Source organism: Peromyscus leucopus, chromosome 7 (assembly GCF_004664715.2).
Source record: "Peromyscus leucopus breed LL Stock chromosome 7, UCI_PerLeu_2.1, whole genome shotgun sequence".
Classification (NCBI taxonomy): domain Eukaryota; kingdom Metazoa; phylum Chordata; class Mammalia; order Rodentia; family Cricetidae; genus Peromyscus; species Peromyscus leucopus.
Window position 1 is genome coordinate 68,327,220 of NC_051069.1, and position 64,949 is coordinate 68,392,168.

General features: G+C 37.7%; 1 protein-coding gene across 1 annotated transcript; it reads left to right on the top strand.

Moving 5' to 3' along the window:
• The first annotated feature begins 5,426 nt into the window (after positions 1–5,426).
• LOC114700255 (calcium-binding protein 4-like) lies at positions 5,427–12,624 on the top strand. The gene is made up of 2 exons (XM_037208231.1): positions 5,427–5,525; positions 12,307–12,624. The coding sequence occupies exons 1-2, from the start codon at positions 5,427–5,429 to the stop codon at positions 12,622–12,624; spliced, it is 417 nt and encodes a 138-aa protein (XP_037064126.1).
• The last annotated feature ends 52,325 nt before the right edge of the window (positions 12,625–64,949 follow it).

Here is a 64,949-nt window from a genome sequence, read left to right on the forward strand (position 1 = left end):
CAACATTCTCTTTTATTCAGATTTATATTGGAGAGTGTGAGGAAGACCTTGAAGAATCAACTAGATAACCATTGGAGTTTCTACTACTCTAAAAATTGCTGTGAAGGAAAATTTGACAATGATAGTAAAATGAATGCATTGGACTGAGGAACATTGTGTTATATGAAAGAAACCATACATGCAAATACAAATACTGTATGTTTTCATCCATATCTGGATGTTAATGTCATTGAAGAGAGAAGATTGGTCATGGGAGCTGAGAAGTGTAGGGAGAGAGAGGGAAATTGAATGATAAGGACAGTAGTGTTTATAGCTCATCAGAATGATCATACCTTATAACAATTTACTACATATTTTATAAGGAACTAGAGGAATGAATTTGAAGAATTTAAATACATAGAATTGATAAATGTTTATGGAAGTAAAAATGATAATTACTCAGAATGCACTGTATACATTATATTAAATTAAATCACTGTATACATGTATATTAAATTATCACATCATATACCACAAATATGCACAACTATTCTATATTAATTAAAATAGTAAATATTGACTAATTATTCATAAGTGGAAGGTAACAAAAGACATAGTCTAAACTACAGTAGAGGCCCCAGGATGTTGAAGGTCCTGGGACTGTTGGATATTTGCTAAAGAAAAGCTTCATGTAGGTAGTACAGCCAACCACACAGAGAGGCTACATGTGCTGGTGGCTTGCAAAATTCAAGAGTCAAGTCTTTTCAGACCACTGGAGCCCAGATGCTGAATGTGGAGATGTAGGGCTTAGTGCTTACTCTAATGGGCTTCAACTTTGCTTTGGTTTGATATTTCCTTGCTACTCTTCTGGTCTTCTCTTTTAAATGAGAATGTGTTCTATGTGTCATTATATATTGGAAGTAGATAACTTGTGTCTTAATCTTACAGGGTCTCACAATTAAGAGTTTGTCTTGAGTCTCAGAAGAGTCTGAGCTTTTGGATTAGTGTTGAAACTTTTAAAATGATAGTTTTGAAGTTGGGCTGAATGTATTTTTCATTATGAAATGAACATGTAACTTCAAGGATTATGGGTTCAATGCAGTAATTTTAAAGTAGTGTGCTTACGTGTCAAAATGATAAGGCGTGATTGTGATTGTTAGACTAGTTAGAGTTTGGAAGACATACATCTGGTCAGGTCTATGAAAGTGTTTTCAAAGAGGTCTAATGAAATGGGAAGAGCCACCCTGAATATTAGCTATACTGTTGTATGGGATGGGGCCCCAGAGTGAATAAAGGAAAGGAGTGAGGCGACCACCAGTATTCATCTTTCTTTGCTTACTAACTATGGATGCGATGTGAACAAATAACTCATGCTCTTGCTGCCATGCTCCCCACCATGCTGGACTGTACCATCGGACTACAAGCTAAAGTAAATCCTTCCTGAAGTTGCTCTTCCTAAGTATTTTCTTACAGTAAGGAGGAAATCACCTAATACAGGAGCTAACTCATTCATGAAGGAACTACTCCTGACTTAATATGTTCACTAATGCCTGATACACTCCACATTGATGATTAGTTTTCAAATATATGAATGTGAGGTATCACAAAAACTCTAGCCCTAGCTGAATGTTATCAATTTTACTGACATTGTACCTGAATTAAGTGGCATGCCTAAAAATGCATCTGCTTGGTTTTACCTGAGGGATGTAGAGGAGGGATGGATTAAGAGAAAAGATTAAGTTGTTTAAGTTATGCTGACAGATATTTGTGATCCCAGGACTTGAGTTTTGAATGCCTAGAGGAGATGAGAGAGTGGGAGAGTTCAAAGATGACTTCCAAGTATGTGAAATGGATAATGCACAAAGCTGGGTGTAAAAATGGAGAGGTTCTGAATTGAAACTTCTCAGCTGCTTGAGAATAGCAGTACTGGAAAATAAATAAAGACTTTTATTTTCCCTGAAAAATTTTGGTGAAATAAGGTAAGTTCTGAATTGTAGTATTTGTGCATCTCAACGTAAAAGAACATCTGTTTGTTTCTCAAAACAATTGATTTGCTTATTCTTGCTGACTCCTATCTCCAAAACAAAAGACAAAAGGAGAGGTTGTACTGACCTCATATGAGAGAGAGCCCAGGGACAGAGCTAAGAGGAGTGAGCAACAGAATTAATAATGCAGAACTGGCATTCAAAATGCAGAGGAAATATGTCTGTGTTGTGTTTAGTCATAAACGAAATCTGTACCACACCTCCTACCTACAAGACTCAGAGACTACCTTGGAATAAGGGACAGATATTGTAATGACCAGAGTTTGGGGACGATATAGGTTAAACAGAATCTTCTAGACAAGAATGTCTGCTGAATTCATGAACCCAGGGCAGCTGTAGTTGCCTGCACAAGTCCATCACAAAATCAAGCTAGTCAACAATCCAGTCTGGAGAAGAGAGATCACCATTCCTGCCTCTAAGGGAAGGAACTATTGACAGTCGGTGGCTATTGGGGGAGGAAGAATCAATTTTCCTTACGGGTGTGATCCCTGGGAGGTCAACCATGCCTAGAAAATAGGACATGAAGTTGGGAAGTGTGGGAGGTAAATTTAGGAGGAGTTAGGGGAATAGTGGGCTGTGATTAAAATAAAGTACATTGAGTGTGTTTGTGTGTGTGTGTATACACACACACATATACATATATATGTATATATACCTATATAAAAATTTTAAAGAATTGATAGAAACACATTTAAAAATAATGACTCAGGGTTCTGGAGGACCAGCACAGTTCTGCCTAAGTCCCTAGATGTGGAGCAGGAAGAATTCACCCAGGAACTGCTTTTTTTGTCTCAAGAGTAGTGGTTAAAACAGGAAGAAATTGTTACTTTACAATAAGAATCTTGGAATAACTGATCTTATTCATGTGACTGAGACACCATGGTCACTGATGAGTCATGTACTTCTGTTTGGATCTGATGAGAAGGACATTTTACTTTTAGAAGAGTCTCAGAGATACAACAAGTATATGCAAAGGAAAATTCTGTGTTGGGTACTGAGGCAGAAATCTGCCATTAAAGACAAAGCTGGTGCAATTGGAATGAAGGCGAGGTTTAATGAATAGAAACAGGTGTGTTGGTTTTTAGTCTTACAACTGCGTCCTAGTAAAGTCAAATGATGCACGGAAGAAAGGGGCACCTGCTGTGTAAGAATCCCCTGGACTGTCCTTATAATTCTGCAAATCAAAATTATTCTAAAATACCAAGTTATTTAAAGCCAGTTATAGTCTCAAGGAAATTCTTGTGTTCATGCAAGTGTCTGCAAGTGCATGCGTCTGTATGGTAATCTGTAGAGTTTGGCACGTTGGACAATTCCATTATTAAGTAATAGTGACAACATTTTAGTTTAATGTTTCCATTAGATGTTGCCTACCTTTGTGTGTGTTCATAAACCCTCATGACTATCTAGGTACAGCATATAGTTTTTGCATATACTACCATCTTTGTGTTTATTTTCACCCAGCTATGAAACACAGTGTTTTAATTAACAACTCTTTTGAGCATTGAGGAGTTCACTACCCAGTGACATTAGCAAATGAGAAGCCGGTGCGCTCGTGTTTTAATTTAATTTAGTGATGAATGCAAATCACTGTTCCAAAGCTCAAACCAGAGGCAGTTGTAATTAGTGCTTTACTGATGGGATGGTGCTGCATTTGTGGCATCAGCGAAGGAAGAAGTCTCAGATCAAAGAACTTAATTCCTCCCAAAGCCTCCAGACCACACGCAGATTAGGTGTGGTCTCTGGTGATGATTCAACCATAGAGTTATCATCATGGCCAATAGTAATCTCTTGCTCTATCAAAATTAACTTGGAATGTGTCACTTTATTGAATGATTAAGGGATTTTATGAAAGTAAGAGTGGCTGTTTTATGAAATGTATATAAGCTGTGTTTTTGCAAAGCTTTGAGGTTCATCAAGTTCAGTTTGGTATTCTTTGGAAGAAAGAAAAAGAAAGAATTAATGAAATTACCTGACATTAAACTTTAAATCTATCAGTAGCACCATTGACATGTGGCTTAATTTGCATCTTTAATGCTAATCTGGCCTGATATGAAGAAGCTACTGATCCATTTTTCATGTGTAAATAATTCTAAAATGACTCAAGTTTTTTGTTTATATTCCAAGATTGTCTCAGTCAATTCCCTAGACTTTCAGACTGTGAGCAAAGGATGCCTATCCAACTAGCAAATTCAATGAAAAAAAAATCCCCCCCCAAAACATATCCATCTCACTGTTGGGTGTTGTTGTGACAAAATGATGTTGACTGATGATGGCTCTTACTTCATTCCACTGAAGTGCTGCACAGTCACAATTCTTCATTCTGCCAAATAGAAGTTTGGGAAACTTTTTAAATTATGTTATTTGCCAGCATCATAATAACATTAAGCTTCTAGATAACTGTAGAAAAATTAACTTCCATCTTCCTTGTATCTGAAAACATTTTGACAGTTTGTTGTTTTTTTTTAACTTTAAATTCAATAGTTTCACACTGTTTGAATGGTTGTATATTTTAGTAAATGTAATTACATATATTAATGTTATATAAAATATAGCTGGCCTTGAATTAAACTAGACTTTTTGAGCTTGAATAATAAACTTGAAATCATTGAAGTCATAACGTGTTGACAGCTTTTCATGCTGTGAAAATGAACCATTAAAACTAGAAAATAATTAAGACAATTATTTATAACTATTGCTCTTCAGATCCAAACAGGTTCCTGATAAAATTTTAAATTGGCAGTTTTGGTTTCTTATTTGATATACGCATTTCCTTAGAAGATTACAAAAATGAAAGATAGTAAGATTTACCATAACTTATTATTTAAAAAAAAACATTTTTGATGAAAAATGTTTTCTATGAAGAAAAGTAATTTACTTCCTGAGGATGTGTTTAGGCAACTTTTATTTACTGATTTTTTCATTGCTTTCTTCGTTTTCTTTTTCTATATTTTTTCCTCATGGAATAAATCCAAATCACAGCCTTCCCTCCCTCCTCTCCTCTCCTCCCAGCCCTCCCCCCCCCACACCTCTCCTCTCACCCAGATCATTGACTTTACAATATGGTAAGGTTTTCTTCCTTCCTTCCTTCCACCCTTCCTTTCTCTTCTCTCTCTCTTTCCCTCCTTCTCTCCCTCTCTCTCTTTCTCACCCTCTCTCTCTTTCCTTCTCTTCTTCTTTCCTTCCTTTTTCTCCTCCTCTTCTTCTTCTGAGTTCTTATTTCTTTATCTACACTTCCAGAAGAAAAAGTCTGCTGAGCTAGGGTTCTCTTCATGATATTCTGGGGGAGAGGGGAAAGGCACTCATCTTAATCCAGTGGAACCAACTTTGGGGTATATAAACAAAGGAGAAGAGATAGAATGGAAATTTCCAAGAATTTATTAGCAATAAAGGGTTTTGACCAGGATGTTTTCCAAGTATCTGATTCTGGTTGTAGAAACTGTCTTACAGGATTCTGTGGAAAACAGTCAGCACCTTGTGTTCGTGGGCTCTGGAGCGGAGGTGGTGAAATGTTCTTTCTCATTCTCTTTTTTGTTTGTCCCAAGTGTAATCTTTAGTCCGAATTCTTGCCTCAACATTAACTCTGAGTCTCATTTGGATTGAAAGTTTCATCTTGTAGCTGCATTTTTGAAAATGGGACTTTCTGATGGTAAATACATTTTAAAAGCAGAAATTTAAAGAGTAAAACATAAGTTCTTGGTTTTAAATAAAAAGGAAAATGCCTTTACTTTTTGTGGGCATTAGTCGGTATCAGCTCTAAATACACTGTAGACTTTTCTGGATATTTTAAAATAAAAATCTATCATGGCTGTTGGACAGTGATGTCTGAGAACATCAGATGCAAGTGTCTTAGTCCTTGCTCCTTGGGAATATGAGTAAGAGAAAACAAAGAATGAGTCACTTCGACAGCAAAAGACTGAAATGTCCTGAGTATTTGTTAAATAGCAAATGCCATTAGAATTTCTCAAAATATCTGATGGAATTTACATGTTGTGGTTTTCAACTTAATGTGCATGTTCTGTATACATATTTAGAAAACAGAAATGTAAAAACAAAACCAAAAATTCTAGGGAGAAAAAAAAAAGCTTTCAGTTGACCTTAGCTTGGCATTTTTCATTACTTTCTTTCATGGTTTTAATACTTACATATTAAAGATCCCAGAACAAAAATATTTTGGGGGAGTAATTTTTTTTTGTTTTTTATTACAAAGTAAAATAAATGGTTTTTGTATTGCTAACTCTATTTTCTGGCCACCTTACAAATAAGGATTTTCAAATAATATTTTTGAAAATTCAAAAAAATGTGCATAATGTATCTTGATCATATCCACCCCTCACTATCTCCTCCAAGTCCTTCTGTGCTTCCCCTATAGGACACACCTGCCTCTCAACTTCCTGTCCTATTTTTAAAATGGTCCTACTATGATCAATTGAGTTCAATCTATGCCATCCACATGCACATGGATGTGGGGCCATCCCCTGGGTCACGGGCAACCTACCAGTGACTATATCCCCAACCTCCCCTAGCAGCCATCAGCTGGCAAGCACTCCGCAGGAAGTGGGGCCTTGGTAGCCTCTTCCACATCCGAGCTGCACTTCCATCTGTGTGCCTTGAACTTGTGGAGATGACCACAGATGCTGAGTTCATGCATCCACAGTCACATCATTTCAAAGCACCAATCCCCATTCCTCCAGCTCTTACATTCTTCCCTCCTCCTCTTTGTTGACGTTCTCTGAGCCTTAGGCTGGGGTAGGTTGACATAGATGTTCTGTCTGTGGCTGAGCCTGACAGTGGCTTTAGTCTTTGTATTTTGAACAGTTATGAGCCAGTATGGTTAGAGTAAGCACTAACCACTACAAAAAGAAGCATCTCTGACTTTTAAAGAAAAAAAAATTTAAACTTTTTAAAATGTTATATGTTAAAAGATTTGCATCCTGAAAAATTTAAAAACAAAACAAAACTACATAACTAAAACTAAAAACATAATCCAACTTAAATTGGAAGTCATTTTTGAGTGACTATTTTTATCACGTAAGAGATCAAATGGCTAATAAATTATCAGGTATATGTAAGTCAAAGATAAGATACAATTTCATATCCATTACAAGGTGATGATTTAAGAACTGGAACAAAACAGGTAAAACAGCCATAATTTTCTCAATAATGTAGAAAAATAGAACTCTCAAATATTGCTCACTAAATTGTAGAGGGGTATCATTTCTCAGGAAAGAGTCTCAAAATGTGCAACATAGCATTTCCATAAGACTCAATAATTGTCCTCCTGTATATCCAAGATTTGAAGCAATGGGTCTACAAAGAATAAATGTGTATAACAGAATTATTTGTAATATCTCAACACACAAACAATTATATAAACTTTTAAAAGGGATGCAATGTCTTTGGATAGGGCATTGTAAATCTATCTAATCATTATCTTCAACCTAGAGCTAAAAAGACTAATTTCTCTGATATTCATCTTCTTAATAGTAGTAATACAATGAGGAATCAAATTAAACACTTATATGAACTAGAGACAGAGTACTGAATAAATAATCTGTAGTCAAAAGTTATTTCATAGACTACTATTTTGCTTATAATCAGCACAAATCTGAGACTTAACAGGATGACTCAAGACATTACCTTCTTCATCATAAGTATGAAGAATGTTGATAGAGTTGACCCAAGGCTTCTACTCCTTTTTCTCTTGGACAGGTGAGGGACAAGTGGGGGGAGAGGCAAAGGGCCATGGAGTCCAGTACTTTGGTCAAGGTATCATTAACTTTCTCTGTGACCACAGATTGAACCTCTGATGCAGCCAAGTCTCTCCAAAGACTTGTTTTCAGTCACAAAGGGAAATGAAGAGGGTGCATGAGTCATTGAACATTCTTTACAGCTCTTTGCAAAACACTTTCCTTAGGGGTGAACAGCAGTGTCATCTTTGTCTTGGAAGCACATAGCACACATAGTTGAATAACGTGAAGAAACCATAATAATAGATGATGCAGGCATTTACATTTCATTGAATGCGGTCAATTTGGTAGCTAAGACCAGCATAGGAAAGGAGAACATCTGCCCTTTACTGGAAACCTCTTGAGAAGAAAAGCTTCCAGGGGCAGCTTGATTTTTTGTGCTGGAGCACAGCTGCTAGCTGCCACCCCGAAGTAGAATTTTCTAGGGTGGAATTAGTTGAAAGAACACATTACTTTGAGATGAGGGCCAGAAACTTTCTCTCAAAAAAGATTTGCAAAAGTTGGGTCAGAGAGTAGTAGAATTTATTGGAAATGCTTCATTAAAAAGCTTGGTAAGGCAAGCCAAGCTGCTCCCTTCATTTCTCTAAAGGAATGGCCCTCAAAGGAGAGGCGATCTTGTGGAGTTTAGGAATGTCTCTTTTGAATCGGGCTCAGAACATACTGTGCAGGACATTCAACGAGCAGCTTCCTATTAAAAACTGTCACTTTTAGCTGGTGTAATTATTTATGTTACTTATCTATCTAATAAGTACCAGAACATAATAAAAGTGTCAGAATATCACAAATTAAAGAATTAGATCCATTTCTGATTGTTTGTGTGTAAAGAAAAGATATGTAATTAAGAGGATAAAGCTGAAATGCTTTGTTTAAAAGCAGAGAATAAATTAAATTAGCAGAGAATATCTGTTTGTATTTCCATTTAAATTAATATATAAAAATCAGAAATTCCATATCACAAGAAAGGGAAATTAGACCTTGGAATAAGATAATATCCATGGTGGCAAAATTTTAAAAGAAAGGAGGAAAAACAAAGCTGGTCTTTTTTATCATATAAAATAAGCCCCCTCCCATCATTGTTTATATTTAGAAAATGTGAGAACTATTTTAAAATATGTTTAATTATATTCTGCACAAATTTAATATCGAATCTTTTCCATACCAGACAACTGTTAGCCATTAAAATAATGTTTTATTTTGAACTCCATCCTTTAAAAATATACATTTTTATATAGTTTCAATTTAACTTTTCTCAACAGTATTTAACAAAAAAATTAATCTTACTTCATTTGCATATTATTACAATATTGAACACACACACATATATTGCATCCAGCCAATCTGAAGTAGCTGTAGATAATTCAGTAAAAGCCAATTGGTATGTATACAACTGTTTAATCTTTTGGAGTACATTTTTAACTGTACCTTCATTTATTCCTAAGTAATTATAAAGTGCTATGTCATTAACGGCAAACTTTACATTTTCTTTGAAAAAAAATTCTGTAAATCATGTTATTATCTTATTTTGACTTGGGAGGCAACAGAAATTATCCATTGCTTTTTGTATCATATGTTGATTAGTGTGTATCAGAATTAGGCTTGGAAAAATCATGAGCTGATTCTTGACTCTAAGTAGTTGAGGATAAATTGCATCATAAATGTTATAATAACTTTCATAGGTTACCATGAGAGGATAGGCACGAGAGACCAAATGTCTAGTGCAGCCTGAGCATATCCATAAGGACACACTTTTCAGACAAGCTAATAGTTAGCATTTGAAGGCTGAATTCAACTATTTGTCTTCTGGCCAAATGTTAAACTCAAATTAATCACATGACAGAAGGATCATTCACACCTATGCTTTGACCATTCCTGACTACCCTCCTTTGATTACTTTTCCTTATGAGCCTTCATTATATGACCATGGATTAAACAGTATTTATTCATTTCATTACTAATAGGTATTTTATCCACCATCTGTCTCAGTTTCTTTCCGATCTGAAAAACTGTAGTTAAATTTCGTTGTTATGACATACAGCAGACATTTTTTTCCTAACAGTCCTAGTGAGTGAGGCCTAAGGTTGGATGCCAGCTGGATGAAATTTTTACTAAGACTCTTCTCAGTTAGTGATGCCCATTGTCTTCATGTTTCTCCACATAGTGGGAAAAGAGCTGGTCACCCATTGGCTACTTGTTATAAGGTTGCCAATACTCAAAATGAAGGTCCTACCCTAATGACCTGACTATCCTCAAATGCCCTACCTCCCAATTCCATCAACTGGGACTAGGGTTTTAGTGTGTGAATTGGAATGGGGCACACAGATATACACATTTGGGAATGTGTTAGAAATACAGATGCCTTTGACTTCAAATTGAGTTGAAATTGATTGATAATAAGAAACCTGCATTTTCATGTCTCTCTAATGAGTCTGCTTATCAATGATAATTGAGCACCCCTGATGTTGTCCGGTCCTTTAATCTTACAAATGATTAAACTGAAATGCAAAAAAGTCATGAGTAATTTGTGAAAAATACACAACACATGAGAAGCAGAGTGAGTTTTCTTTCTCGTTATGTCTTTTCTCCCTTCCACAAATCATAAGTGTAAGTTACATTCTCCTGAGTACAGCCAATGCTGTCACCTTAGCCTTCAGTGCTTTCCAAAATCTCTTTTTTTGCAATCTATTATTTTTTTTTAAAATTCTTGGATACACCTAGTCAAGTTCCAGATCAATAAATAGGAATACAAGTTTTACTATGATGGAGATGAACAAGTTTACAATAGAACAAAACTCATTCCACTTTTCGAGGAACTTCCAAACTAGTAGAACCTATCACATTTCCACACATGGCAAAACTACACCCACACAGTGGTAGTAAAAGGCAATAAAAGGTGTCATTGAAGAAGCACAGAAGAGCAGAGGAGTTTCAGCACCATTAAATAAATATTTATCTATTGGACAAATAGTGGCCTACTTGCCAGACCCTTTCTAAGGACATAAAAATGCCCTAAGATTTAACCTGCTGCCTGGGGAAAGCATAGTTCATGATGCGAAACCCAAGTGACAATATACTCAAGCTCAATTAAATCTACAAACAACATTGCATGAATGAAGCACATTAGAGGGCAGATGTGGGAGTGATTGGTTTGGTGAGACTATGAGGAATTGTTCAGAGACAGGGTGATAGAGCAGCCTTTTACAGAATTGTAAGCGGTTTTGTTTTAAGATCTGGGTGCTGTTCCTCTAGTCTCCTTTTAATTGGCTTTATAGTGCCTGAAGAAGAATGAAGCAGAGCATGATCATCAAAGTCAACTTTCAGAATTCTCCAGAGCTGGAGAGTGGACAGGCATGACTGGAACACAAATCTATAGAGTCAGAAGAACCACCATGAAGCTGGAATGGAGCTGGTATCCGAGTGATGTGGAGAGTTGATGAATAACACCGACTTTTGCACAGAAATCTCATCTTTCCCTTTAGGGGTTTATATTCTGGAGATATCTACTTAGGATCTCTGATGATAAAACCCAGGGATTTCTAACTGGTAGATTTCACAGGTTATTCTGATCAGAAACACCAGCCAAAATTTATGATGTATAATTTCTGAATCCTGTGCCTATCCACAAGTCAAGTGCCTAAAGTCTTTTCATACTGTATTATTCCTTGTACCAGAAAGTTAATTTCTTTTTAAAATTATTGTTATTGAAATTTTATGTTTGTTTTTAAAATTACAATTCTTTTAAAGACTTTTAAATATTAAATATAATTGCGAACAATTCCCCTTTGCCTTAACTCCCTACAGTCTCCCCCGTGGCTCCCCTTCTCACTCCTTGAAATCATGGGCTCCTTTTCTTTAGTCATTATTGTGTCATACACATATGTACAAAGGTCTAGATGTGTCCATTTAGTGTTATTTGTACATATATCAGGGCTGACCACTTAGTATTGGATAACCAGTTTGAGGCTCATCCCTGGGGAGAACTATTTTTCCTGTTTTCAGCATTCCTTAGATGCTTGTAGTCTTTGTCTATGGGTGGGAGACCCTGTTATAGCTGGAAGTTTCTCTTATCCCGCCAAGGCCCTGCAGTCCCATGTCACGCTTATAAAATAATCACTCAGAAGCTTATATTAATTATAACTGATTGGCCATTAGCTCAGGCTTCTTACTGACTAGCTCTTACATTTACATTAACCCATAATTCTTATCTATGTTTAGCCACGTGGCTTGGTACCTTTTCTCAGTTAGACATTCTCATCCTGCTTCCTCTGCATCTGGCTGGCGACTCCTGACTCTGGATGGACATTTAAGAAACTCATTATGGGGAGACACTACCAGCTGCCGCTAATGCAAGCAGCATGTGAAGACGCTGGTAAGCCACGAGCCACATGGCAAGCAAGCAGCCAGTGTGGCCACCTTGAGGATAAGCCATATTGGAAAGAGCTAGGCCTTGAACTTGGGCTGCCTTCTCTGAAGTCAGGTCTCTTTCTGGCTCACTGGGGCTTCATGGAGAACAGGAGCATCCCTGACCCCCACAATAGCCAAGAAACCTCTCTTTGAGCAAGGACCTAGTGGGTGGCTTTGCGGATTTTGAAGAGTTTGTGGAGCTGATAAGCCCAAAGCTGAGGGAGGAGACAGCTCACACGTTGGGTGTACGAGAGCTCCGCATCGCCTTCCGAGAGTTTGAAAAGGACAGGGATGGACGGATCACAGTGGCAGAGTTGCGGCAGGCAGCACCAGCTCTGCTGGGGGAGCCACTAGAGGGCACTGAGCTGGATGAGATGTTGTGGCAGATGGACCTCAATGGGGATGGCACCATAGACTTCCATGAATTTGTAATGATGCTATCTACTGGCTGAGGCACCTGCAGGGACTACCTACTGCCCCTGAGGCCCAGATACCGGCAGGAACCAGACGACCACACCCTTCCCCAGGATGGAGAGATCCTCCCCAACTGTAGTTTGAGGCCAGCCTGGTCTACAATTGTGAGTTCCAAGACAGCCAGGACTACACAAAGAAACCTTGTTTCAAAAAATCAAAACAAACAAACAAACAAATAAATAAAATTCTTGTGATGGAAGGAGAGAACCAAAAAAAAGAAAGAAAAAGAAATAAACTCATTATGGAGTTTGCTTTCTTTGTGGCAAAAGTTAGCCACTAGGCAAAAAAGTGCCCTTGCATCAACTGATTGAGAGTATGTTGTATAAACTGGAGATGCAGGATGCATAGGAAAATGACCACGAAATTTACCAAAACAAGGTGAGATGGTTCTTCAGGTTCTTGCTTCGCAGAAGAAACTGCCAGACATTCTAAAGGATGCAGAGAGAAGCAACTGAGAGACTCTAGACCTATAGGCTGAAGATAAATGCCCCAGTATTGCAGAGGAACTTCAGGTGATTGTCCAGCCAGCCAACTGTCTCTGTCATTCTAGATTTTTGGAAGTTGCTTACAATGTACTTCCTGTTTACTTAGGTAATATCATATCCTTCTGGAGTCTTTGATGTAGCTGAAGACTAGATATAATTTTCCTTGGTTACAATAAAAGATAAATTAGATATGAAACTTTAGACTCACAAATACAGGGTAGAATATTTTCTTTAATTTTGCCAAATACAAATAGACTAGACATTGTAACTGCACTTCTTGCTTGATAATTGTTCTATCATATGTAATTTTACTATGTTAAAGTTAAAACCTTCCTTTTTGATTAGAAAGAAAAGGGGAAGTGCTGTGGGATGTTGTTCTGTATGCTGTGAATACAAGTTGCTCTGATCAGTTGATAAATAAAATGCTGATTGGCCAGTAGCCAGGCAGGAAGTATAGGCGGTGTAAGCAGACAAGGAGAATTCTGGGAAGAAGAAGGGCTGAGTCAGGAATCACCAGCCAGAAACAAAGGAAGCAAGATGTCAAGGCAGAATGGAGAAAAAGGTACCAAGCCACGTGACTAAACATAGATAAGAATTATTGGTTAATTTAAGTGTAAGAGCTAGTCAGTAATAAGCCTGAGCTAATGGCCAAGCAGTTATAATTAATATAAACCTCTGAATGATTATTTTATAAGTGGGCCACAGGACTGCAGGGGCCTGGTGGGACCAGAGAAACCCTCCTACTACACCCTGTGGGATTCACCCCCTCTACGTTAGCATGTCTATTGGTGTTATATATTTTTGAGGTATTATGGGAGAAGGTTCCCTGTCATTTATAGGATAACTAGTCTCACAGGAGCTCTTTTGCTCCTCTGGCTCCTACAATCTTTCTGCCCCCTCTTCTGTGATGTTCTCTGAGTCTTAGGTATAGAAATTATTTTGTAGAGAAATCAATTGGGGCTGTAATGGTTCACCTTCTGTTGCAAAGAGAGGTTTCTTTGACAAGGAGTGAGAGTTTCCCACCTATCTGTGGGTAAAAGGATAGATATTTAGAATGCAGTTAGGAATTATGCTTATTTAGTAAAGTGATGGCAATAGGGTCTCTTCTAAGATTCTTGCTAAGTTTCTGGTATCAGACATAATTTCCCTCCTGTTCAGAGGGTCCTAAGTCTAATAAGAGAGCTTTTAGTCATACCAAGATATTAATGCTACTTATCCAATTATGCTGTTCATCATACTGGTTCATAGACCTCACATCTGGTAAGACCATTAGTTGCTTCTCTCCTTTGGAAGTTTTCATAGCACCTTTCTGGACTGCAAAAGCTAATCTTAGGGAAGAAGTGTTCAGGTCACATGCAGCTAAACTCCTCCGGGTCTTGTGTCTGAATTGTATGGCGTCTTCAGCAATAGGAACTTACCTTCAACCTAGGAAAGGAAACCAAGGGAAACAGCTATAGCCTATATTGTTTTGGAAGTCCCTTGGCACAAATTCTCTCATACATGTATTATTCCATGTACCAAAAAATAGCTTGTTTTTTATTTTTAAGATTTTATTATTATTATTATCATGATGATGATGATGATGATGATGATGATGATGATGATTTCCATGGCCTCATTCTGTAACACTAGATGACCCAGAATTCACTGTGTAGACCAGGCTAGTCTCCAACTCACAAAGTTCCATCTTTCTTTGCCCAAGTGCTGGGAATTAAAGGTGTGAATCACCACATACTGTATTTTTTTTTCTCATTATGATAGAAAAAATGCATTTGAAGAAATCAGAGGCAGAAACATGGTGAAAGTGTATATTTTCTCTGAGATCTTACTAGATTAAATTAAGAGTTTTAATATCAACCTTTCAGGGATAAAAGACACCTAATTTATCTTTGTATCTGGTCACCATAACCAAGAAATTCCATTTGGAGTATGGCAGGCAAACAAAACAAGCAATTATGTTTGTTGGGATTGTACAAAATGGGAACTTCAAATGAATGAATGACCCTTTAAGACTATATTTAAGCCGAGCGGTGGTGGCGCACGCCTTTAATCCCAGCACTCGGGAGGCAGAGCCAGGCGGATCTCTGTGAGTTCGAGGCCAGCCTGGGCTACCAAGTGAGTTCCAGGAAAGGCACAAAGCTACACAGAGAAACCCTGTCTAAAAAAAAAAAGACTATATTTATTCCTCCATAGTTCATTAATCAAATTGAACTAACTTTTTCAAATTGCATAGGTGTCAACCCTACCAGCAAAGTCATCATGTCTAAACCATCCTTACAAGACATGAAGGACATGGTGCCCATTTATTCCCACTGTAGTTTGAAGTGCTGAGCATTTGATTGTTGCAGCCACACAGCTTCATGTGGTGGGTGTGCAACAGGGTTAAAACAGTTGATGACTTGTTTTTCTTTGACCATTCAGTAAGCATTTTGATGAATAAGGTTTGAATTACTTCTCATACCCACAAGCCATAATGAATTCATCATTTCACAAGACAAAGTATTTTTATTTCTGAGACACTATGTTCTGAAGAGTCAACCCAAGCTGTCTACTGAATTACATCGAACTGGATTGGGACTTTATTCCTAGGCATTCATTCCATTAGCTCAGAGCTGATGTGACTGAGAGAACTGTGTTTGCTCAAAGACCTTGGAGAGAAAAGAAAGAAATAACCACAAGGTGATGACATTGAAAATATCTCTCACTATTTTTCCTGAAAGTGACAGAGATACTTCCCACCCCTCCAGTTATTTAATGAGAGGAAGTTTAAATATAGATGATACACAAGAACTAACATTTTGAAATTACTATATAGAGGGTAAAGTATACCATGCCATTTCAAAATCTGATGTTTATAACCACAGCATATATGAAACTCAACTCCCCTCTATTCAAAGCCTGTGCTCTTCATCTCACCATGTAAAATGTTATAAGTATCAGATAAGTATCAGATATCATATTTCCATGTCAAATTTTAGAATAAGGTATACTGTGTCATCTATATTTGGTAACTAAGATGAATAACTTGTAGAACATTATGTATTTATGGGTAATATAACGCCTTATATACAAACTTAAAATACTGCCTGATAAGTGTGTGGTGATGAATATTGAAAAAACAATGGACAAATGTCACAGTGCCCCTCAGATAAGTTAGGAATAGCTAATGATTCTCATAACTAGCCTTAAATAAATATTATTGCTGCCTCTATTTTACAAAGAACTTGACATAGAGATGAAATGATTTGTCAGAGTTGAAAAACTGACAGAACTGGTATTTGAACCTAAACCATAGGTTCCAGGCTCTGTGATCTTTAACACTGAAAGAATCACATTTGTAATTAATTCATTACAGGTGTGATCATATATGATCAGTTTCAATACATGTGAATTGATCTCAGTCTAATATGATTGAGGCTGAGAGTAGGAAAGTCCCTTATAGGGTATAAAGGTAAATTCTGCAGTTATATAATATTAAACAAATTATTTTAGTGTTTGTCTTAGTGGTACTATGCCTGTTTCATGAGAAATTAATTGCTAATTTGCTCAAGTAGAAATTAACTACTAATTTGCTCAAGTAGGAAAGTGAATGTATTTAAAAAGAACAAAAATTACCTCTAAATTTGGATATAGAAAAGAAAACATCGCATTTGAAATCAGGAATTGTGAACTCTGATCATCTTTGGCTGGATAGATTTGTGGTCTTCTGCACCAAGCCCAGTGGAAGTGGTAGTGAGCTCACAAATGCACTGGGACTGAGTTTCTTCAATTTTTTTAGCATGACCCTTGGCATTCACTGGATGTCCTCCAGTTACTAGCTCCAAGTAGCTTACGATTTTGATATTGACTCATACTGCATTCCCTTCAATTGTATCATAGTTTTAAAAGTTGTTTTTGATAGCTACTGTGATAAAAAATGAGGAGCACTTGAAAAATCAGTGTGGAAGAGGAAATGAGTGGGTAGTGTCCAGCGATTCTGGGACTTGGGAAATCATGAGAATCTATACGAGGGTGCAACTCTGATTAAATAAAGATGGTTTTTCTTTGAGTATATGAATATATATATATATATATACACATATATATACACATATATATATATATGTAGTGTAAATTACATATACATGTAGTTTTCAAATGGTGACTATTTGAAAGACATATTGGATAAATACTTTGATAAACATAATAATAAATTTTTCACATTACTTGGATGTAGCTACTTAATGAAGGAAACTGTCAGCTATTTATTTTGTACTAGGAACATCATGAAAACTAGGAGTATTGAGTATGCATCAGGGGCCTATGGAGAAAGAATGTTTAGGAATCCCTGGAATAGAAGATTAGTTTGGGGTACAGCAGGACACTTTTAACTCTAGTATTTATTTGAGAACCATAAGAGATGCAGTGAAATTCTAATGTGACTCTAATAGTTAATGAGTCTCTGGCCAGGCAGGTAGTAATTAAGGTAACTTTCCACTGTCACATATCTTTAACTGGTAGCACTTAAGTGCATCTATCTATTTATTGATCCTCACATTTTAAACTAAAATTCTAAACAAATTAATTGTTAGCTATAAATGAGTCAATCATTAACAAGAGTTCATTTTTCTATTTTTGTTTATTTTTTTATATTTTGTGGGACTCACAACTCGTACCTTGCATATGCTAGATGTACTATTTACCAATGAGCTACACCTCCAAGGGAAATGAGCAGACCACAACAGAAGGAGCAAGCCAAAGTCCTGCTGCGTGGAAGACGTGGCTCTTGTGCAGCTTTCAGATAAAGGCATGACTCGTTTATGGAGTTGGCTCTTCTGCATGTATTCCACCTTACACATAATTTTATGCACAACTTCATGTAGTGAATGGTTCTTTAACTTCTTAAATTGCTGTCCAGGGATGTGAGCTTCCATATTCTAATAGACCCAGATAACTTTCAATTACCCTGGAGATTTTCTGGGCCATTGCAGGTGGTAGGGCTGGTTTTAGGTGATCTTGGTCCAGAATTTCCATCCTTCCCTTTTGCCAATTTCTTTTTCTCATACCTCATTTTTTCAGTCTTCACATGGGCTTTCAAATGCTCCCTCTCTGCCTTGTTTTCCTGCTTCATCTACGTCTCAGTCCCAGAAGACTTTTGAGGAAGCAGAAGGATCATGATTGATTTTGTACAAACTACCTTCTGCTAATGAGGACTGAAGTCTCTTATTAGAGATGGGGAGTGAAACTCATTTCCTATCCCAGCTAACAGCCAGAGAAAGGATTTAAAATTCCTAATAGTAGTGATTGGCTGCAATTCCTTCAGCATAAGGAGTTTATCCATGACTTGCTGTCTCCTAGAAGTCAATTTACAAGGAGTTTGAAATACAAGGGACAAACAAAAGTAACCTGATCACATGAATCAGTGGGCCCCCTAAAAGGCAAGAACCTGGGAGGCCACTGCCATGCATTACCCCAGGAAAGCCATTCTTGTAATAGCTTGAGCCTGCTGTGGATATCACTCTGCATAAATAAAATGCTGATTGACCAGTAGCCAGGCAGGAAGTATAGGTGGGACAAGCAGAGAAGAGAATTCTGGGAACAGGAAGGCTGGGTTGGGAGACGCTGCCAGTCACTGTCATGAGTACCAACATGTAAGATACTGGTAAGTCACAAGCCGTGTGGCAAGGTATAGATTTATAGAAATGGGTTAATTTAAGATATAAGAACAGTTAGCAAGAAGTCTGCCATGGCCATACAGTTTATAAGTAATATAAGTCTCTGTGTGTTTACTTGGTTGGGTCTGAGTGGCTGCAGGACTGGCGGGTGAGAGAGATTTGTCATGACTGTGGGCCAGGCAGGACAAGAAAAACTCTAGCTACATGAGCCCAGAAGTGAGGTTCTTGGTTATTTGTTTCTTAATACTGTTTTGCAGGCAGGCAGGTACCTATTGAACTGCCCTTAGTGCTGTGGGATGGTCTGTATGGCAAATTGCCCTGATTGGTCAATAAATAAAACACTGATTGGCCAGTGGCCAGGCAGGAAGTAGGTGGGACAAGGAGAGAGGAGAATTCTGGGAAGTGGAAGGCTGAGGAGCAGAGACACTGCCAGCTGCCGCCATGACCAGCAGCATGTGAAGACGCCGGTAAGCCACCAGCCACGTGGCAAGGTATAGATTTATGGAAATGGATTAATTTAAGCTATAAGAACAGTTAGCAAGAAGCCTGCCACGGCCATACAGTTTGTAAGCAATATAAGTCTCTGTGTTTACTTGGTTGGGTCTGAGCGGCTGTGGGACTGGCGGGTGACAAAGATTTGTCCAGACTGTGGACAAGGCAGGAAAACTGTAGCTACACCTTAGCACATCTACTATCTATCTTGTTTGAAAAACAACTGCTGCTAAGGAATCTTATTGTTGTTTTAGGTCAGTCTGGCCTTTGTTATGGCACTTAGGCTATCTGCAAGTTCTAGGGACATATGCTAGTAAACTGCTGTGGTAGTCAGAGTTTCTCCTATTCCAGTGCCCACACCATCAGGTATCCCTAGACTAACCAGGAGGGGGATGAGTTGGACAGTCATATCAGTAGATATTTTATGGTAAATCTAAAGAGATAGAGATAGAAATATGGCTGGAGAGAGAAAAATACAAGTATAGGTCCTGGTCCAATAGGCAAGAAGGCAAAAATGACCACAGTAAAGGTAACCCTAGGGATAGTCAATAATATTTCTAAAAGTAAATTGAAGTAGCAATAATAGTCATCTTGTTTTCCTTGTGAGTAATCTTTTCAAATATTTTATGCATTTGTTTTGAGTGCTACAACATTAAATGATTAAGGATGTTATTTTCCAGTTGTTACAGCAATTATGATAAACTTAGTAGCTCAAAATTATGGAAATTTATCATCTTTTATTTACTGAACTGGGGAGATTGCTCAGTGAGTAAGAATACTTGCTATATAAGCATGAACACCAGTTCAAATCCCCAGCACCCATGCTAGAAATCTGGAAATAGTGACCCATGCTTGTAACTCAAGAATTGGACTGTGTCTTTTGCTCTGCAAAAGCTTCTCAGTTTCAAGAGGTCCCATTTATTTATTGTTGTGCTCAGGGTCTGTGCTGTTGGTGTTTTATTTAGGAAATGGTCTCTGGTGCCAATGTGTTCAAGAGTGCTTCCTACTTTCTTTTCTATTAAGTTTAGTGAAACTGGATTTATGTCCAGGTCTTTGATCCACTTGGACTTGAGTTTTGTGCATGGTGACAGATATGGATCTATTTGTAATCTTTTACATATTGAGATCCAGTTATGCCAGCACCATTTTTTGAAGATACTTTCTTTTTTCCATTGTATAGTTTTGGCTCCTTTGTCAAAAACCAGGTGTTCATATGTGCATGGATTAATGTCAGGGTCTTCAATTCAATTCCATTGGTCCGTATGTCGGCTTTTATACCAGTACCAAGCTGTTTTTATTACTATAGTTCTATAGTAAAGTTTGAGGTCAGGGATGGTGACGCCTCCAAAGGTTGCTTTATCATATAGGATTCTTTTAGCTATCCTGGGTCTTTTGTTTTTCCATATGAAGTTGAGTAATGGAAACACATGAACTATGAACCAAAGGCTGAGGGGCCCCCAGCTGGATCAGACCCTCTGAATAGGTGAGACAGTTGATTGGCTTGATCAGTTTGGGAGGCAACTAGGCAGTGGGACCAAATCCTGTGCTCATTGCATGAGTTGGCTGTTTGAAACCTGAAACTTATGCAGGGACACTTGGCTCAGTCTGGGAGGAAGGGACTGGACCTGCCTGGACTGAGTCTACCAGGTTGATTGCAGTCCTCGAGGGAGGATTTGCCCTGGAGGAGGTGGGAATGGGGGTGGGCTGGGGGTAAGGGGAGGAGGTGGGAGGGGGGAGAATAGGGGAACCCGTGGCTGATATGTAGAACTAAATGGTATTGTAAAATAAATAAATAAATAAATAAATAAATAAATAAATAAATAAATAAACAACAACAACAAAAAGAATTGGAAAACAGAGACAAGTGAGTCCTGGGAACTTACTGGCTAGCCAGCCTAGTCCAAATAAGAAGCTTCCAGTTCAGTGAGAAACAAGTGCATATATATACAGATTTATGTGCATACAACACACACACACACACACACACACACACACACACACACAAAGGGAGGGTGAGAGAGAAAAGAGAGAGAGAGACCACACATATGTGTACTACAATCCCCTACCAACACATATAAAAAATTTTGTGCTGGGCAGTAGTGACACTTGGTAGGCAGAGTCAGGCAGATCTCTGAGTTTGAGGCCAGCCTGGTCTGCAGAGTGAATTCTACAAGTATATGGCAGGCATTAGAACTTCCCTGTCCTAAAAGCTAGTGATTTCTATTTATCTGATGTTTCCCATTTCTACTACCACCCACTGGCTTTATGGAGTTCTGGTTCTGGCAATGTGCTAAATAAAATCAGGTATCCATCTCTTCTCCCTAACAAATTCATATGTTGAAGTTTTGAACACTCACACTGTTTTATTGGAGAGAGAGACCCTAAGGTGATTAACTAAGGTCCTAAGAGCAGGCCCTACTCCAGTGTGTCTCTTGTTCTAGAAAAGGACATCAGGGCAGCACATGCAAGGGACAGAGCATGTGAGGACAGAGTGAGAAGGCAGCCATCGGAAACCCAGAGACATAAGATGCAGGACAAGAGAAGTTGTTGACATCTTAGTATTAGATTTCCAGACTACACAATTGTGAGAACATAATTTCTTTTGTTTAAACCAGCCAGTATTTTGTGTGAACTGGAGTTCCCAGAATAAGGCCACACCTTTGCTAAAAATTCTACTAGACCAACTGACTAAAACTTGAGGATTGTGGACAGTTGGGGTGTATCACAGCTCCAGAAAAATTATCTTGGGCTGTCTCTAGTACCATTAATGGACATTTATTGTCCACAACTGTGTCTAATATAGTGTCCCTCCAATAAATAGGTAACACATTTGGAATGTATTCACTGACCTCTAGCTTTCTCCAATTGAAAACTCCAAGATGTCTCCAGTCACTATCTAGAACATATAACAGCATTTTTCTTGCTTTTAAGCAACTCATCAAAGTGGTTTTCTATTAGTGTATTTGGGACATGCCTTGATTTATGTTTTTCTTTTGTTCTGTGACTATGGACTTTCATTTAAACCACTTCTATCTTGGAACATGTTATCATGGTATGATAGTTAGCTTTAATTGTCAATCTGACACAATCTAAAATCACCAGGGAAAAGGATCTCAATAAAGAAGTAGCTATATTGGATTTTCTTGCAGGCATGTTTCTGGAGGATGGTTTTCACTAAGTTACTTGATACAGGGAGATCTAGCCTGGTGTGGGTGGCACCACTCCCTAGGCAGGAAGTCCTTAACCATATTCTATGAGAGTAGGGAGATTGAGCTGAGTACAAGCAAGCAAACAAGTGAGTAATCACTCATTCATTTCTCTCTGCTCTTATCTGTGGATGTTAGGTAGTTCTTGTCTCTTGACTTCTCTGTTATGGTAGGCTGTAACTTGTATATAAAATAAAACCTTCATCCTCTAATTTGTTTTTTTTTTTCAGAATATTTTATTGCGGAAAATTACATGAAACCAGAACAGTGAAACATAACAGGAATTTTAAGAAAAAAAGCCTCTGTATGGCTCTCATCACCTAATAGGCCAGGCTTCGTTACCTGCCCTAATATACCAAGTGTAGTGGGTAGCCATTCCAGCTTGGATCTGAAAGTTCCAACCCCCATTGAGACTCTGGCAACTGTCATGCCTACAAGGCGGGGCCAAGGGAGGCGTCTGGAGACCCAAGACCTGGATGGCAAGCACTCTCTCTGTTCCTGGACCCTAGATGGTGGAGGTTGACTGAGCAGAGCTCCAGAGAACACTGCTGGACTGCGATACACCTTCCCCAGACCCCTGCGATCTACCTATCCCTTCATTTGTAAGTCACCCACTAAATAAATCTTCCTTTTAACTACGTGGAGTGGCCTTAATAATTTCACCAATACCAAGTAAAGAGATAACTAATGAAATGAACAAAGAAAGGGACTTTGATTACCGTGGCTGTTAGAAAGAACAAATAAAGATGATCAGTAACTTCAAGTCCATTATAGTTATCAGCATCAGATTTAACTTTAGATATATAAACAGAATAGAATGAAGAAAGGGATATACATAATTAAAAATCTTAGTCAAAGTATGATCCTGTTCACTGAGTTCTGTTTCTTCAGAGTGGCAGTAAAAATTCCTTATAGCTTGAATGGGTGATGGCTCATGCTCCAGGTTGCATAATATGGGTTATTGCTCTCATCTAGGGGTGGTACTGCAGATTCACAGAATATAAGGTTACAAAAGGTTCAAGACAATGACCTATCTCCCTGTCTTCAGCCTTGAAGGGGGTTGAGATGAATGGAGTAGACAGATATGCCTTGAATAATTAATTTGCCTAAGTGGAGCCAGGCAGGGGTGTGGCTCAGTGCAAAAGAGACAGACAAAATGAAGACAGAGATGCCAGACTTTCATCCTGCTTTGGCTTCTTTGTGGGCACAGATGAGAAGTTGGTGCTTTTACCAAGGGCAGTTTCTAAATGCCTATTGTAATAAGACAAATCTTGAACAAATTAGCTAATTTAAATTTGCTGGTAAGAGAGGACTAAAATGTCTTCAGGACTGTTAATGTGTTGTGTCTGTGTTTCGTGTGTAAATTCCTGGGTCTTTATTAAAATATAAAAATCTATTTTACTTAGTTAATAAACTTTATAAATAAAAATTTATAAAGACAAGTAAGATGGGAGTCATCAAACATAGAATACACATAGTTGCAGAGACTGAATACGCTTTTAGTAAAGGAAGTTAAAGGAAAAAAGGAAGTGCTTTTAGATGAGAAAAGGTTTTGTTTGGTAAAGTGAGTTGCCCGAAGATAGAAGAATACATTTGGAATGAAAAGGGAAAGAAGCACAAATCTAGAAGGATGAAATATGTCACAGGAAGGCTTGTGAGAATCAAAACTTTAAAATGATGATATTGGTGTGACTGCAGTGGCTCTAACAAAGTACATGAAAATTCCCCAAATCAAAGTTTAGTATGCTGAGTAGAACTGAAGCCTGATTCTCTGTTTACCTCAATAAGGGTTTCTAAGAACATTGATCTTCTTTTAGTAGACTTTATAAAAATCTGACTTAGCAAGAATGTTGTGTTTTCTCCCTTGACTGAAATGAGTCAGTCATTTGACCTGATGATTAAATTTTACCTAACCCTCCAACATGAGGATCAAAACCTATCTCATTGCTGCCTGGGTGCTCGAACACTTCGTTAGTGGCTTTGTCAGAAAGCCACTTAGCAGTAGGCAAAATTCTAATAGACAAAAATGATGTGTATTTGAGGAATTTCTGATAAATTACATAGTGATTGTGCAACTCAGTGGATACTTGTAAAATGTTGGTCTGTTGTAGAGAATTTTCATTGTTCCCACAATCTTCAATAATCTGGATTTTTTGATTAATGAAAAAAATGGCACTAAAACTTGCCAGAGACATTTCCATCAGTTTTTCTTAATCTAAGACTCATCCCTTCCAGGAGATATCCATTACCTGCATATGAGGTAATTACTAGGTGTCCTGGAAAAAAGAAAGACAGAGGATACGTGAGCCCTCTCTTCAAAAGGGAGATTATTGCATGCCATCAGAAGTGAGTTTAAAGGTGATAATTCAAAATTCAGGATTGGTTATACAGTCTTTGCACAGTGAGCTCTCCAGTGATGGAGAGCTAAGAGAATGATGCCAAAACCCAGACAATTTCACCAAATAATAATAATAATAATAATAATAATAATAATAATAATAATAAAAACCATCAAAGACCCTTTTCAATCTAAATGGAAAGTACCTTATTCCTAACTACTTCCAGTGCCATAAATGTCAGGAAATATACTCCTTGATTCTTATTTCTTTCCAAATGCTCATGCCAAATGCTGAAAATATATCCATATGGATTTAAACAAACTGGGTGATAGTCACCGTCAGAGACATTGGGACATGTACAATTGTGTACACCAAACAATTGAACTCAACACCACCTTGACAATACTCTCTACTTATCAATCCTCTTATACCTAGAAAATTTTACAAAATGTTTAGGATGTTCAGAATTTGCTTTGGTGTATTTTTCCAAATGACTAAATAATGCCAACTTTGGTTTTAGTGAAATTGCATGAAGAGTATATTGTATCTTCTCATTAATTATATGTTTATTATGTCTTCTTTCCCAGGCTTCCTACTTTAATAAAATATTTACATTAAAAATTTTCACTAACATCAAAAATAATTATTTCATTATTCAGTATAATTTGGGGGAAAATCAAGTTTTTGGATTGATAGAATCCTATTTTAAAAATTCAAAATAACCTCTCAATTTAGGAAATTTTCTATTTTGAATGTAAACCCATAGAGCCAAAGATAATAGAATATTTTCATCTAAAGAAAAGTGAAGAATATTAACTGATTCCAACCAGTTGGACCACTAGGTTAGCATTGATGCTATAACAAATTAAAGACTCTCAGAATCCTTATGGTATACACAGACTTCTGTCTCCTCTAGGGTAAAGCTGACTCTATTGATTCTTGTTAGGAATTCCCAAAGAGTTGGGTTCATTGTTTTTATACAAAGTATACAAAAATTATCAGTCTTTAGGTAAACCTAATCTACTGACAATTATAAACAAAGGCATGCTTTTAAAATGGTTCCTTTTCAGCCAGGCAGTTGTGGTACACACCTTTAATCCCAGCACTCAGGAGGCAGAGCCAGGCAGATGTCTGTGAGTTCGAGGCCAGCCTGGTCTACAGAGTGAGATCCAGGACAGGCACCAAAACTACACAGAGAAACCCTGTCTCAAAACAAAACAAAGTAAAAAGGTTCATTTTCAAAAATAGGATGATTGAAAAGATTATTTCGTAGAAGAGAGATTTTGTAACCTAAAACACTATACATTAAGATCTCATATTTCCCCATTACATGTGTCCCTAAAGGTCCTATGAGATAGGTAGCCAGTGTGAAAAAAATACTTGCAGTTTGTCAATAAAATTGATTGGCAATATCACAAAACGATTTCTTTTGCAATCTTAATTCTTTTTCTTTCTAATTGTGATAAACTAAAAATAATTTTTTTTTGCTTTTATTTCCTTCAAAAGTCTCAAATCTTGGCTCCTCACAAGTCTTTTATTTCTTTCCCTTCTGGTAATGCTACTTGGTACTTTTGTTTGGAAGGGATTTACAATTATAATATATTTTATATGATATTTTGAATAGCATGACTATTCACCTGCTTTCCCAAACTGGAATCTAGTGTAGTACCAAAATAATATAATAAACAAAATGTTATCTACAAATAACAGTTGCAATAATTGAGATATGGAAGGCTAATCTTTCCAAACTAGCCACCTCATATGAGATACAGCCTAGACAATCAAATTGGCCAAAAGAAAACCAGGAAAGAATAATAGCTTATTTTAAGCACTATAGGCATCAGAGGAAATATATAGTACTATAGGAATCATGTAAAAACTTTGTAATAAATTGATTGACCACTAGTCTCCACCAACCTAGAAGTTACAAATGTCACTGGATAATTCCTAAACCCCCCAGTAAAACTTTTCTCACTCGTCTGGACACTGTCTACTTGATGGTCTTATCACCGCATTAGAAGTTGTTTTCACTTAGGACTTTGTTATGTTCATGCAATCACTTATGTGCTGGAATATACTATTGAGGGCAATATAGATCTGTTTTCTTGGCTACGCTCACTCATATTTGGTTGAGAACAAGCACTGTCCTGTTCCCTGTGAAGAAAGAGCCATTCTGCATTGGCATTTGTCATGGAAGCCTGAGTAGACTAATGTCCTATGTATTAGTTACTTTTGCTGGTCCCGTGACAAATTATCTGACAAAAACAACTTAAGGCATAAACAGTATATTTTGGCTCACAGGTTAAGGCACATTCCAAACTCTATCCAAGTGGGAAAAACATGACAGTCGGAAAAACATGACAGTCGGAGTTTTATATGGTTCATTACAAGAAGAAATAACAATAAACACACACACACATATATATCTTTACAAAAATGCACATGTATGCACACATATACAAACCTATGTACACATACATAAAAACATGCACACAAATACACATGTATACACAAAACACATGTATATATACATACACATACAAACACATATACTTCAGACATATGCATAGACACACATATATACACACAGAGACACACAAACATACACAGATAGGCAGACAGACACATACACATAGTCACACACAGAGAGAGACACTTCTGTAGACACAGACACAATCACATTTTCTTGCTCAGACAGCTGAGAGGATTTAAAAGGAATGATACTTAAGTACCAGCAAGTACATCTTGGGCTCAGCTCTTATTTTCTAATGCCCTCTCCCTCTTTTGTCTCTTCCTTTTCTTTTTCTCCCCGGCTTTCCTTTTTTTCTTTCCTCCTTTTTGCTCCTTTAGGAGAGTCTCACATTATAGGATAGAATGGCCTCGAACTTACCATGTAGCTCAAGGTGGCAATTTTTCTGCTTCAGAATTCCAAGTGCTCGCCTTATACCTAGCTCTTCTAAGTCTATTTTCTAATTCGAGAAAACAGTGATCTTTGGAGAAAGTGAATGATTCTAGAATTAGACCAAAAATATTCAAAATGATCCTGGAGCAAGTTAACAGTGTCAGAAAGTAATACAGTACTAAAAAGAGATAAAGGAAGGAAGGGAAGGGAGAGGGAAATAGGGAAGGGAGATGTATTTCTACTCACTATCCATAACCCACTTAAAAAAAAATAAAAGAAAGAAAACGTGAGGAGAATCCTATATTAAGCCTGAACTCTTCATAAATGTTAAGCTCATCCAAAACAAGGAGAGTGGGCAAAACTTCCACAGCCAAGGGGAACCCCAAAGACATGGAAACAAATGTAATGTGGAATCTTGGATGGGATCCTAGAAGATGAAAGGACATTAGGTAGCAATTAAGGAACCATAAAAATCTTTAGGCTTTAGTTACAATAATCAATAGTTAATATTTATCTACTAATTATAATGAATGACTATCTTTTGATTTTTAATGAAATTATATCACTTACCCCTTTCCCTTTCCTCCCTCCAATGCCCCCATGTCGCCTCCCTTCAACCCCCACCATGTCCTGCTATTCACTCCCTCTCAAACTGATGGCCTCTTTTTCTTCTATTTTATACACACACACACACACACACACACACACACAAATATATATATATATATATAAATGCAACCTATTGTGTGATGGCCTCTTTTTCTTCTATTTTATACACACACACACACACACACACACACACACACACACAAATATATATAATTGCAACTTATTGTGTCTGTTTTGTTGTCTGTATGCATATGATTTCAAAGCAACAATGACCAGCACGGCAAGATATCCTTAAAAGTACCACTTATATGTTGGTGGTAACCAACAGCTGTCTAATTGGGCATAAAATCTACTCAATTGGAGGGAAATCATGAGTGGTTCTAGAAGGGTGGCCATCTACCCAGGGATAGCGAGGTCATGGATCTGCCACTCTAGTCTAACATGATTCCTAAATAGATTTTAAAATTCACAGAGACCCACAACTATACACAGTGCAGTGGTCAATGGATGGTGAGTGACCACAATAGATACATCTAAACACAACTCTGCACCTAAGGCTCAAGAAACATCATGGAAGAGGGGGTGTAAAGGTGGTAAGAACCAGAGGACCAAGAAATCTGGGGTGAGACTATGTCTCCTAGAAATGTCTGGCTAAACAAGATCTGAACAATGACAATATTAATAGACATACTAACATAGAAAGAAGAAAATATCATGAGAATTCACTCCCACACAAAGAACTAAAGGCAACTAGAGTCTACTGAGAGATGGAGAATTAGCTCTCCTCCGCCTCCCCATTGGGATGAGTTTCCTAATTGGTTAAAACAAGTATCTTAATGTAAAATGTTAGCAATGGGGTCAAATTGTATCTCCTGTGTTGTCAATTCAAGTTTTCTTTTCATTTAAATGATATTTTAAAATGTGTATTAACAGTAAAATAATGATTGGGAGGGAGAATTTCTGTCCTGATAATCTTCAGTGGAAGGTGCCAAGCCAGATCAAGCCAAATTAAAAAGTAAAACATGCCCAAGAGTGGTATAGCTGGATCTTGGGGGAGATTGATTCCCAATTTTTAAGAAAGCACCATATTGATTTCCAAAGTGGTTGTACAAGCTTACATTCCCACCAGCACTGGAGGAGAGTTCCCGAGTTCCACATCCTCTCCAGCATAAAGTGTCCTCAGTGTTTTTGATCTTAGCCATTCTGACAGTCATAAGGTGGTATCTCAGAGTTGTTTTGATTTGCATTTCCCTGATGATTAGGGATGTTGAGCAATTCCTTAAATGTCTTTCAGCCATTTGAGTTTCCTCTGTTAAGAATTCTCTGTTTAGTTCTATAGCCCATTTCTTAATTGGACTGTTGGTCGTTTTGATGTCTAATTTCTTGAGTTCCTTATATATTCTGGATATCAGTCCTCTGTCAGATGTGGGTTTGGTGAAGACCTTTTCCCATTCTGTAGGCTGTCGCTTTGCCTTGTTGACTGTATCCTTTGCTCTACAAAGCTTCTCAGTTTCAAGAGGTCCCATTGGTTGATTGTTTGTCTCAGTGTCTGTGCTACTGGTGTTATATTTAGGAAGTGATCTCCTATGCTAATGCGTTCAAGACTACTTTCTACTTTCTCTTCTAGCAGCTTCAGAGTAGCTGGATTTATGTTGAGGTCCTTGATCCACTTGGACTTAAGTTTTGTGCATGGTGACAGATATGGATCTATTTGCAGCCTTCTACATGTTGATATCCAGTTATGTCAGTACCATTTGTTGAATATGCTTTCTTTTTTCCATTGTACCCTTTTGGCTTCTTTGTCAAAAATTATATGTTCATAGGTGTGTGGGTTAATGTCAGGGTCTTCAATTCGATTCCATTGGTCCACATGTCGGTTTTTATGCCAATACCAAGCTGTTTCTATTACTGTAGCTGTATAGTAGAGCTTGAAGTCAGGGATTGTGATGCCTCCAGAGGTTGTTTTATTGTACAGGATTCTTTTGGCTATCCTGGGTTTTTTGTTTTTCCATATGAAGTTGAGTATACCACAAGAGCAATTGCTCAGCTATGTTTATATCAGCATTGTTTGTAATAGCCAAAACCTGGAAACAACCTAGATGCCCTTCAACTGAAGAATGGATAAATAAATTGTGGCACATATACACAATGGAATAAATACTACTCAGCAGAGAAAAACAATGATATCATGAGGTTTGCAGGCAAATGGATGGATCTAGAAAAAACCATCCTGAGTGAGGTAACCCAGACTCAGAAAGACAAATATGGTATGTACTCACTCATAGGAGGATACTAGATGTGGAACAAGGAAGACTGGACTGCTACTCACATCACCAGTGAGGCTACCTGGAAAACAGGACCCCAAGAAAGACACGGGCATCACCCAATGACGGAGAAATGGATGAGATCTACATGAACAGCCTGGACATGAGTGGGAGCAATGAACGGCGAGGGTCGAGGGAAAGAGAGCGGGAGATCCCAGCTGGATCAAGAACAGAGAGGGAGAACAAGAAATAGGAGACCATGGTAAATGAAGACCACATGAGAAAAGGAAGAAACAAAGTGCTAGAGGCCCACAGAAATCCACAAAGATGCCCCCACAAAAGACTGCTGGCAATGGCCGAGAGACAGCCGGGACTGACCTACTCTGGTGATGGGATGGCCAAACACCCTAATAGTTGTGCCAGAAACCCCATCCAAGGACTGAGGAATCTGGATGCAGATATCCATGGCCAGGCCCCGGGTGGAGCACTGGGAGTCTAATTAGCGAGAAAGAGGAGGGTTTTATGTGAGTGAGAATTGTTGAAACCAAGGTTGGATAAAGCACAGGGACAAATAGCCAAACGAATGGAAACACATGAACTATGAACCAAAGGCTGAGGGGCCCCCAACTGGATCAGGCCCTCTGAATAGGTGAGACAGTTGATTGGCTTGATCTGTTTGGGAGGCATCTAGGCAGTGGTACCAGGTCCTGGGCTCGCTGCATGAGATAGCTGTTTGAAACCTGGGACGTATGCAGGGATGCTTGGCTCAATCTGGGAGGAGGGGACTGGACCTGCCTGGACTGAGTCTATCAGGTGGATCTCAGTCCTCGGGGGTGGCCTTGATCTGGAGGTGGTGGGAAAAGGGGGTGGGCTGGGGGGAAGGGGAGGGGGGCAGGAAGGGGGAGAACAAGGAAATCTGTCACTGTTATGTAGAACTGAATAGTATTGTAAAATTAAAAAAAAGTAAAACATAAGGTTTATTATAAGGTTTATTCTGAACAAAACAATGCCTGTGTTTTGGCACCAAGCTAATAGGTTTTCTGTACCCTGATAATAGGTTTCTCAGCTGATGCAGTAAGCCAGATCAAGCCGAATTAAAAAGTAAAAGACCAGGTTTGTTTTTAACAAAGTAACTTTTGGGTAACTCCTCCAGGCCCAAGATTGAGGTAGGGAAGGGCAGGAAAAAAAAATCACATGGCTTATCTAAGGAGGGAGCTTAAATATCCTGTAGAAATAGGGTGATGACATGTCCACCACAAGCTGAGTTTGGACCCAATTATGCTTCGCTTTTCGGCGGTGTCTTGGGCCGCTGGCAACTTCATGGGGGCAGCTGCCAGCTGCCAAGAATGCGGAACTGGGCTTTTTGGTGGTCTCTGGTTGGAGATTCTCTGATAGGGCCTGGTTTGGAGAGAGAGAAATGGAGACTTTTGCAGGTGCGAGCTGTAAATCCCAATTAAACAGAAGGTACTTTTTGTTAATCTTAGCTAAGGGAACATATCTGTACTCTGAGCAAATCTTCTAGAATGTTGCTAAAGGGGATATCAATGTTTGAGAACAAAATACTGTGTACTCAAAACTCTAGGATCCTTTATTCCTTTGCCAAGCGGCAAACTGATGTTGGTTTTTGATAAGAATAGGTGAAACAATTTAATCTTTTCTGATGTTAGAATTATGAATGTTAATTACTTGCTAAATACATTAGAAACTTAATTCTGATACTGATTTAGTGAAATTAAATATTACCATCATGTGCCATGACATTTTGCTAAAGCTGATGCCAATTTTTTTAGACACCTGGTCTCAATCTGAATTTTATGTATCTTAAATGCAGCATCAGTTGACGTCATAATTTTAGGGGCTCTAAGACTAGGATTAGCAGTGTTTCTGCTATCTCTCATGCCTAAAGAATAAATATTAACAAGGGATAAATGAATTCCCTTGGGCCATTCATGAGCTGGTTGTGTAAGTCAAAGTGCAAAACAAAAAACAAAACAAAAAAAAAAACAACAACCCAAAAACCAAAAAAGAAACCACCTGGCTAGATTAACCTCTGTGCAGATAAATTAATGTTTGATAGCAACCAAGCACTCACAGTATCTCTCAGAACACTAGTTACAAGTTATTAAATAGACATCCTGGTGAAACAGTAGGCATGTAAGTTTGAAAAAAATACAGAATTAACTAAGGTAGATGAGAAATGTCTCTAAGATTTCTTATAACAGGCCAGTGAATTTTGTGATTCCTTGAGTATTTATAATTTCCTGATCTCTTTTTAAAATCAAAAGTCTAAATTCACAAATGACACATTCTCCCAAGAAATAAGTTTCTATAGAACTGAGTAAACATTGGTGTGAATTCCTCAGAGTCTGTTCTGGTCATGTCACTGTTGTCAGTATTATTTGTGACACTGTCAGAAACATCAGTTCCTGTATAGTACTCAAGACCCACTGAGTCACAAACTCTTGGTTTAGAGGCCTGAAATCTGTACTGAGAAGCTCTTGGTTTCTTCTGATGTGTGCTGTGGTTGGACTACCATTAACTAGGAGTTCCTGTGATCTTGGAATTGGAGAATGTTGTGTCTGAGGCTTGTCTTTACGTTTACCATATTTGTCTTATTGGATTGATAGTTTCAAACAGGCTGAAAACCACTGCTCATCTAAGGAGCTTCACGTGTGTTGCTGGTACTCAGAATTACTTGTGTAGGATACATTGATTAAAAAGTCTAAGATGAGAAACAGAAGGGTTCTTTGATTCAACAAGTGTCTGGTTTGTGTTTCACTCAGAGTAAGTGAGGAGTCCCTATATCTTTAGAGAGTATAGGAAGTCAGGAAGCCATTACAGAAAAAGAGGCAGAAATACATTGTTGTGGACTATGAGAAACAGCTGCACTCCAGGACCCTGACTTAATAAATGTAGTGATGCTGCTGTAGGTTTTCAATGTGAAGCATGCAGTGAGGGAAGATTTGTAGAGTTCTTAAGATCATGGATTCTGGATTCAGAGTGCTTGAGTTATAACTTTAGCTTTCTGTTGGAAAGGATGCCTGTTTGAGTACTCCAGGCTCTTGCTTGTGAAATAAAGATAAAAACGGTCCGCACCTCATGGAAAACCAATCCAGTGAAACAAGTGAGTTAGTACTGCAGGCATTTAAACCAGCATATGCTTCAGAATACATGTTACATTAGTCAAACCCAAATATAAATAGTGTTGATGCCACCCTTATATCTGTGAAAAGCTGATGTTGTCTTGGTGATAACAGCAAAAGTGAAATTTATAATGTTTGTTAATTTAATACATTATACTTAAACAATTGAGACAACATAATTTCCTATTTTAAGCTAAGAGTTTCATTAATTTATCTCATATTAAAGATCAGTTTTAAAGATCAGTTTTCTTCATCTCAAATTGATTAATTAAGACTAATTTTTTTAAAGACAGGATATCACTATGTATCACTGACTGGCTTTGAATTTATATACACCAGGCTGGCCTTAAACTTATAGACCTAACTGTCTCTGCCTCCCAAGTACTGAGATTAAAGGCATACATCACCACGCTCAGTCTGATTTTTTTTTAATTAGTTGGATCTAAATTTAATGCATTTATTTTTCTTCTTAGTTTTGTTTATTGTTATTGTGTGAAATCACAGAGGGGTTATATTTCTTTAACTATATATGTTTCTGCATGCTTTGGTCAGAGAAGGCCAATTTTTTTTTATTTATTAAAAAAAATTTATTCATTTTATATACCAACCATAGATCTCCCTCTCATCCCTCCTCCAGATGCCCCCCCAGCCACCCTCCTTACCCACCCCCTACCCTTCCCTCCAAAAGGGTAAGGCCTCCCATGGGGAGTCAGCAAAGTCTGGTACGTTTAGTTGAGACAGGTCAAGCCCCTCCCCTCTGCACTAAGGCTGAGCAAGGTGTCCCACCATAGGTAATGGGCTTCAGAAAGCCAGCTCATGTACCAGGGATAGATCTGGATCCCAGTGCCTGAGCCCTCAAACAGACCAGGCTATATAACTTTCTCCTGTATGCAGTGGGCCTATTCCAGTCCCATGCAAGTTTCACAGCTGTCGGTCTAAGTTCCTGAGTTCCTACATGCTTGGTTCAGTTGTCTCTGTAGATTTCCTCATCATGATCTTGGCATCATATAATCCCTCTCTTCAACTGGACTCCCAAAGCATGGCCTGGTACTTGGCTGTAGATTTCTGTATCTGCTTCCATCAGTTACTGGATGAAGGTTCTATGGTGATAGGGTAGTCACCAGTCTGATTACCAGGGTAGGCCAGTTCAGGCACCCTCTCCACTATTGCTAGTAGTCTAATTGGAGTTGTCTTTGTGGATTCCTGGGAACTTCCCTAGCACTGGGTTCTCCCTAACCCCATAATGTCTCTGTCTGTCAAGGTATCTCTTCCATTGCTCTCCCACTTCATTCTTCCTCCAGCTCAACCATCCCATTCCCTCATGTTCTCCTGCCCCATTCCCTTCCCTCTATGGACCCCCTCATCCCCAGTTTACTCACAGAGATCTCATCTGATTCCTCTTCCCAAGGCTATCCATGCATCCCTCCTAGGCCTAGTCCTCCTTGTTTCCTAGCTCTCTGGAACTATGGGTTGTAGTCTGGCTATCCTTTGCTTTACATGTAGTATCCACTTATGAATGAGTACATACCATGTTTGTCTTTCTGAGTCTGGGTTACCTCACTCAGGATGATATTTTCTAGTTCCATCCACTTGCCTGCAAATTTCATGTCATTGTTTTTTCCAGCTGAGTAGTACTCCATTGTGTATATGTACCACATTTTCTTTATCCATTCTTCAGTTGAGGGGCATCTAGGTTGCTTCCAGGTTCTGGCTATTATGAATAATGCTGCTATGAATATAGTTGAGCAAGTGTCCTTGTGGTATGATTGGGGCATTCTTTGGGTATATGTTCAAGAGTGGTGTCATTGAGTCTTGAGGTAGTTTGATTTCTAATTTTCTGAGAAGTTGGAAGGCCAAATTGTTAAGAAAATGTTGAAAAATACAGGGCAAAGTATGATGAATTGCAATTTAATAATCAATAGAGATGGCCACTAAATAATAATTGGAGAATAACCTCATTATTGATCTGGAGCTCAACTTTAAAAGATTCTTGGAGATACACACTTAGTTTGCTCTTGCACCTTTAACTTAAAATTTGTATAGCCACTATACAGCTAGTCACTTATTGAAATTTCTTTTTGAGTACAGGACTGGAAAACCCTAAAGTGAAGCTTGTATAGTAAAGTAAATACAGCACACAAGTTATATATAGTTTTCATTAAATTTTAGTCTTTTATTGGGTTCTAAATTTAAATGTAAAATTTACAGATAAATGAACTAACTTTATATTCAATGGCAAACACATTTTACTCAACTAATGACTGAATCAAAGCAATATAAAACCCAAATGTATTTAATTTATTTAATTTTTTATTTTATTTTATTTTTTGAATTTGACTAAAAGCTCATGATTTGCACATTGCCTGAGTAATAAGTCTGTTTACATTATTTCATTGGTCCACTCCATGGTTTTGGGTTCATGACTCTTAGTTTTTAATACCTTTATTCTTTTTTACTTTAAAGATCCTAAAAACACCATGACCCTTCACTGTTTGTAAGTAGTCATGTACTCAGTTACTGTTGGTAGCATTTGTTTGAGGTATGTCTGTGTGGCAGCATAGACAAGGGACTCGTGAGTGCTGTGTCCAGTTTGGGCTCCTGTGAACACATCTCTTCTTAATTCATTGCTCTGTAATTGAATCCTCAGAGCTCTCTGCTAGCCCTTCATCTCCAAAGAGCGCGCGCTCATCAAGCTCTTCATTAGACTAATGATTAGTATTTCCTGGAACAGTGTCTTCCAGAACAGAGAATTGTTTCAGGTCCGTGTGCTTCACCTCCAAATGTGTTGCTGACCTCCAGGTAGGCAGAGAGTGGGGCCATGTATGTGCCTTGTCTCTGCAGGTGAGTTTTGTCGAATAAATAGGCAGGCCAATGAACAGGAAAAATGCATCGACTCCAAAAAGTACTGAGCTGTGAGAGACTCATGACCTTTTATAATTTACACAGCAGCCCTTTCCCAAGGTTTTATGCGGCAGGCTTTTCTTAAGAATGTTCTGTTTGTTGCCTGTATCCCAGGTAGAAGAGAATTTCTAGCCCTTCTCTGCCAATGTCTTTCTTCTGTATGTTAATCTTGAGAGAAATAATGGCTGCCAGAAGCTAGAAGAAAAAGTTAGGATCGAGAGCCTACAGAGAATGAAGACAACCTAAGATGACTCTTCCAGATAGAATGTGGGGGATCAATGTCTAGGCCCACTTCCCCCTCCATCTTTTTCTGGTGGTTCCCATTGACTTAACCCATAGGCAGGCAGTGGCAGCAGCAGAGTGGAGAGGCCATGTGGGTGGGTCTGGAGGGGACGATGAGATATCTAGCAGGAGATGCCAGCATACATTGTATTTGACTGCTGCATCAGGACTAAGCAAAGCCTTTGTTTTCCTTTGTTTGATTTGCTAGGCTTGCCATTATCCCTGGGTTCTATTTTAGGAAAAGCAAATCGGCTCCCTCCTTATAGACCTTTCAGACCTATCCGTGGTTTTCCTTACATTCTAGGCAGGTTAAGAGCGATTCATACATCTTAAAGACAAGCACATATCTAAAGCTCATTTGCTCTGCTCCTTTCTCCTCGCTGTGTATTTATACATTTTCATTTTTAGTTATTTATTACTAACTTCTGATGGTTCTTTGAACAGTAGGCATGCATCAAAATTTTCTAGACGCATACATTGCAGCCACACCAGAGAACATGACAGAGTTGATAAACAGACCTATAGTGGTGACGGAGGTGGGAGCGCTAACTACAGGCTTCATGAGAAGCGGGACCTAGGCCAGAGCATTGAGGACCTGAACTCTGGCTCCAGCATTCAGATGCCTAGCCTCAGCGCTGGCAACTTGAGTTTAAGCTAATATCCTATCCTTCATTTTTAATTCCTACCGCTCCTTTATTTTTCACAGTGACTTACCTCTCTTTTGATTGGTTGCCAAAACCACGTTACCTGTGTTTCAAACTCAGACTCTTCCAGACATCTCTCTGTACTTGAATGTCTGATAGCAACAGAAAACTCAAGGAGGGAGGACTCACTGGAGACCCAAAGACTTCAGGAATGAAGGTTTGTGTCATCCCGTCGTCCAAAGAATCAAGTGCTGCATGCCGCCTTGATGGTACAGGAAACCCTGAATGGACAATGAAGAGGAAAACGACAAATGTGAACAGCAGCTTTGTGCTTTTCCACACCGGTTTCAATGTTCCTGCTTCATTGTACATAAGTGGAATGTTGGGCAGAAGTGGCCTTAGCCATAGAGGCCAGAGCCTCTCTTCCCAGATCCTAAAAGTAAGCTGTTGAAAATCATTACTATCTAAAGTTTTTTCTAAGAACAGGGAAACTCTCATTTGTTTTTAGTTTTTAAAGAGATTTTTATAATGAATGAGTATGGAGTTTGGTTAAAAAATTATTTATTTAAATATTTATTATTTTTTCTTAATTATTTGTATATGTGTACATCTCCATGTGGGTTTGTTTCCATGAATGCAGGTTCCCACAGAGGCCAGGAAAGGTGTCAGATCCCCTAGGGCTGGAGTTACAGATAGTTGTGAGTTGCCTGACATGGGTTCTGGAAACCAAAATGGTCCTCTGCAAGAGCCGTGTTCTTAACTGCTTAGCTGTCTTCCCAGGCCCTTGTCAAACATTTGAAAACACCACTCATTTTTTAAAATGTTTGTATAGTAAATTATGTTGGATGTTTTCCGAGTGTCAATCTATTCTTGCATTCCTGGGCTAATTCTTAGGTAGTTATAGTATGCATAGTCTTTCTGTCTTTGTCTTTCTCTATATATACATATGTGTGTGTATGTTTATGTAATGCAGATTTTGACTTGCTAATATTTTGCTTAGCATTTTACTGATGATGTTTACTTAAGAGATGAATATGAAACTTTTATGCTGAATTTCTCACTGTGTTTTGGTATCAATATTACGGTAGGTTCATAAAATTGATGGAAAATGTTTGTATTATTTCTGTTCTGTGACAATTCTGAAAGGTCATGAATGAGTGTTGTTTTTTCCTTTACATGAACGAGATCTATGTTCAAACTTGTCAGTGATAGCACCTGGGTCTCAGGCATATTAAGTATAGGCTCTGTTTCTTTACTCACTGTTGGACTAATCAACTGTTTTAGTTCTACTTGCTTTGGAAATTTTTATTTTAAAATAATTTTTCCATAGCATAAATTTTTACATTGGCACAAAGTTGTTCATGATATTTTCTAACCATTTTTAATTTCTGCATTATAAGCTCCTGGAATAATGTTACCTTTCTGTTTTTCCCAGTCAATATTACTAATTTTCTGAAAGAAAATTCTGAAAGTGGCTTTGGTCTATTTATACATTGATTCCCACTCTTATTTTATTGACTAGTTCTTCTTTGGATTTGGTGTAATGTTCTTTGGGAGAGTGTTTAATTGACATTAGACCCTAAAGCAATGCATTTTTTTTCCAGCAATACTTTAGGGCCATCACAACATTTTTAGTGTAGTTTATTATCTTTATAATCAAATCCTAGCTCTAGGTAAAGTTTTGCTTCTATATATTCATTTAAACAATGGTAGTTTTTATTAGTATTTAGTATTTTTAAAAAAAGATCTGTTCTATTTTTAATTATGCGTATCTCTCTATGTGGGTATGTACACATAGATGCAGGTGCCTGCAGAGGCCAGAGGCATCAGATATCCCTAGTGCTGGAGATATATAGGCTGTTGTGACCCACTCCATATGGGGGTTTGGAATCAAGCTCGGGTACTCTGCAAGAACAATATATATGTGTTATTAAATGCTGAGCATGTCTCCAGTTCTATATTAGTGTTTCTTAACCACTGAACCATCTCTCCAGCCCTGCCCTTTATTAGTGTTTCTTGAAAGAATCGGTTATATATAATGCACGTCTTTCAAACATGTAAAGAATCTGCACTCTGCTAATATTAATTAATAATTCAGGCATACATGGAAGTTAAATCTGTCACTACTAGCAGCAATGTTCAAGGGATATAAATTAGGACAAAATCATACGAAGGCTGGAGAGGTGACTCAATGGTTGAGTGTTGCACAATCAAGAATATAGACTTAGGATCCCCGCACCCGTGATCATCCTGCAAACACTTGTAACTACAGCTTTGAGGGATATAATGCCCTCTTCTGGCCTCTACTCACACAACCCCGTCCCCACCTCAGCTGAATGAAATACATCTTTTTTTTTCTTCCAGTTTTTCTTAGTTTAAAAAAAAAAAAAAAAAGATGCATTAAGACAATTACATGAAAACAATTACCATGAGGTTAAGGTACAGCCAGACAATAAATAAAAAGGTCTACGTAAAACGTTTACGTCAAAGTTTACACTGAGGAGCTGGACTCCATCGTGGTGCGGAAGGCATGGCTGGCGGGCAGCAGGAGCAGGAGGCGGCTGGTCGTATTGCAGGGGCAGTGAGGAAACAGAGTGAACCGGAAGTGGGGCTGGGCTACACAGCCTCAGTGCTTGCCTCCAGTCAATCATTTCTCCTAACAGTGAGCGATGCTCTACCTTATGAAGATTTCACAGCTTTCCCAAACAGAGTCAGCAGCCGGGAAACACATGTTCAAACACATGAGCCTAAGCGAGACGAGACTTTTCACATCTGAGCCACAACTTGTTTTCTGCTGTTTCCTTTTTTTTTTTTTTTTTTTTGGTTTGACAGTATGCATTCTTTTTTTTATTTTTTTCTACTGTTAATCTACTACTGACATCCTTTTACTACTTTTTGTACTATTTTATATTAAATGATCACATTTCCATTTGTAAAATCATGTTAGAACCCTAAAACACGTTTTCTTCATTCCTTTCCTGGCTCTGTGATAAAACACTGACAATATCAAATTGAGGAAGAAAGCTGATTTTAGCTCACAGTTCCAGGCACACTCCATCATGGAAGGTAAGTCACAGCAGCAGCAACTTGAAGCAGCGGGTCACAGAGTGTAAGCTGCTATTCCATTTGCTTTCTCTATTTTATATAGTATAGGATTCTCTGCTTGGAGATTGAACTAATCTACAATTAACATCCATTAATGTAATCAAGATAATCTCTCAAAGATTTGCCCAGACACCCATCCACCCATCTCCCAGGTGACACTAAATTCTCAAGTTGACAACTAAGAGTAAACATTACACACATCAGCTCCTTTTGTGTCAATTCTCTTCTTTGCATCATTAGTGGTATACCTCCCCCTTCTCTCTCTCTCTCTCTCTCTCTCTCTCTCTCTCTCTCACACACACACACACACACACACACACTCACTCACTCACTCACTCACTCACACACACCACTATATTCAAGCACTTTGAACATCATTATTCTATATTTTAAAAATCAAGTCTGTTTATTTTAGCCCACACATTTATTCTTCCTTTTTTTTTATGATTCTTTCTTACAATCCTGTACTAACTTCTCCTTAAAATGCTTCCTTTATGGATGGCAGATGTAGCTCAGTTAATTGCTGTAGTACTTGTACAGCACCGTTGCCCAGCACTGGATAAAGCAGGAATGGGTGGTGGCCGCCCATAATCCCAGCAATAGGGAGATGAAGCTTGGAAGGTCAGAAGTTTAAGTTAATCCTTGGGTGCACTGAGAGCTTGAGGCAAGTCTGGGCTGTCAGCAACAATATAAACCATGAGCACCACCAAAGAACTTCATTTAATATACCTTTTGATATATGTCACCTGGAGACAAATTCTATTAGTTTTTGTTTGATGGAAAACATTATCCATTTGTTTTCATTTTTTGGAATTTTTTTTTAAAACTGGAAATAGAATCAATATGTCAAGTTATTTTGTATCTATTTCTTAAGTACTTGCTTTAATTCTTTTCCTTCTCTGAACTTACTTGGAAATTATTTAATAATAATTTCATGCTTCTTCTTTGTTCATATGGCTTGATATTTTCCCTAATGTTTAGCCCTGGGGTCTTGGGGAATTTTTGGCATAATTATAAGTTTTGGTTGAATACATTCCATGTGAAGTAACTGCAGCCAATCCTGTTTGTTATAAGGGGAATTGCAACCCTCCACTGGGCAGATTGGGTGGGGTGTTGTGACCACCAGTAGGGAGTCTTTTCTTTGGAACATGGATCAAATTACCTTTTTTTCCCCTCTCAGGACCAAGAGAGTGGAAGGCATTGCCATCTCATCAGTACAGTTTAGCTTCATTATGTGACCTTTTAGATTATCTGGGTTCAAAATGCACTGTGTACATTTTAGGGAATACAGATCATATCTTGAGACATTAGAATTGTTCCCCCCTTTTTTTTCTTTTCAATTCTCATTCCAAATGATTCATAAACATCTGCTGGTTTCCTTAGGCCCCAGAGGAAAACTCCCATTCTCAGGCTCTGTCTGCATTCAGAATCCTCAAGTAACCACAACACAAAGGGCGATTGCTGTCAGCTCTCTGTTTCCCCAGGACTTTCTGGTTTGTTATTGCTTTACTCACAGGGCCCCTCCCTGCAGAACGTTTGTCTACTCAGAATGTGGGGAAAAATAAGGGGAAAAAATACATTGAAACTTCAGCTTTATCAAATGTTTTGTGTTAGTCCTTTATCTTTCCATCCTTGGGTGCCTCAGCTCTGGAAAGTAGTTGTTAGGGGGAAACCCTCTGAATGCAGGCCCCAAAACTCGTTGATTTTGACTACATCATAAACACACCAGGAGCTCTGCTAGCTTCCTAGTCTGCACCTGAATTTCTCCCTAAACAGAAGTCTTCAGACACAAACTGGGCTGTAGTTAGTATCCCTCTCCCTCTGATCCCTTCTGAGCCTACTTGCCTTTCTGACTTAAGAGTTCCTCTATTAGAATGTTATACTCTTTGCAGTTCTTTTCAAACACATGAATTCTGCATTTCATCCAGCTATTATTTGTTCTCTGGTGTCAATGTGAGTCTTCAACAAGCTGCTCTGAACTTAGCATTAGACATTTCCTTCATGTTTCTATTTTTTCCCTGTAGCTATGAAACAGCATCCATTTTCAAGGAGTTTTTCAAGTGACGGTTTCCTCTGGGTGGATATGAACATCTCAGTGAGTTTGCTACTCCATATATCTCTACCAGCTTCCTGGCCTGCAAGAATCACATGAAAAACACATGTATTCATTGCAAGGTCTCCAAAAGTGTCAGTCTACTAGAGTTTAAAAATGTTTCCATACTAAATTTAAAAACCTCATTTATACTTCATCAGGTCAGAGGATCAAATCTTATCATCTAACATGTAAATCAGATATGGATGGGGCTCCAGTTTCAATCCATCCTAAAGAGAATTTTGTCTCTGTCTCTAAAATGAGAAAAGAAGTCATTTGCCCCAAAGGTACCATACTGAGATAAGAAACTAGCATTGGATAGTAGTTGTGGTTATTCCTGTTTAAAACAGAAAAGCATAAATGTTATTGAATTCATATTATCTTTCCCTACAATGTAGCAATCAAATATTATCTTTCCCTACAATGTAGAAATCAAAAGGACAAGTTTAGAACCATAAAACCACACTAAATGGAACAACTTACTTTTTTACTATTCACGATTGAATCAAGGCATGTCATTTGCTGTATACTCGGCATGCCTCTTTTTATTTTGAGACCCAGGCTATGTGAACTTGCACACATGGGTCTCAAATATCTGATCTTCTACCTTGGTTTCACCAATCGTCAAAGGTCTTATTAAATAAAATACCTGGAGCCAGATATTAGGGTTAAAACCTGAGAGATCAGAGGAATAGGAAGAGCCATAGCTAACCTCACCTCATGAACTCTGCAGCTTCCAAAAGAGACCTACTTCCTGTATACCCATGCCTATATGCCTTTCTGTTCTGCCAACTCATTTCCTCTCCACCCAGCTACATCACTTCCTCTTCTAGCCCAGTTTTGTCACTTCCTGTCTGTCTATACAGACCTCCAGACTTATGGTTAACTATTGTTGGAATTTAAGGCGGGTGCCACCATGCCTGCCTCTTTTCCCAGTGTGGCCTTGAACTCACAGAGTTCCAGACGGATCCCTGTCTTTTGAGTGATAGGATTAAAGGTGTGTGCTACCATTGCCTGACTTCTTTGTTTAATATAGTGGCTGGTTTTATCTGTGGAACCAAAATAAGACCAAAATGCTTTCATCCCAAAACTAAGGCCTAAGACTGCTCCTTTTAGCCACAGGCCATAAGTTACTGGAACAGGCCAGAAGTTACTGAAATCAGTCAGTTCAGATTCCAGAAACCAGGAAGTGTAAAAGTACAGAGTCACAAGGTAGTCAGGAGGTAATGACTGCCGCACTATGGAATGTCCTCTCCCTGGCCCACTAGGTAACTGCTTGACCATAGAATGTCCCAACCCTAGCTTCCATAGTGACTGTGTAATCACCAGATGCCCCCATCTGGGGGCAGCCAATGAGAAATGGTGGCGGGCAACTACCTCCTTAGAAGGAAAATTAAATTGTGATTTTTGGAATTCCTAGACACAAGCCAATCAGAATTGAACCCATACTAGCACCCCTAAATGATGTAACCTTGTGATTTTTTCCCTTTAAAAACTGAGCTTGCAGACAGGCGGGCACTTCCTCCAGCCTCCACTGAGTTGGATCTGTTGGACGAAGTCCCTGCCTAGGCTTTTATTGCATTTGGATATCCCGAAATTAAACCTTGCTTTTGCATTCCGGCTTGCTCATCCTTGGTGGTCTCTCTGGGGGTCACCATCTGGGCACAACAGTCCTCAGATCTTCAGATAAAATTTATTGGGGGACACAGATAAAATATCACCACACACCTCAGCCTTCCTTCCAAGTAGCTGGGATTGCAGGCTTATGCAGCAAGGCCCTGCAAACAGCTTAACTTTTAATAACAAAGGAATCAAGGAAGAAACTGGGTGAAGACAGAGGCCATTATCTTTCCATGGAGTGTTCTGAGGGAATAAATGTTTTGATCTGTTGATCTATCTGAAGCAGTTGCAAAAGGTTTCACACCCTTGAGTTTCCCTGAAGATTTTTTTTTAACAACCTGTTCTTTGCATCTTTTGGCATCTGAACAGGCCAAGGAGTTCCTGTGTTATCAAGCTTAGCTTCACTTTTCCTGAGGAGTTCTTCCCTCAGTCTACCTTTTTCTTCTCTTGTTTTATTGTTTGTGGAATAAAGAACCTGGACTCATCCACTAAAAGTTTACTTTCTACATAACTGCCAGAAAGAAGTCATGTGACATGTTCTACCCTGTCCAATAAAGGTCCCAACCCCCCAGCTTCTGAGCAATGCTTTTTGTTTTCTTCTCAGTCTTCCCAGGAGTTTTTGAGTGTTCCTATTTCTAGCTACAGAGGAAATACACAGGCATGTGGGATGATACAACGTTTCTCTACCATACCCTTCACTTCATTCTTTCCAGCCAGGCATTTAACCAAGTCACTATGTGCTCAAAGCAAACTCACATTTTTTGGGTTTCTCACATTCTTGGCATTCTCCCAGCCTGCACCTGTTCCTCAATTTCAAAAACCTCTCCTGCATATTTGTTATAGCAGTTCCTGTGTTAGTCCTCTATTGCACTGACAATAAATTTAGTGGATTAAAATGACTTAGGTTTATTATCTGGGGGTATGGAGTCCAAAATGGATGAGTAGAGTTTCATTCCTTCTGGCAATTTTAGGAGATGATGTGTTTCTTTGTCCTTTCCACCTTCCAGAGTCCACTTAAATTTTCAGCCTCCTAAAATGCTCTTCCAAGTTCAAAGTCAGAATCACAGATCTTGAATCTCTGGTTCTGATCCTCAGTTTATGTCTTAAAATCTCCCCCTTCCTGGCTTTGATCCTCCTGTCTCCCCTTATTCACAAAGGTTTTTGTTATTAAAGTGTGCCCATCAGGACAATCTTCCCATCTCAATATCAGTTTTTTTGCCATAAAAAGTAATATATTTGCAGATCCTGGGGATCACATACACACACACATATTTGGATGACTTTTATTCTATCATACGCACTTACTTTACAGCCATAGATTTCAAGTCATTAATTCTGTAGGATTTTGGATTTCTAAATTATTTTCTAATTTTCATATTATTTATGGTCTCCAACACTAAATCATAGATTGACTATTTTCCTTAGTGTTTCTGTTGTGATATTTCTTGCTTTATGCAGACATAGTAAGATGCCCCAGGTGTTAGAGGGGCCATGAAGTACAATGGGTTTGAGGATTAGACATATCTTTTGATTTTTTTAAAAACATGTATCCCATTGTATTGGTATTTTAAATATGCCACTCTTTCCAAAATACCTATTCTTTACTTTTTGTTATGGATAAGAGAAAAGACTTTAGAACATTGTTAGATAAGCTAATAGAATATCACGGTAGGTTACTTTCTGTTAGATATCGAATGAAATGAAGAGAATTAATGGTGCCATTTAAAGGTGTCCCTAGAACCTGGGAAAAACAGCCCTTCCGGGCAAGTGAATCTCTGTGTCGTCTGCTCTGAGGAGATCCTTAAGATATACATGAAGTGTAACTTTGGGGAGCTGATGTCTCCATTAACTTACATTACTAGTGGTTAATAAACCAAGCTTTTATTTAGACTTCAGCCTGAAAAACTGGTTAAGATGCAGTGAAGTTGTTTTTCTCATTCTAACAATTGCATTTGGATTTTTGGAAAAATGTAGTTTCTGGAAGAAATGTTCTCAACTAAAGAGAACTTCTTTGCAGCAAAATGAAAATAAAATGTGGACTTTTTTATTCATTTAAGTTATTTAAAATGATTGTTTCAGAATGCCTTTGGGAAAAGTCAACTGGGTGAGGGTGTACATCTTTAAAAAAGTATTTTGGGCCATCTAGAGCTCATGGGGTTTGGTAAAGATGAATATATGAATACACACACACACACACACACACACACTCCATGCCTCTTTTGCTCTGTAATCCATGGAACTGTGGGAGTTCTAAAGATAGACTTTACAGATTGCTGCAGAGGGAACAGGCCAGCAGGCAAGTGTTCAGTCCGTGCCTTCTCTTGGGTCTGGATTTTGTGCTGGTTTTGCATATCTTTGTTAGAACAGCTTCCCCCTCCCTTGCTGCCCCACTCCCTGCCCCCGGTGCAGTTGGCTAGAAATTGCAACAGATAATTTGATGCAGGTTCCATTCAAAGAGACAAGGCCAGGACGAAATTACAGTCACTTCATAACTTTGCTTCAACCCCATCCATGACTGCTTATCAGTCTGAAAATAAAACTTTCATTACTTAACTGTTGCATGAACATTCTTACTGAGCTGACTGGTGCTCATTCCTCCTGCTTCCTTCTTTCTTGTAGTGTTCTCAGTGTCCTGAAGGTTCTCTCCACAATGTTTTGCATCATAACTCAAGTTTCCCTCCGTGCTCACTCACCTGTCAATTTTCATAACTTGTTTATATGAATGTCTTTAGAATGAAGGTCATCCACCATCACTTAACTCATTCCTTCAACTTTCTGCTCTCTGGATCCTATGAAGATATTCCTTTGGGTCACAAAATGAATAGTTTATAAAATGAAAAATAAAATGATGTGACCCAGCTCATCAGAAATTACAGCTTACCAAAAGTTCTGACATAATTTTGACTGTGACCCATTTGAACCACGAGAATACTTCATTGGTTACCGAATCTTTTGATCTTATTTTCAAGTGAGGAAAAAAAAAACTTGATGATAACACAGACTTTAATACAATGGAAGATAACATAACCAAAACGGTAAGTACAAGGCCACATATATAGTATTCTACGATACCTGTTTGCAATTAATAGCTGCTGACAATAAGAACCACCCACAGGAATACCCATTGCTTCTTTTTGTCCCCCATCCATTCTACTTCATTTTCACATTTCGAAAAGGAAACGGCAGCTACTGGCTTTGGTCACTACATGTTTGTGGATTGCTTTGACTTCCCACAAGCTAGTTCAAATGAGCATCACACGCAGAATGTTACTCTGAATGGTGAGGAAGAGTACCTTCTGAAAGTGATCCATAAAACCTTTGCAAACTCTCTGGTAAGAGACATTCCTCAGGGAAACTGTCTGTTCTTTTCCCTTGAAAATGCCTCCCAAAGAATGTTGCTCTTAAGGTATGCCAAAATCCACTGACAAGTTCATATCCGAGATTCAAAGACTAAATCTAATTAATTTGGGTTAAAATGTTACAATGCAGCAATTATACCTAAATCAATATAGGATGAAGTAAGTTTTATTGGTTTCTTTTCTGAAAGGTTTTTAATGACTAAGTTATGTGGACACTTGTTTCTATAAAAAAATACAATTCTATAAAATCATTTCAAATGTTTAGGCCATATGGATAGAAATAATAGCCTTGTTTCCTAGGGTCAGATTGGGTAGGACATATCACAGAGCAATCTAAGTAGCAATAAGGAACTCTTTATTTAGTTCCTCTTTTTCTGACCATATGAAGCACTGTAACTTCATCTCAGTGGTGATTGCTGCAGATACTGACTGCTGACTGCAGTCACTCGGTATCTATCCAAGTTCATGCCGAGAACTTAAGAATAATATCCTGGCCATTTTGAATCATAGAAAACAACTCTGCTTCATAAAAATTATTAAGTGTGGCCTTCTCAGTTTGAAAATGTGTAGAAAGTTTCACCTCAGCTAACATACATGGCACAAACTTTTCTTAAATGTCTTCAGTGTTTGTCTAAGATATTAGCATTTGAGTGTTCAAAGAGACTCTAGTAATCTGCTAGACACCAGTCAGCAGCTCTGGCTTATTGAGGAGGCCAGAGGGGGTGTAGTATAGTCCAGGTCAGATCAGTTATGTGTCTGAAATGAAATTCTAGAATTGAGCACATATAACTTGGGCATGGTAGGGCACAGCAGTAACTTTAATGTTCAGAGACAGAGGCAGGAGAATCCCAAGTTCAAGGTTATCCTTGTCTACATGGTGAGTTCAAACCTAGGTGAGATCCTGTTTGAAAAAGAAAGATCCACCCCAACAATGATTAAATAAAGTGCCAATCTTTATCTGTGATGTGAGATAGGTGTATGAACAGTTAACCTTAAACAGTCATGATGAGAGCAAGGAAGCTTTATTAGGAGAGTGAGGAACTGAAGCCTGATTATAGCTTTGGGAGAGTGGAAGTTGCTGTTCAGGAAAGAATATCTGGGAGAGGTGGAACCTGAACTAGAGCTTGAAGCATTAACTGAGTACAAAGAATAGAGTAGAAAAGGGCAAGGCAGGGCAGGATAGGAACCACACAGAGCATGAAATGAAAATGTATTTAGAAAATGAAGAGCAATTCTGTGCAGCTGAGATATAGAATGCAATGGAAGGATGTGATGCAGGGTTCTTGGAATGCTGGGACCTTTCATGATTCAGTCGTATACGACCCCTAAGCTACTGGACACAGTTATCAATGATAGATCCAGGAGAACTGTTCTGAGTCCACTGTCTCACCATGAAGATTATGAGACAACCTTGTTGGGGTGTGCAAATCAGAAGCAGGCTTTTAAAGAAAGATTGCAGAAAAGTGAGAAATAGAGGGAAATCGAGTGAAACTCTGAAGAATCGAGGGGAGTTTCTAAAAGAGGAAAAAGCTGCTGAATGTCCTTTGGAGTTTTTATAGGGCAAGACAGAAGTCACTTGTGTTTGGTTGTTGAAAATAGGAGGGAAATACTCATATTAAAAGGAGATTCCAAGACAGATAAGAATGTGGGAAAGGGGGAGATACAAAAACTGGGACACCAGAAAACGTCTCCCTAAAAACCAAGCTCATCTGGATATTCTGTAGGGTGTTCCTCCAGACAATGTAGGACTACACATAGACAAGTTTGAAAATAATTAAATTGTTTAACATATATGTGTATATATAATCCATTCTGCAATATATTGTGGATAATATACATATATTTGAACTGAAAATCAGATGTTAGAAAGGCTTATCTTTGTGTTATTTTCTGGAAATCTATAAATCTAATTTCATTTTGTGATTTTTTTTCATTACATGCTCCTTTGTTTTTTTCTCTTTTGCCAGGTTACAATGTCTTCATATTTCATTCTGTCACAATTCCTTTTATTGTTTACTTATAGAGAGGTGTATAAAATGAATGTGGGCTAGCAAATAAAGACTGTTTCTCAGTGCATCAGGAGTGCTTGGGATGAACAGTGCCAGAATCAGGAAAGCAGCATTCATAGGCATGCTGCTGTCTTTTCAAAACTGGAATTACTAGAGTCTGAGTTTCAAAATTGATGTCTGACTGTTTTCTTTGTTTTTAATTAATAAAAGATCAATAGAGATTTACTCTACTGTGTGTTAGTCTCTTGCTGTGTGTATGTGTGTAATACAGGGAATAGTGAACTTCTCTTTAACAATAAGCATTATGAAGTCATTGTTGGTTGAACAGTGAGTAGTAAAGATGTCTAAATAAATGAAGATATAAATTCCAGTTAGCTGGAAACGAATTGACAATAAGTTGAAAAGCACATTTTAAAATAAAGCTAATACATATGTCTTTTTCTTTTGGAAATATTCAAAATGTTGGGATATTGATTTTAATAATCATCTTCCTTACAAAAATTAGGATAAGAAGTAGATTCTTTCATTCTCTTATATGAGAAAAAATGAAATCTCTACTATCTTCAGAAGTACTGACACAATGAAGACTAGCTGATATATCTTCTGTCCAGTAGAGAGCAGTCACAGTCCATGAAGTGATCTTAGAATTCAGGGCATGACAGAGCTCTGAACCTTAAGTTCTAGCTGAGTCTGGACTTTGTAGAACACAACTAAGTATTCCCTCTTGTGTTCAGGATTCCTTCTCATATCTGTCCTTTATATTTAAGTGTTTACATATGAATTTATATGAACACCAATTTGCATACAAAGACTTGTGACTAGCTTGTGCTCACTTTAAGGTAAGTACTTTAAAAAATCTGTAGGAACACACACTGTGTAGTAAGAAGAAATTGATAGACACTAATGTCAAGTATGAAGGTAGGGAAAGCTTAACATTCCTGGAAAGATGGACTTAATTTTCAGTAGGCAGGCAATCTTCATAGTGACCAGCCCCAGTAGACTAGAGGACAACATCCTCAAGGAAACACAGTGAAATGTAAGGATGTGCGTGGATGCGTGCGTGCGTGCGTGCGTGCGTGCGTGCGTGTGTGCGTGTGTGTGTGTGTGTGTGTGTTCATATGTGTTTAGGTATGTATGTGCATTTGCATGTGGTTGCCAGAGGTCAATATCCAGTGCTATTCTTTGAGAGCTGTTCATCTCCTTTTTTGAAATAGGCTTTTATTAGGATTTAGGTTGATCAATCAGACTGAAGTGGCTGGCCAGCTAGCTGCAGGGATCTGCCTGCCTCCACTTCCCCAGTGCTGGAATTTCAAACACCTATCACAACATTCAGATTTTTTTTTTTTTAAAATTGGATGTGGGGATTTAACTCAGGTCTTCATACTTTCATAGCAAATACTTAACCAACTGAACTATCTTCCCAGCTTTGGAATATAAAGATTTTTGACTAGCAGGCAAATGAAGAAGAATTGAAGAAACATTCACAAAGAGAACTTTAGATGACATAATAAAAGAGTACACAGCAAGGGCCATGAATTCAAATGTTATTGCTTGTTTCATATTTCTTTTTCACCGTTATGAAATGTTTTGTGCTTGCATGAAGTACTATATGGTAATGATTCACACACACACACATATACATACATACATACATACATACATACACACATATGTATCATCTTTAATGATTACTCTGTGGTAAGTTGCTTTTTCATCTCTTCTAACATTAATAAGTTTTGTATGTTGAGATCTTTTACACTCTCCCTGTTATCTTGAAGTATATCCTAGCTTGTTAAAGAAAGTTGTTCCTGGAGTGTGGAAGAGAAAGCCAGAACTAATCTCTCCTGCCTGTCTGGGCTTTTCTTCCCTTTATTCGGTGCCTTCTTAGACTCTAGTGACAAATATCCTACTCTGTTGTCCCATGAAACTGTATTTTCCACCGGTGAGTGAGGCTGTGGTGTTTGTCTTTCTGTGCATTGCCTCACTACATTTAGCACTGCAGTCTTGTCGATAATTGCCATTCTTACTGAGGTGAGACAATATCTCACTGTGGTTCTGACTGTGGTTAATTTCTGTGATGATTAATGATGTCCTTTTAAATTTACTTGTTGGCCATTTATATATTTCCTTTTGAGAAATATCTATTCTGACCTTTGGCCTATTTTAATTATATTATTTGTTCGGTTTATGTGGAGTTTTTTTTGGGGGGGGGTATTTTATATATTCTGGGTATTGAGTCCTTGCTGTAATTGTGATTTATAAATATTTTCTACAATTTTATAGTCTGTTTCCTAACTGTTGGTTGTCAGAGCTTTTCATTTGATGGATTGCCATTTGTTTACTTTTTATTTGCTGCCTGTATTTTGGGGGATCCTGCTGGAACAGATCATTCCTCACTGATACCTTGAAGTGATTTTATGGTTTTTAAGCCAAACATTTAGGTCTTTGATCTATTTTGTGTTGATTTTTGTGTATGGTGAGAGGTGTGGCACTGGTTATTTTCTCAGCATACAAATGTGCCGTCTTGTTTTGATTGATCTTTTAATATGCCAGAGGCAAGTAAAGTGAGGGAAGACAGTATCTAGTTCTATGCTGGAAGGCCCATCTTGCTGTCTTCTTAGTTATCCATGGCTTCAAATGCTATAATATGAAATTTTTGAGTGTATGAAACTCTGCTTCTGTGTTATAGGATATTCCTGTAAAATAGGACTGAAGGATGAGGTGGCATCAAGAAAATGCACAGGCTGTCCTGATCCTCTGTTTGGTCTTGTTGCCAGAAGACAGTTTGCAGCTGAATAAATGTAATGGAAAAGGAAGAGTAAGACCCACTGGGAAAGGTACAAAGTGAAGAGTGTTCTCAGGCCCTCATAAACAGTCATCTCTATGAATGTGCACTGACATGAGGTTCATTTGGTACATTAAAATGCTACCTTCTTTTATGTGTTAACGACACACTGATTTATCATCAACCAGGCATAACTTAAGGTGGTTTTACCCAGTGGTGACATTACCAGAAGACAGCCACATTCTTTTTTTTGGCTATCCTCACAACCAAAGTCATACAATTTAATTGGTAGACAAGAGTTAGGTATGTAATTTGTGGCCCGGAAACTGACTAGAGCTCACTAACCCACCAGCAGTGGACTTGAATACCAGCCTGTGAGCTCCTCTCTTGCCTTCTGATCTAGCGAGCCTCACAGACTACTGCTGAAATGGTATTATTTCAGTCTATTCATAGATTGTTATAATTTCCTGCAAAGTGCTTGTTTTCACTGAAGTTTAAATTATTGCTGAAGAGTACACAATATGCTTGAGTTAATTTCAATTTTTCCCTTAACTTACCAAGGCTTCTCAACAAACGGAATTCCTATTCTGAACAAATCAATGTTTTTCTACCTATTGCGAAATGTACTTTCAAAATTTATTGGACAGCATTATTTAGTTAAAAGTAGCTACTTTACGAAATATAGTTTAGTCACACTTTAGGATGATTGGTTACTCACTTTAGTTTTATGTTGGAAACAATATAGATACATGTCACCACATCTCCTAATATTTACACTGGGCTCTGGCAATGTACTATGGTATTTAGAAGTTATACATCTAGAGCTAGGAGACATGCTTCTTAACCTCATCCTGTGACCTACAGGTCTCACACTGTGAATGTACCTTACTATTTATTCTACAAAGTAAAAGACCATGGAAAATACACATAAAAATAGCATCAACTGGGGCCTGAGTGTCAGTAGCAGCAAGAGGTTTCCTGTTAGAACTTTGGCCCTCCATCCCCATTCATTGTCTATGAGTCCTTCAACACCCTCTTTTATTTAGATAAAAGAGATTTTCCCTAATGTTATTTGAAATACTAAGCACATATATCAGCAAAACAAGTTCTCTGGCCACATTATCCCTTCATATTGGTATCCTAGGCCATTTCTAGAGATAAGCAGTTCTGAAGATAAAAATGATGAGAGAGTTGAGTAGGCAAGATCTTATTCTGAACCTTGTTGAAGGTTTAGAGGGCTTTGGTGAGATCAACCCATCTCAAATGGGATGAGTGCACAGCCTTGATGAGAGGCGACTTGGAAGGAAGATTGGTGAGGGTTCTGGGAATCCATTATCAGATAAGGCCTACAATCAAAGGTATGGTGAGCTGAGTGGGATTTGTGCATGAAGACATGTGTCATAGTGAGGGGAAACAGGAGAGAGCATTTCACATTCCTGCTCTGTGAGGAGATGAGTTTGCAATAAATCTAACTGCACGCATATCGAGGACTATGTCTTGTTCCATAGGATGTTCTTGAGAGGTTTTTCAAGTATGGGTTGAAATTCAGGTCAGAGATTGTGTCTAAGTGCAGCTGGAAAGCAGTTCCACTTTTCTTATCCTTTTTCTTACACTCACACTTGAAAGTCTTTTTTCTTTTCTTTCTTTTTTTTTCTTTTTTTTACTTTGACTACACCGAGGGCTAGGATTTTAGCCATTACCTTTACTTCTATCTCTCACAAAGTTTTGATAATTAGGAAGAGTCTGCCATCTTCCATACCCAAACAAGTGTAAGCCTACATCTGACTCAAGGGGCCATATTCCTATTGCTTTCACAAAGACTATGCTGGCCCATACATCCCAAGAGTTCTTGCAAAATCTCATTACAAGTTTGACTGATTTTATAATTTTCAGAGGGAATAAAATATGGGAAAAAAGTAAAAAGACCAAGCCCAAACCAAAATAGTATTCTACATATTATATAGGCAAAACAAATAATTAAAAGCAATATATATATATATGTATATATATATATATGTTTGCAGCAGGAATTTATGCAGTAATTCAGTTTATAATTCATTTTCTCTGAGAGATTACATTTTGTCCATAAAAGATACAAAGAGTTTGGTTTTTTTTTTTCCTAAAACGTATTTGATAGTCTCTTCTATGTTCTACGAAGTTCTCTAGGGAAATAACAGAAAAGAGTGGAAAGTAAAGCTAATCCCCAACAGTATTCCAGGGAAGGAGACAGGCAAAACACACATCAACTAATACATGGACAACAGGTGTTAGAAGGTGAAGGCTATGAAAATATACTAGGAGTTAAAGAGAGAAATCCACGGGAGTCTGCTTAAGGAGTATTAGGGAATTTATTAGGATATAAATTTAGGAAATACACTCACGAATACAGAACCTAGTAAACAGCTGAAGTCGTCCTCTGTTCTGACCGGGAGTGAATCCACCTGGCCTGGCCATCTGAACACACTAGGAAACAGGGTTGGGGGGTTAGGGGGGCGGGGGGAAGGGCCTTGTGACCCCTCTCCCTTTCTTTTTAAGAGGTCAGCAAGAAGCACTGCCTCCTTTGGACCATATATCCAAGGTCATGGACGGAGCAAATGCCACTATAAGGAGTTATTTTAAATTAGGCTTTCAGAATATTAGATTCAATTTTGGGAAAGATTGTAAATAAACAAATAAATTGTAAGTTGTAAATTGAGAGCTGAATAAGAATATGTTAGCAATGTTGAAATTCCAACTGTAAGGAAAGTGCAAAGAGGCCTCCAAGGCAGAGATAAAGTTGCTGCTCAAAGTGTGTAAAAGATAATTTGACTGGTTTAATTGGAAGAAGAGTGAGGTGGACAATGTGATGGGAGAGTTTCCTGGAGACAAGTCAGGTCGAGGTCCTTGTGGGCCAACAAGGGTTATCTGGATTTCATTCCTAGTACAGTCGATTTATGCAGGGAAGATGATGCTAATTATTCACCCTTTGTAATAACATTTTCAGCTGTATCATCTGTGTTTCAATTTTAGAAGGCTGCAAAGCTTCCATATGATAATGTTTCTAGCATAGAAATAATTGTATACACTCCAGTGTGTTGAAATATGTAGGCAAGAAAGTGAAATGGGCCCTATTGTTTGTCATGGTCAATGTGAGCTCCTGCTTCACTGTGTAACTGTTGACTCAGTGGGAGATCATTCTCCTCTGCCAGGCCAAGCCACACTACAGCACATGGACAAGTCAAGAAGAATGTGCTTTAGCTGAACAATGAATTGCTGACAAACTCTTCACATGCCTACATTTGAGGCTTAAAATGGATATTTAAAAAACTGTAACATACAAGTGACTGTGGAACAAAATATGCTTTTTAATGTGAGTGTCAGAAACTATAAAATTCCTCAGGATTTCCATTTGATTTCACTTCACTTTGATGGACTCTAGTACAATTTCCATCAAAATACACTCCGCCTTTTAACTAAATAACATTTCTTTTGGGCACTGGGTGGGAGCTGACATCTGACAATATTAATTTGGGGAATAAAGATTTTTGTTTCTAAGCCTAACTGTGTGCAGAGACTGAATTGTCTACTTTTGCAGGTTCCTTTGATGAGGGTGTATGTGCTCCTGGGCTGCTGAGAGAAGTGCTATATAACTTCTGAGTAGGAAGGCTGTTCTGTGCCCAGTTCTCTGATTTCTCACACTTAGTGAAATCAGGTGAAGGTCAACCTGGAAGACTTCTCTTCATGACTTCTCCAGATCGTTGAGTTTAAAAGATTAAAGAACTGGACGGTGGTGGCACACGCCTTTAATCCCAGCACTCGGGAGGCAGAGCCAGGTGGATCTCTGTGAGTTTGAGGCCAGCCTGGGCTACAGAGTGAGTTCCAGGAAAGATGCAAAGCTACACAGAGAAAACCTGTCTCAAAAAAAAAAAAAAAATTAAAGAAAGAAAGTGACTATAAAAAAAAGAACTTCCACCTTATTCTTAGCAGTGAAATACTAAAGATTGAAAGTACACAATAAGGAATACGTTGTAAATAATCTTTCCTAAACTTCACCTTATAAATTAGTCTCTCTCTCTCTCTCTCTCTCTCTCTCTCTCTCTCTCTCTCTCTCTCTCTCTCTCTCTCTCTGTGTGTGTGTGTGTGTGTGTGTGTGTGTGAGAATTTTAGTTGTTCTCACTGCTGTGCCTGACAAAAACAACCATTAATGAGATTTATTTTGGTTTTTGTTTGAAAATGTGATCCATTGTATCATGGAAGGCAGGGGGATAGTACTCAGGAGGCAGAAAGGGAGATGCTGGTGATCACTTGCTTTCTCCTTTTGTCCTTTTTATTCAGTCTAGAAGCCCAGGACATAGAATGGTGCTACCAATATTCAGGGTGCATTTCCTCACCTTGGGCAAACCTCTCTGGAAACAGACTCACAGTTACACTTAATAAAGGCATGTCTCCTGGGTAATTCTAAATCTCATCAAGCCAACAATGAAGATTAACTACCACAAGTCTATCTCTTGCCAACTTGACACCAAAACACACCCATCCCTTTTATGTTATGGCATCCCATTACTGACCCCCAAAGTCTCATGATCATCTCAGAGTAAAAAAATGCATTCAGTTTACCTACAAAGCTCTACATAGATTTAATAGTTTCAACACTATTCAAAAACCAAAAATCACTACTGAGATCAGAAAGAAAACTCGTAAAATAACAACAACAAAGTCACACACTTCCAATGTACAATGATACAGAATAAGCATTCCTATTATCCAAGCTAGGGCTGGGAAATAATGAGGGACTATTTGATTAAAGCAAGACAGAAACACAGCAGGGCAACTCACAAACACTGCAGCTCCGTGTTTAGTGCTTGGAGCTTGTGGTAGCCTATGCCATCTGGACTCCAGTAGGCTTAGGCAGCCCAGCCTCTTTAGCTGTGCAGCCTGCCATAAACATAGCCTCTCTCTTGGCTTGGCTTCGCTCTATGCTTTCTTTTTACTGCTTCACCCGTTCAATGATCCTAGTTTCTGAAACATCCTGCGGTTTTCATGGTAACTTAGAGTTTACCTTCACAACTTTATACAATACCCTCTGGGGGCCTTCTTTTAGGGAATCCCAATCCTGACAAACATTCCCTGGACTCCATGGTTTTCTGGAATCATGGTACAAGCTTTCATGCCTCCATATCTCTGCTATCCTTGCATTTTTGCATGACTGCTCGATTGCAGAGAAAGTGCTACCAAGTTTTTCTTCCAGCTTGAGATGTAGTATTGCCCTGGCTTCTACTTCTATTGTAACCTCTATGTGCCTTGATGGATGAATCTGGAAAAATACTCCTTTAGGTTGTTATGGAGCATGGAACATTTTTAGTAGGATTCTCAGTTCAGGCTCTCTCATTTCCAGTGGTTTTGCATTATTGCAAGTTGGAAGCTAGGATAGATAGGATTTTGTCCTCAGAGTTCTTCTCCTGTTGTCTTGGGGCAGAGCATGAGGTTCCCCTTAACGCTAATACTTTTTTAAAATGTATAGCTTTCTTTGTACCTGTTTTGTCTACAACTTCAAACCCAGGTGCCCTTCCTCATCAAAATGCACAGTCTTTCATATACCTCTATTTCTGTTTTCTCTCATTCATGTTATTAAGATCAGTAGGAAATGATCACATTACAGCCTGGATGCTGTACTGTCTTGAAATTTTCTCCAGCAAACAACTGGATTATCCTTGAATTCGGCTTCACTTGACTAACAACTGGATTATCCTTGAATTCAGCTTTACCTTACTAACAAATGGATTATCCTTGAATTTGGCTTCATCTTACTTCTCATGAAACAGACAGAAAACAGCTAGATTCTTCACTAGAATTCAGCATGAAGGGCCTGTAAGACCATTTCTCAATACATACCTTGTAATCAGACTTCATTTTTTACCTGCATTTCTTTCAAAATATTGTCTTCCACACGTCTATGAGAATGACCCCTTGAACTCAGCTTACATTATGCTAGGTTTTTGTAGCTTGCAGCTTAAAACTCTCCCATGTTACTCCCACAAATCAGTCTCAAAGGCCTACAAACCTCATGATGAGGCAGTCAAAGCAACAGCCCTACTCACTACAAAGTTTCTGCATTTGTTGCTTTTCTGGTTGCTGTGACAAAACACCTAAGAACAGCAACTTGAAGAAGAGTTTACTTTGACATGGTTTAAGGGTACAGCCCAGCAAAACAGGGAAGTTACGGCAGTAGGAGGATGAGGTAGCAGGTCCCTCGGCATCAGTAGTCAGGAAGTAGAGAGAGATGGATGCTGCCACTCAGCTCGCTTTTTCTCCTTTCCTTTTTATTCAGTCTAGGGTGTCATTGTATGGAATGGTGCTGCCTATGATCAAGGTAAGTCCTCTTTTCTCTATTAATCTTCTCTGGAAATACCTTCAGACAATCATGGAGGTATATATATGTCCTAGGTAATTCTAAACCTATTCAAGACAACAATCAAGATCAGCTCTTACGATTATATAGTCAATCTCCATGGATATTGGTTTTATTAAATTACCATATAACTGAATTAACAAACACTAAGCTGTTGATTCTTAGACAAATGTTGGGCTAGAGTCTCATAAGGCTTAGTTATAAAACTGGTTAGTCAATCAATGCATAATCTTGTTTTATGTTTGTATGCCTCATGTAAAATATGCTGTTGATTCATGAATAGTGAACTCATGATCAACAGTGTTGAAAGTCCTGTTTGAAAGAAGGTGCTCTGATATCTGTATCTACCTCTGTATGGTGCAGTATAGCATTTTTTTCTACTTAGAAACCATAGATAGTATTTTGTCACTACTCATGGATTCTAATTTAAATAGTGAAATCATTTGGAGTCCCCCAAATGCAAAAAACAAACAAAACACAATCATAAAACAAAACAGAAAGATAAAAAAAAAATCAACAACAGCAAACAACCCCCCAAAGAGAGTTGTTTACATTAAGAGCTAAAACAACAATACCAAACAGTATTTTGCAAACCCCATTGGCAGCATAAATATGTAGGGATTTCATTTTCTACTACCTGCATGCCTGTGAATGAGCACCAACTGCCTTCACTGTTATTTTGGAGTTAAAACAAAACTTTAATGAGTAGATGAGTTAAAATATAGAGAATCTGAATAATGATGGAAAGCATTTAAAATACACACACACACACACACACACACACACACACACACACACACACACACGCACATGCACACACACACACACACACACACACACACACACACACGCACATGCACACACACACACACACACACACACACACACACACGAGTTTTTTGCATCCAGTGAAACCATTAATGGCAGCAGGAAAAAACTTACCATTTTCAAAAAGTAATAATGATAATGATAGTGGCACACACATTCTGAGGCGAGTTTTAATCTGTAAGTGGAAAGTGGCATGTTACTATCTTTAGAACATATGGAGATTGTCAAATGATTCATGAAGGGGGACCCACACAATATCTGTTCTCATCAACAAATACTGAAAGCATGCAATATTTTTCTCTCTTTTTATCTGGGAGAAATTCAGAAATGTCTCAAATAAATTTTATGACAGAAAATAGGAACATATTGATTTTTGAATCTTCAGACACAGATGTTGAGAACTGTAACAAATTGAAGAAAACTCATTTGTTTTACTTGGTGGTTATTTTACCTCTTGAAAACATGGATATGACTTCATTTTCCATAAATCAATAAATCTTGAGTTGGTGATTTCTTTGTTTTGTAGAAAGGAAATTACATCATAATAGTAGTCTTGGGATAAATAAGATCAGCTCATTTCCTAATGTCAGCATTGAAACCGCAAATTGAATGTCAAGACCCTAAATTGTTATTTTCATTTAATTTTAAAAGTATGGAAAAAATTCAAAATGATTCAAACCAAAAAAAAAATCCAGAAAAATATATACTCAGTTATGTTTTCTTTTCTTTTTCTTTTTCTTTTTTTTAAATCAGGACAACACATGAGAAAATCTTTAGGAAGAAAGAAGTTGGCGGAAACACGTGATTTTTGACTTGTAAAATTGTGGAATTCAGCTAGCGTGCTGTTTAATATAGCTATCTCTGCTCTAAAGTTTCCTAAGTCTCCATTATAGAATACCTATGTTAGTTTGATTTTTCAGAACATACCTTAAGGGATTTTCTTGTGAACAGAAAGGAGTAGCAGAAAGTCCTCGAGCCAATAGTAGTGATGATGGAATTGATGCAATTCAACACAGAAGCAGGATAGGTTGGAGAACCAGAAATGTTCCCCCAAAAGGTAAATTCATAAAACATTTAAACACTGCTTATACAAATGTATGTACTTGTTTGTAATGTGCTGGTGAACTCACACATTCTTTCTTTATAAAAAATATATTTATAAACAAAGTTTTGTTCAAAGTAATATTTTACATGAAGACAATGTCAAACAATTATTTTTGTATCTTTTACCTTTATTTTTTAATTTTGTAATATTTATTATAAAAAACTTGCAAATAAATAAAACACCACACCCCCAAATGAATCAAATCAAATTCTCTCCAGCTCTATGAACTTCTAAGTTAGAATAGACATCTGGAACAAAGGCACAGAGCTTCACAGTAAATTCTTTTTTTGAGACAGGGTTTCTCTGTGTAGTTTTGGTGCCTGTCCTGGATCTTGCTCTTTAGACCAGGCTGGCCTCTAACTGACAGAGATCCCCCTGGATCTGCCTCCCAAGTGCTGGGATTAAAGCATCCAGCCAGGGTCTTTACTCACTGAACTATCTGGCCAGCTTTTATTTGCAATTTGTAAAATGCAAAATAGAAGCTACTTATCTACAGATAGTTCCTCAAATATTTGGTGTTTAATTTTATTTTAGACAAGTGTTTTCTAAGAAAAGAATTAAATTGTCTACTTATCCCCCTTTTTATCTTTGCAAAATTTTGTTGCTGCAAGACTATAAAAACATAGTTTACCGACCTGAATATAGGAATGATATTTAAATGATTTCATGCCAAGATATTTTACAACAAATTATTAAATTTCTTACACTTTTGAGTTGTCACTACTTAATCTATACAAATTCTCCTCCATTTTTTTGAGGAATAAATTTTGATATCTTTGACACTAGAAGCTTGGTTTTCAATAAATGCAATTAATGAAAGCTTTAAATGCTATTTTAAAAATTTCATTTATTGAATAAGTAGATTAAATATTGCTAAGAAATTTTGAAAAAGTGGTAGACACATAAAGAATTTATTAATAATATATGCCATCTGAAATAGTATAGTTTCATTGGTTTACAAAATAGTTCTTCAGTGATTTAAAAGTCTGATTAATTAAAAGCAAAATTTAGTGAAAGTAATTTTTGTTACTCTAAATATTTTTCATTTTGTACTCAAGAATTTCTTTGCTACAAATTTCCAAGGTACACTCTGAAAATACATGCAAATGCTATAATTTTTATAAATGCAACCTCTATTTTGATAAAACATTTCATCTTGCTTGTATACAGCAGTGATTTATGCATGCTCTTCAATCAATTCCATGTATCTTTTTATTTATTTATAGTAAAAGTATATAGTTCTTGTACCACAATGCATTACTCTGACACAATTAATGTTAGTATTATCATTGAAAAAATTTATTTTGTTAAGCCTTCTAATGCAATACATTTCATCAGTTACAATAATATCAGATAATTTTCCTTCAATAGGATAAGTTTCCATATGCTCATACATTAGAAAAATGGCTAATTACTAATAGAATCGATACTTAATAACTTTGTTTTTTAAAGAAAAAAGTTCTGATTTATCTAAGAGTTTTTCTTCTGCTATGAAGTTGTAAAAAAATTAAGAGCACTTGTTTAATTTTTTATATGTCCAAAGAATTCAATTTGGAACTTAAAATTCATAAATTTTATTTAGAAGTGAGTGAAAATCATACTTTAGAAAGCTATATAAAGATATTTTATACAGTTATGAACTTCTGCTATGGTTATCCTTATGCCCCTGAAAACACGTTGCTACTTTTTTGGTGTTTTTCCATCTTTTCTTTACTGAAGTTGTAATACTGTGCTTTTACACCAGACAATATCTGTCAATAAATATTTTATTATATGATATTCATAAAATGTTTTGAGAATATGAATGTCTACTTCCTTTTGTTAAGCTCATTGTTGCAGAATAATTTATTAAAATAATAAATTTATTAAAAATAAATAATAATAAATATTAAATTTATTAATAATAATAAATAAATAGTAAATGTTATCAAGCTATGAAATAGTTTTAGATTTACACCACACAGTATATGAAGCAACATGGCTAAAACATTCCAAATACTCTTTGGTTTATGGAGAAGTAGGCTTGTTTTTTTTTTTTTTGTGTGTGTGTAGTTAGGTATACATACCCTATAATTATCTTGTGGGTTCCCAATGACATCTGTATAGCAGCCTGAGGAATTCATTCATCCCAAAAATTATTATACAAATCATGTCACATCTGATTGACACACCATATTGAACTCTGCATTGCCTGAGGTGAGGAGTGAGCAGTACCACCATTCTCTTACTTAATGCATTCATCTTCTATGTCAGCCTCCTGAAAACTGCCCTAGAAAGAGAGCTATTACTTACATAAGAAAATGGGTGATAAAAAGGATGGTGAACAAAGGTAGTCTTGAAGAATATATACAGCAAGAGAGACCTCACAGAAGTGAGAACCAGTCAATAATAGGATTATGTTCCCAATAAAGTTACTTCTAATGCAATTGCTAATATGATTTTGTTGTTTTCAATTGTTAGATACACACACATAGTATAGCTGTTTACCTGCATGTATGTCTGTACACCACGTGCATACCTGAGAGCAGAAGAGTGTAATGGATCCCTGGAAACTGAAGCTGTGGACAGTTATGAGTTGCCATATGGGTCCTGGGTATTGAACCTAGGTTCTCTGGAAGATTATCCAGTACTCTTAACCTCTAAGCCATATCTTCAGAGCACTAAAAGCATATTCCTCCAAAAAACAAAATGGAAAAGAGAAAATCTTTTTTTTTAATTTCAGCTAGAATTTTTCTAAATTTTTAAAGTTATCAGCAATTAAATTATTTGTACAAATAACATAAAATGATGATATCTTGGAAACAAAACTGGATACTCAGCACAATGTGGGAAGATTCTTTTTGGAAAGATCACACCTATTTCTTTTCAGAAACAATGTGACGCACTAAATTAACAGTAAAAGCAGTCATAGCTGCTGCTTTTCTATTTTCTTTTTTGTTTATTTTTGAAATTGTAATTTAATTATAACATTTACCCATTTCTTTTTTTCTTTTCCCATATACCCTTCCCTACTCTCCTTCAAATCCATGGCCTCTTTTTATGTTAATTATTGTTGCATGAATCTATAGAGTGTATATATATATATATATATATATATATATATATATATATCTTTATGATAGTATGTTGAGTCCATATAATGTTACTTGTATGTATGCTTTCAGGACTGATGGTTTTGTATGGGACAACCAATTGGTATGCTTTTCCCTGGGGAGGACCACTGCTATCACTCTTGGTTTCCTTATTGCCTATAATTCTCTGTTAAGGGTTGAGGACCTCATGGGCTCCTCCAACCCCATCCAGTTTGGCATGCTTATTGGTGTCCTGTGCTAACCAAAGGCAGCTCACTAATTGTACTTAAGATTCACTGAACAAGAAAGACACCATGCCTGGGACTGGAACCCAGTTAACTACTCAGTGCTAGTAAAATCATGGCTATTGGAGGAGAATCTACACCCACTAATTTACTAAACTGGCCTAATCCCTAACAACAACCTGTAAACATTTGTCCTTAAACCCATAGATAAGTGTGGTTTTCACCAGTCATCAAGGAAATGTCACTTTGCAATAGACAGAGGCTGTTACAGAAAACCACAACCAGTCAAAATGAAGAGTTGTGGAGCCTGGTCCCAAAGGATACTTCTATAAAACACTCCCAAACCCAAGACTCAGGGAACATTACAGATAAGGGGTGGAAATACTTAAGATATGGAGGATCAAGGACTTTGCTGTGAGATTGTGTCTCCTAGCAACATCATAAGATGTACCCATAAAGTCTCACCAACATGACTGTTCAAAAGCTACTTCTTTTCAAATTGCTTCTTTTTCTGTTAAAGAATGTCTACTATTTGCTGTAAAGACATTAGATTTTTTTAGTATAATAAATAGTTATTAAGCCAGTGTAAATTAAGGAAATTGAAAACATGCTTCATTTTTTAACAAAGTGCATTTAATCTTTTTTTTTGAGAAAATAAGTTTAAAATTTTATAGGCCCAAAAATGCTTAGAAGATGTCTTAAATTGTTCCATAGATCACGTTTTGATTTCTTCTTTCCTTTAGTGCATCCAAAGTACACAATATTTCCTAAATAA

What these genes read in the sequence shown, in the direction of transcription:
- LOC114700255 (XM_037208231.1), top strand. Translation starts at nt 5,427, where the DNA reads ATGTTTTCCAAGTATCTGATTCTGGTTGTAGAAACTGTCTTACAGGAT. An exon ending in TGGGCTCTGGAGCGGAGGTG is followed by an intron (nt 5,526 to 12,306) that starts GTGAAATGTTCT and finishes CCCCCACAATAG; the next exon opens with CCAAGAAACCTCTCTTTGAG.